General features: G+C 35.9%; 14 protein-coding genes across 15 annotated transcripts in view; 6 read left to right on the top strand and 8 right to left on the bottom strand.

Moving 5' to 3' along the window:
• Nucleotides 1-7601: 7601 nt before the first annotated feature.
• LOC113765297 (proteasome subunit beta type-2-B-like) lies at nucleotides 7602-11407 on the top strand. The gene is made up of 3 exons (XM_027309426.1): nucleotides 7602-7925; nucleotides 8579-8702; nucleotides 10842-11407. Exons 1-3 carry the CDS (start codon nucleotides 7768-7770, stop codon nucleotides 11172-11174), a joined length of 615 nt encoding a protein of 204 aa, XP_027165227.1. The 5' UTR covers nucleotides 7602-7767; the 3' UTR covers nucleotides 11175-11407.
• Nucleotides 11408-18605: 7198 nt separating this feature from the next.
• On the top strand, nucleotides 18606-22605 carry LOC113765576 (probable RNA helicase SDE3). Its single transcript, XM_027309802.1, has 4 exons — nucleotides 18606-19534; nucleotides 19642-19812; nucleotides 20237-21694; nucleotides 22000-22605. Exons 1-4 carry the CDS (start codon nucleotides 18665-18667, stop codon nucleotides 22330-22332), a joined length of 2832 nt encoding a protein of 943 aa, XP_027165603.1. The 5' UTR covers nucleotides 18606-18664; the 3' UTR covers nucleotides 22333-22605.
• Nucleotides 22606-23049: 444 nt separating this feature from the next.
• On the bottom strand, nucleotides 23050-25317 carry LOC113767109 (putative protein TPRXL). The gene is made up of 4 exons (XM_027311285.1): nucleotides 24833-25317; nucleotides 24313-24348; nucleotides 24181-24210; nucleotides 23050-23439 (listed from the first exon to the last, which is right to left on the bottom strand). The coding sequence occupies exons 1-4, from the start codon at nucleotides 25314-25316 to the stop codon at nucleotides 23159-23161; spliced, it is 831 nt and encodes a 276-aa protein (XP_027167086.1). The 5' UTR covers nucleotide 25317; the 3' UTR covers nucleotides 23050-23158.
• Nucleotides 25318-26412: 1095 nt separating this feature from the next.
• LOC113765003 lies at nucleotides 26413-27080 on the bottom strand. Its single transcript, XM_027309054.1, has 2 exons — nucleotides 26900-27080; nucleotides 26413-26768 (listed from the first exon to the last, which is right to left on the bottom strand). The coding sequence occupies exons 1-2, from the start codon at nucleotides 27078-27080 to the stop codon at nucleotides 26413-26415; spliced, it is 537 nt and encodes a 178-aa protein (XP_027164855.1).
• Nucleotides 27081-27922: 842 nt separating this feature from the next.
• On the bottom strand, nucleotides 27923-28946 carry LOC113765002 (non-specific lipid-transfer protein-like protein At5g64080). The gene is made up of 3 exons (XM_027309053.1): nucleotides 28613-28946; nucleotides 28471-28500; nucleotides 27923-28188 (listed from the first exon to the last, which is right to left on the bottom strand). The coding sequence occupies exons 1-3, from the start codon at nucleotides 28944-28946 to the stop codon at nucleotides 27923-27925; spliced, it is 630 nt and encodes a 209-aa protein (XP_027164854.1).
• Nucleotides 28947-32005: 3059 nt separating this feature from the next.
• On the bottom strand, nucleotides 32006-33060 carry LOC113765001 (non-specific lipid transfer protein-like 1). The gene is made up of 4 exons (XM_027309052.1): nucleotides 32688-33060; nucleotides 32565-32591; nucleotides 32378-32461; nucleotides 32006-32229 (listed from the first exon to the last, which is right to left on the bottom strand). The coding sequence occupies exons 1-4, from the start codon at nucleotides 33013-33015 to the stop codon at nucleotides 32015-32017; spliced, it is 654 nt and encodes a 217-aa protein (XP_027164853.1). The 5' UTR covers nucleotides 33016-33060; the 3' UTR covers nucleotides 32006-32014.
• Nucleotides 33061-38311: 5251 nt separating this feature from the next.
• Nucleotides 38312-39587, top strand: LOC113764997 (non-specific lipid-transfer protein-like protein At2g13820). Its single transcript, XM_027309045.1, has 3 exons — nucleotides 38312-38633; nucleotides 38742-38849; nucleotides 39469-39587. The coding sequence occupies exons 1-3, from the start codon at nucleotides 38312-38314 to the stop codon at nucleotides 39585-39587; spliced, it is 549 nt and encodes a 182-aa protein (XP_027164846.1).
• Nucleotides 39588-43796: 4209 nt separating this feature from the next.
• On the top strand, nucleotides 43797-45003 carry LOC113765348 (non-specific lipid-transfer protein-like protein At2g13820). Its single transcript, XM_027309492.1, has 3 exons — nucleotides 43797-44317; nucleotides 44428-44490; nucleotides 44634-45003. The coding sequence occupies exons 1-3, from the start codon at nucleotides 43990-43992 to the stop codon at nucleotides 44765-44767; spliced, it is 525 nt and encodes a 174-aa protein (XP_027165293.1). The 5' UTR covers nucleotides 43797-43989; the 3' UTR covers nucleotides 44768-45003.
• A 386-nt stretch (nucleotides 45004-45389) lies between these two features.
• LOC113765347 (protein CDC73 homolog) lies at nucleotides 45390-47477 on the bottom strand. Its single transcript, XM_027309491.1, has 3 exons — nucleotides 46364-47477; nucleotides 45948-46030; nucleotides 45390-45736 (listed from the first exon to the last, which is right to left on the bottom strand). The coding sequence occupies exons 1-3, from the start codon at nucleotides 47343-47345 to the stop codon at nucleotides 45647-45649; spliced, it is 1155 nt and encodes a 384-aa protein (XP_027165292.1). The 5' UTR covers nucleotides 47346-47477; the 3' UTR covers nucleotides 45390-45646.
• Nucleotides 47478-48251: 774 nt separating this feature from the next.
• Nucleotides 48252-49038, bottom strand: LOC113764995 (uncharacterized N-acetyltransferase p20-like). Its single transcript, XM_027309044.1, has 2 exons — nucleotides 48922-49038; nucleotides 48252-48872 (listed from the first exon to the last, which is right to left on the bottom strand). The coding sequence occupies exons 1-2, from the start codon at nucleotides 49036-49038 to the stop codon at nucleotides 48252-48254; spliced, it is 738 nt and encodes a 245-aa protein (XP_027164845.1).
• Nucleotides 49039-49489: 451 nt separating this feature from the next.
• LOC113765653 (uncharacterized N-acetyltransferase p20-like) lies at nucleotides 49490-50274 on the bottom strand. Its single transcript, XM_027309886.1, has one exon. It carries the CDS (start codon nucleotides 50200-50202, stop codon nucleotides 49600-49602), a length of 603 nt encoding a protein of 200 aa, XP_027165687.1. The 5' UTR covers nucleotides 50203-50274; the 3' UTR covers nucleotides 49490-49599.
• Nucleotides 50275-51484: 1210 nt separating this feature from the next.
• On the top strand, nucleotides 51485-52326 carry LOC113767044 (uncharacterized N-acetyltransferase YoaA). The gene has a single exon (XM_027311215.1). It carries the CDS (start codon nucleotides 51608-51610, stop codon nucleotides 52148-52150), a length of 543 nt encoding a protein of 180 aa, XP_027167016.1. The 5' UTR covers nucleotides 51485-51607; the 3' UTR covers nucleotides 52151-52326.
• Nucleotides 52327-52610: 284 nt separating this feature from the next.
• On the bottom strand, nucleotides 52611-53571 carry LOC113765682 (uncharacterized N-acetyltransferase p20-like). The gene has a single exon (XM_027309921.1). The coding sequence runs from the start codon at nucleotides 53501-53503 to the stop codon at nucleotides 52874-52876; it is 630 nt and encodes a 209-aa protein (XP_027165722.1). The 5' UTR covers nucleotides 53504-53571; the 3' UTR covers nucleotides 52611-52873.
• A 13519-nt stretch (nucleotides 53572-67090) lies between these two features.
• LOC113767084 (FCS-Like Zinc finger 8) overlaps nucleotides 67091-67634 on the top strand; it is a 2779-nt gene continuing 2235 nt past the window's right edge. For both annotated transcript variants that reach the window (XM_027311258.1, XM_027311257.1), the window contains exon 1: nucleotides 67091-67634. This exon is cut by the window's right edge and continues 278 nt beyond it. The gene's annotated coding sequence lies outside the window, so the exon portion shown is untranslated.

Raw genomic sequence — 67634 nt, 5'->3', positions numbered from 1 at the left:
CATGAGAAAAAAAAAAAGAGTTAGTTAGATCATGGCATTCCCATAAATCTGCAAAAACTGCATACATATCGTCCTTTATTCCTTTGATATACAGTCTGCTTCGCATATCAAAAGAAGAAGCAGTGAGATCATCAAGGAGACAGCTTTTGCCAGTATTACAATTACCAGCAAACAGTGGCATAGAAGGGGGAAAAAGAAGAAGAGAAAATAGTAGCCCAGGCAATAATTCATCAAAATTAATAAGCTAGAATAAATATACACTTAATCTGCCAATGCATCTAAATGTCCCAAAAGATTGATTTTGCCAACTGTTTCTGCTGTAAACGCTGGTTGTACCACTGATTTACTATTCCTGGTTCCTTTGCGTCTCGGCAGCAGGAGGCTTTAGATTTCTCGTCTAGATCAATCTGTTTATTTCGGCACTCATCGGAGCAATATGCTTGAAGGTAACTGCATCAGGCGCATATGTTTTGGTCAGCTGTTAGCACATGAATTTAGCATTTTTGACCATATATTATATGATTTAGCAATCTGAAATTACCAGCAACTAGGTACCATATAACCAACCAGAAAAAAGGACGACTCAATACGTACCCATACATGTAAGCGTCATGTTTGCCTGCAATAATGTCCTTCTTGCAGTCGGGCCAAGCGCAGATCTCTGTATAGTTTTTGCCTGAATTGCAGTCGGGCAAAGTATTTTCTTCTCGAATTGGTGAGCCGAAGATAAATACAACCTTTTCAGATTGTTCAGGTCTTGCTGAAGGCCGTTTGACTTTGGCGTCTATAATAGCAGCCACCTTATTTGGTATCTTCTTCTTGGTTAAATTATGTCCTACGTTTGAGCTCTTTTCTTGAACCCGTTCAGCCATTGCATGCTTCTTTACAGCTACGTGGGACTGAACGGGCTTAAAGTTTTCAAATAAACCAAATCCTTGCGTGCTTGATTTGACGATGCTTTGTTTTCTCATCGAAATTTATGCAGGAGCTAAGTTTTTTTCTGTATAAATTTGTCAGCAAAGTTTTTACGCACAATCTTCTTGAAGAATATGCTATTGGTTTCTTCTATTCTAGGATTAAAATCTATTGGACAACGCACTACTTAGGATGGATTGGGTGGTTCGTGGGAGGGAGTGTAAATGACTAGGGTGGGCTAAGCACTACCCAAACATGTTAATGTTTATTTATTCATCAAATCCTAAATCCTAGTTGAACAAGGGGTGTTTCCATATTCGCTATGTATTAGGATTTTTGAAATTCTATTTTAACCAGACTTAGGAATATTTTACGAAATTCTATTATTTAACTGGTTTACCTTTTGCTGTAGGATTTCCACATTGCATATACTTTTAACACAGCAGTAAAATTACATGTAAAAAAATGACTTTGGGTACCAAAATTATTTTAAATATTATTTTGCTGGCATCATAAATAATTTTTAAATTATTTTTTGTATTCTCAACTACCTTTTATCTCACATATATTACAATACAAAAAAATGAGGGAGTAATCATTTTAAATAATACTTTTATTAATATTCTGTCCAAACACAATCACCAATATCTTGAAATTTTAACACATCAATTACTTTATTCAAAAACATGCAAACCAGACTCAATAGAGATCAAATTACCGTCATTTTTGCTGTTATAATTTTATATTTTAAGTGAATAAAAATGTTACAGGAAGCTGTCATGAAATTTGAGAGATTATACTAGACTTAGAAAAAAGGGGGAAAAATATTACCTCATCATCCATTTGATACCAGTAAAAAAGTTGGGCTTGGGAGTAGGGAGCTAGGAGAAACCGGGCCACCGACCAAATTCCGGCCTCTTTGTATCAGAGCAGGAGACAAGTCCAATGATATGGCTGTTGGGTCACAGGCTGAGAGACAAATCTTTTCCGGATAGAACCAAAATCAGATGATTAGCTGTTTTTTGGGCTGTTTTTGTAAAAATTTTACTGTAGTAGAGTTTTTAGATTATATTTTAAAATATTTTCAGAAAATATTTTGGGATATTTAAGAGTAGAAGGGTTTCTAGAATATATTTTGAGATATTTTTTAAAATTTTAAAAAAATTTAAACTAATTTTTAGATTACCTTTTAGAGTACTTTTTAAAAATTTTTATTGTATTTGAAAAACACTCCCATCCAAACAGAGTCAAGGCTCAATTGATAATTCAAAACTGTTTTCTCAATAAAAATTGTATATTTAAATTTTACTATCGAAGTGAAAATTGTATTGATAGATAATTTGTAAGAATTCTATAAACGATTTATAATCTCGATAGCATGTCCTATCCAGTGATCGAAACAGAATTCATCCGAATTTTATATTTTATATTTTTTTAAAAAGTTGAATAGGGACAAAACATTTGAAAAAGTGAGGAAACACTAGAAATTTGGCTCCTCACCACATATGGTGGAATTGTGGTTGAGCTCCTGGTTTATCTTTTTAGCTGTTGTGTTTCTCACTTCTCAGGTGACAAAAGTGTGTCCAATGTAAATCAATCACAAAAATAGAACCTATACACAATTTCAATATTCATGATGCCAAACAATAGTTTGAGTACCTTCTTGAAGTATGCAACCAATTGGGTTGCAGTATTGTTGCTTTGCTCATCTGAAATATAGGGAACACATGAGATTAACTTCTTTTAAATCTTGAGTCATTGTATGCAATATTTAAGTGTAGAGGTCCCTTCAAGTGTAATGAAATTATTAAGTCCAACATAACAACATCCCTTCTCTTGGATGATTTCAATCATGAATGAAAGTATTTGATCGTTTTTTATATAAAAAAAATCATATATTCAACAGATTATTTTAATTTATGTTGGACCATAGGATAAATTTGAGTCTCGATCATACAAATTCACCATTGAAAGTATATTTTCTTTTGAGAAATTTAAACAAAGTATGTAGATTGATTTAATCTTTAAAATTGTAGAGAAATCAAATGGTGGAAATGGAGTGATGACAGGTTTTGTGAGCACAAACAAACGACTACCAATATATAATTCAAATAATTATTTTCTTATTTTTAATAAATTCTCGTATTGTTCGTTTGTTTTTAGGTTGTAATTGGATGACATTCTCTGATTTTGGTTCTATCCGGAAAAGATTAGACTTGTGTTTGGATTAGAGATTCCAATAGTATTCTAACTAAAAAAAGAGAAAAAAAAATGTAGTGTTCATGTGACAACACGCCTCGTAATTTGTTGCTATTGAAGACGCGAATATGAATATACATAGTACGAAAGGAACAGTACTTGTCTGCTCGATCGCCGCAGATTTCCATATCCAGCTACGTCTACATCTGTAAAATTGTTCCTATTCAATTGAAGATATCCATGGCCTGTTCACCTGATATCACACCTGGTTTGTTCTACACGTAACCTTCAACTCACTCAAGTATTCAAAACACTTGTCAACTTGCATGTCAAACCATGCAAATTCAAAAGCCACCATGCAATGTTTCCTTGCACTATAAATTCACCTGAATTTTTTATGGAAAGTACCATCTTGTAAATCCTTTCTGTTCATCAACAATGGAAGTTTTTCCTGCTGCTTTTCCTAACTTCTTCTCTGCTTTTTCTTGCCTCCCACTGTTACCAATATGATGAAAATCCACAGATAGATCCCAGGAAGCAATTCGAGTGGTGCCAGAGAGAATGTGATCTCTATAAGGAAAAGGGTCAGAAGGAGCTGAAGATATATTGCCAAGATCAGTGTAAAGAGAGGTATCAAGAGCAAAAGGAACAGCAAGAACCCAGGGAGCAAAGGGAGGAAGCGGCATCATTGGTGCTGTGGAAAATTACATCTATCTTGATCAGGATCCCGAGCAAAAGTATAGGCAGTGTCAACAAAATTGTAAGTTTAGAAAGGGAAGGGGAGGAGATGGAGCGTTGTAAACAAGAGTGTTTAGAAGAGTACAGCGAGAAACGAGGGAGAGAAGGTTGTGGACATGGAGGGGAATCAGGGGAGGAAGAAAGTCAACAGGGGAGGAGGGGAAGAACAGCAGGGAGAAAATAATCCATATTTCTTTGGGGGGCAGAGGTTTAAGTCAAAGTATGGGGCTGAAGCAGGGAAGTTTAAGGTTCTTGAGAGGTTTTCGAAAAGGTCTGAGCTTCTCAAAGGAATTGAGAATTATCGTTTAGCTATCCTTGAGGCTGATCCCAATACTTTCCTTCTTCCTCATCACTCCGATGCTGAAGCCGTTCTTTTTGTCACTAGAGGTGAGCTAAATTTTGCATTCAAATACTCGGGGTTAAAAAAAACTCAATTTTTTCAATTTGAAGTTTGTCAAGGCAAATTCTTTCTTCCTGACTTTTACAGGAGAAGGAACTATTAGCTTTGTGCATGAAGAAAGGAGGGAATCTTTCAATTTGGAGAGGGGAGATGCAATCAGGGTTCCAGCTGGATCAACTGTGTACTTGATAAATCGACACAACAGTTTTCAATTTTTGGCCTGACCAACTGGTTTCTCAAACTTTTTTGTTTGATGGATTCTAATGTGGCAAAAAGACCCCAGCGGACAGGCTAGAAAGGGTCTTTGGACAGCAGAGGAAGGGAATAGTAATCAGAGCAAGAGCCGGGCAAATTAGAGCATTGAGCCAACATGCTGAAGGTTCCACTAGGCGGTTTAAAGGCCAATCCAGGGGTCCCTTCAACTTACTCAAGCAGCGACCTTCTTTCTGCAACAGCCATGGACAATTGTTTGAGGCTACTCCACATGACAATGAGCAATTGAAGGACATGGATGTCTCAATTGCTGTCATGAACATTAATCAAGTAAGCACCCACTGTGTTAATCTGTTCTCTGAGTGGGCTTTGTAAGTTGTAACTAAATAAAACAAAAAAGGGAGGCAAAAAGTGTTGTTACCGGTCCCTTTTTCCTTAGTAGTAGCTCACGGCAAGCTAATCGAGAATGGATCTTTGAGCCCTTTCTAGCTCCATCCATTTTCTCTTTTGTGTAACGACACTTTTAACTACAATGAATCTGAGTATGTATTCTATTTTCCGATGTTGTATCTTTTGGGACTTGGGAGCATGATTTCAGCCCAATAATCAGTTCAGTGTGATTTTGCAACCATAAAAGCAAAATTAAGATGAAAACGTTCATATTTCACCATTTAATCGGGATCAAGGATGCATGTGAACCTATCCCGGCCCTCTGAATTTCAAGAACCATTTTTACTCCTAGCTATTTGCTCGTAAAATCTTGCAAAGATCCTTCACTCGTAGGCCTTATTAATGTCTTTCTGTAAATTTTTTCCACTCTTAATTATGATGGAACTGTTGAAGTAATTACCTAATCTCTAATTAGGAAACAAATATTTTTCTCTGTCTTCAAGTTCATTAACCTCCATGCAACTATGTGATGTTTAGGTTCAGATAACGTAATTTGATCTGCAATTTCTATTCAGTCCACTTTCTTCTTGTAATTTGGTTCTAATAGTGGCCATTAATTTTTGAGTTGCATTTTAAAGGAGCAGGAAGCAAATTTTCTTAAAATGGACGAAAATCAAAGATGTACCTCATCAAGTGAAATAAATGCTAGAGGCAGAAAATCCATTATTGTTAGGTAAGTTGCTGGCTCAAGAGTAAATACTATGAAAACAAAAATAAATGCGCAAACAGAATAAAAGATAGATTACCACCGGGGGAGGACATAATTAATGCATTCATATTTTCCAGGCTAAATCAGAATTAAAATCACAAAACCATAAAAGAGAAAAAAAAAATTGTCATTACAATTATCATCCTATATAAAAGCTCCACTACATTTGATACTCCCCATTTCTCTGCACCAGCCGCGAAGTTTTAAAATGGCCAAGGCCGCATTTGTTCTCGTTTTCCTTGTGGCTACTTTAGGTCAGTCTACTTCTTTCTTCATTTCCTTTCTTTTCGTGTTGTTTTATTACCTTATTTTCTTCGAAGAAGAACTGCTAAAATTTTCTCTAACAACAAATAAGAAGGTTGTTCAAGTAAAAGGTGTTTAGCATAAAATAATTTAGACAACATGAAGAGATCAGACAAGATCATCTCAAATCTTTTCTCCCTTTGATTTTATAGACAACCGAACCAGAGACAAAAATAACACACACACACAGATTTCATCCAATCTCATTTTCTTTTTCTCACGAAATTCGAGTTCAAGAAAACCATCTTGGTATTATTTCTATTGCTCAAATTAACTTCATCAAGCTGCATGCAGTTTAATGATCATGTTCAGAACTTGGATAAGAAGTGCAGGTAAATTCTTGGATGAAAAAGTGGATGCTTGCTACTTGGAAACCATAGGAGGAGGTTGCCCTGATGTAAACGCATGCATGGAAACCTGTAGGCCGTGCTACCGAGGCATCGGCGTTGTTCTCCCCTATTGTGTAGCTCCTGGCGGAGGAATTAACTACTGGAGGTGCCGCTGCGATTTCCGAAAGGGAGCACCTTGTCCACCTCCAGGGCCACCAACTTGTCCGGCACCGCCACCACCCCCCGCCCGTGAATCCCACCACCGCAAGATTGGCGGTCAAGTACTGGACCGACAAAACCGGCCGATTTTCAACCATCATGACCAAAATGTTACTGAAAATGTGATATATCACCAATGTTGAGAAAATAATTAAGGATGGTGAATCTATACTTGGTTCCATCCACATGAAGTTGATGAATGGATTATATAATTTTCCTATATTTATTTCTGAGTTGTTGTTTGGTATTTTTAAGGAAATTGTTAAGTACCCTTTTGTTCTAATACTTTGCAAATTGGAGATATTTTCTTTGGTTAAATTGGAAAACATCAATTTACAAAACTAAAATCGTTGGTTGAATAAGTGTTATAGTACCAGAAACAATGCTATCATCAATGACCAACTAATTAATAAATCACGAAAATATCAACTTAATTTGTTTGTGTTAAAAATGTGATGATTTTTATTTTGGCTTTTGCTGTCCATATCATCATCCTTTTAGATTTACAAAAGGGAAAGGGGATATCTTGTGCCCAAAATGGAGTCTTTGAACCTTGTCAAATTTTTTTTTTCAGAGAATTTGTTTTCAATCTTGTTCTTCTAGACATATTTTGTAACCACACCAAGTAACAAATAATTAAAATAAGAAAAAAAAAACTTGTGTAAGTTTCAACTCTTTCAATAAAATTATTTTTTTCCTAAGCCCCTTTAGACCTCAAAAAATCCATACCATTTCTTGTTTTTGAGACTCACTTTAATAGTAAACTTTCATTCTCCAATTTTGTTGATATACTTATCTCCCACAAGACAATTTTTCTGTTTGTACCTTTTTGTTTAAAAAAAAAATATTTTTTTGACCTTTGTTGGCTAATCTTGTCATAGTGGACTGATCCACTCACTTGGCCCAAAACATTGTCCACTGAAATCCACTCATTAGGCCCATGTAGCAAGGTCTTCAGGAAGGACACGACTTTCGTGTATATAGCAGTTCGATAGCACGAGATTTACCTACTCAGACGAGTATAATTTGAAAGTCGTGTCAGCATCATAAGAGCGCCGGATCCAAGTCGGACTCTCCCGGGTCCTAGTCCAAATCAGGCCGGGTCTTCTTGTTCCCCAAGACGCCTTCTCTAATCTAAACCTTTCACTCTCCTCAAGCAAACTTCAGTCCAAGAAAAATCAAAAAGCCCCCTCGGAGGAAATTGAAAGAAAAGACATCCAGAAAAACCAAATCAAATAGATCCGGTACATATAAAAGGATAATTTAATCTTACAAAATAGCAGTAGAGAAAGATGGAGTGCGTATTTGGACTAGTTGGGAAGGGTTTTGCTCTGGTGGTCTCGGATACATCGGCAGTTCACAGCATCTTAGTTCACAAATCTGATGAAGATAAAATCATGAAGCTTGATGATTATAAGCTCATGGGAGCTAGCGGTGAAGCCGGTGACAGGTATTAATTTGTTTGCCTATTTGAATTTGGACGCTTTTACTGGGATAAAGTTAAGGTTTCATTCTTTTAAATAAACTAGGGATCATTCAGGATATTTATTTTATGCTGTTGGGTTCTGGGTTTTTGTTTTTTTTGTTGAATTTGGAATGTGGGTTTTGATTTTAATTCCTTGGTAATGGTTGACAATTTCATTTTTGTACTGGGGTTTATATTTAGATTTTCTTGTGAAATTGGGAATTTTTACTGTGCATATTGATATTGGGGTGTGGGTATTTGCCATTTTTTCCTTTGCTATTATGGATTTTGAGTTTTATTGCTATGTCATTTCTTTGCCTGTTAAATTTTATTGAAATCAGTGGATATGGCTTTACCTGTTAAATTTCTTTACCTGTTAAATTGGAACTTCATTCGTTGTTTGATGATATGGCTTACTGCAGTGGTTTTTATTAGTTTGACAGTTCAATAGTACCACATGTTTTGATATATTTTTTGCTTAAGATATTGTAAAATTGTATTTTATATGGTTTTATATAGTTGGTAAAAATTTGAGGTTAACGACTGGTATTTAATGTGTTATATGGCAATTGTTCTATTATTCTTGTGACGAAGTTGTGTAATTTTTGTGTTCTGTGCATTTGTTTGATGATTTCCAGGGTCCAGTTTACTGAATACATACAGAAGAATGTGGCATTGTACCAGTACCGTAATGGCATTCCTTTAACCACGGCAGCTGCTGCTAATTTCACAAGGGGAGAGCTTGCTACTGCCTTGCGCAAGGTAAGAATTTTCCAGGTTTTATACACTCTGCTTGGCTTAAGAGGCTTTGGAATATTGCGAAATATGAAAATTTGAAGTGACAGTTCATTTGAGGAAATATTAGGTTTTATTGTACAAGAAGATAAAATGGAAAATCAGGTTTAAAATTGGATTGTTAGTGTAATTCAAGTCAATGTTACGACCTTCCTGACCTCCCATGGGGAGTGATGCTATCACATATGACTGTAGTTTTAGATAGGCTTTCATCCAGGATACTATTAGTCCTCTGGGGGACTTCTAACTGGTTTTGCGGAAACTCAAGAATATAGTATAACTTTCTGGAGCTAGAATGCAGTGTAACAGAATTAGTAACGCTGCTCTACTACATCATGTGATGTCTTGAAGATTGTTGGACCCATCCAATATGGTATGTCATATGTTTGCCTGAGATGAGTTGGCTAGAGTTCTAATCTATTTGTTTGCATTGATTAGAGGATCCACAATTTACTTACATCTAATCTCTAATAGATAATAAGATTGGTAAGATCCTTTTCAGGGTACATCTCTTTGCTCAAGGTAATTTTCTGGCATTGTTTATTTGGCAATGCTTAATTCTGTCCGGTTCGATGTCAAGTGAGTGCTTTCATTTTGTTTCCATTGGCAAGGCACAAAGAGAATAAGATGGTATGTTTGTGACACTCATGCTGAATTTAGATTTAGGCATAGATAATGGCATATCAAGATGATAGTCACAAACATAGTGAACAGTATTCAATTACTCATTTACAGTAGCATGAGTGAATTCTTATTGGACTGAGTTTTATTGAAAGAGTGACATGTTGAGCGTTTTTGTTTTGTGTGGTCATTTGACACGTAGTGTTGATGGATGCTGACGAGTGAGGAAGATAGGATGGTGAACTTGCTATGTAATGCTAAGGAAGGTGGGGAAGGTATTATGTTGTCAGACAACACTTCCAGCTTGAATGTGCTTAAGTTTTCATTGAAGGGAATGAAGTTCAGTTTTCAGACCCATTCCCTAAGTGCGATAGAGTTCTCTCTGACATGCTAATTACAAGTCAAAAAGTCAATCCCTGTTGTAGGGATATATGTCATGGTCCCAGCACTATGAGTTGACTTCTTTTATTTGCCTTGATTTGTCTTGCCAAAATAGATTTACCATGTTGTACTTGGACACTGAGTCTCATACTTATATGTCAAAGTCTTGCCCAGGTTTGGGACAAATCAGGGTCTACTGTACACACTATTATCTTGTATATATACTTTGCATTCCTAACCAAGCATTAATATGTTTTCAGATGGACATTAGGGTAAAGTACAATATGACTTGACTCACTGTCTGCAAAAGGTTATAGGCTGGTATTATTTCCTTCACAAAAAGAGTATGTTATGGCCAAAGAAGTCAAGAGATGTGCTTCTTTTGGTTTTCATATGTTTGTTTTGCTATTATTTCTTGCGTGGGAGCCTGGAATCTATGGTAGTGTTTGTGTTAGAGACGCAAATGTGACAAGCAATGACACAATTAAGCTGTTCTTAGGTTCCCAAACTTGCTTGAACTTCCAGTTTTGTGAAGTTGACTAAAGTCCTAAATTATCAGCATGAATATTTTTTGGAGAAAAGTTTATTCTTGTTCATGCATGGTTGTGTGTGTGTGGGTGTCTTATCTTTTCATAAATCATAAGTACACATGCAAGGATAGGTGGAAGTGGTCTGTCTTAAGGTCAGTCAGCTTAAAAGTGCTGAAATTTTGTACTTTGTCCAGTTGAAGAGTAAACAATGTAAGAAAGATCATACCATACTGTCTCCTATTTACAAAAATGGAACATAAAATGATATTGGGTATTTCAACTGCATCCAAAAAGAAAGAAACTCATTCTCAGCAGGAGAAGCATTCCTCTGGCATAAGTTTCAGTTTTCCATCTAGTCAGTGGGTCAAGTTCCAGTTTACCATCTTGTTAGTGGTGCATCCTTTTTATCTTTATTTTTTCTTTGTCCTTTTTCCCTGCCAGTTTACTGGAGACTCTGGCCTTTTGGGACAAGTGAAAGAAAGGGAAAGAAAATTTTAGTTTCCAATTGTATTATGTGTTAGAAATTAAGTATTGCTTATGTGTCTTTGCTGAGATCTGGTATTTGTTTCTTCAGAACCCTTACACTGTCAATATCCTTCTGGCTGGTTATGACAAGGAGACTGGTCCATCCTTGTACTACATTGACTATATTGCTAGTCTTCACAAGGTTGACAAGGCAGCATTTGGTTATGGGTCCTATTTTTCACTTGCCATGATGGATAGGCACTACCACAGGGATATGACATTGGAGGAAGCCGTTGAATTGGTTGACAAGTGCATAATAGAGATTCGGTCAAGACTGGTTGTGGCCCCACCAAACTTCGTAATTAAGATTGTCGACGAGGGAGGAGCAAGGGAGTTACATAGGCGTTACTCTATCGGGGATGCCCCTCTAGCTGCTGAATGAGCTTTTCTTTAGAGGCATTATTATGACTCGCTTTACTTCAACTTCAAAATCTTATGTGTTCTGTTGAAGACTAACAGATGATTGTCAAGATTATGAAATTCTGGGATTCTTTTTCTTCAATTAGTGATACTTCAGAGTTATGTATGTCTATTTGGTAATTCTACATTTCAAAGTTGGAACCTCCGTAAGATATGTTTGGAAGATGAATTTTTTCATCAAATGGCCTTAATCTTTCCAAGTCTACATATCCTTGTTAAGTTTTTGTTCCACTTTCTGGGGAATAGCACACTTGTTGAATATACATCTTTGGCTGTCGTAGGTTCATGGAAAGTGTCTAGCGGGTAGAAGGGACGGGTTGTAGGGTTTTTTTTTGTTTTTTTTGTTTTGGGGTGCTGAAGTTGGTGATCCAAACAGAGTTGTTCTTCCATTTCCACGCACAGGTTATCTCCATTACGTAGCATGTTCTCCAGGTCTTCTGCAATACTTTTTGAGAGGCCTTTCCATGTTGTGGTACCTCTTATGTCACTCTCTTGTTTAGGATACTGGAGGAAGGCTCTTAAGCTGTCTGACTGAGTAAATGTGGCTCAGTCTATCTGCTTTTTGTTCTATATGAAAACATGCCTGTCAATTTCTTCCCTTTCGACTATAAGGTTTTCCAAATTTCAAGTTCTAAAAAAGAGAAGATAGACTGGTCTTAGAGGTGGAAAATTTTAGCCTTGCTTAACTTTCTAGGATAGGCTTGAAAGTTTTACAAATTTTTTAGTTTGTTTCATAATTGCCCTCCCTCAAGTTTAGAGAGCACCTAAATATTTTTTCCTTTTCACGTTGTCCCCCTGATATTTGAAAGAAGTTCTCATTACATTATTATCATTTCTGAACACTAATTTCATTCAAACTCTCTCTTATGATACACCTTTTTCACTGCTATAAAATATGAAATTGATAAGATTAAAGCAAAAAAAAAAAAAAAAAAAACCAAGCACACCATACATAATCCTAAAGATTAAAGCCAAAAGAAAGAAAAAGAAAAAAGTGCATCATACATAATCATTTAATTTCTCTTCGCATGGTAGCGATTGCGTCCATTAACCACAGATCATGACTGTATTGCTGCTCTCCCATGACTATGACCTTCACTGCTCTCCCATGACTATGACCTTCATTACTATGGGAAACCGTAACACTCTTGAGTTCTTAAGTGAAGACCTGTAAAATCAACCGTACTCTTGTACGAGTTCTTGAATTGGAGAACTATTTTGGACAGGTGATTATTTAAAATAATTATTGTAACACTTTTTATATAAAATATAATGAATATGAAATAAAAACACGATTAGGAAGATAAAAAAATATGTTAAAAAATGTATTTGTGATATAGACATTTTTTTTTTTTGACAAATAAATCCTATCCAAGCCCACCCATACAATCACTAGATGGAACTTTTTTTTTTTTTTTTTTTTTTTTAAAGAACCTCAGATTGACTCTCTTTTATTTTTTTATCGCAACAATAACATTTGTATAACTTATTCTAGCTTAGTCTAACGAAAGGGGGAGTCGACAAAACTTTCCCGTCGGAGGAAGCTACAATTAAGTGACAAGGTAGAAGTTAAGAGTTGAACCTTTGATTTCCCTGGGCAGGACCCATGTAACCTCGTTTCTCAATGGATAATCTCATTAAACCTCGCACGTAAACTCCTTTGGCCAGGCATTTTAAGATTACACCCTGCGCATTTTAAGGTTACATATCTCACTGAAGAAAAGGTACACTTGATGCATTTCGGGTTATAAGAGGACAAAAAATTGGATGAGGTTAATTGGTTATTTCTTTCTTCTTCTTTTGTTTTCTGTTGGTTGATTGTATGTGCATTTCAATTTTACATTTTGTTTTTTGTTTTGGTACTGATCAATTGAGTAGTTTTCAACACGGAAATACCGATTTTATATGATGATATGGCATTCAATTTCTACTCAGCCAGATTAGATTGTAGAATACACAGGACCTCTTGCTTATGTTTAGCATTTGTCAATTTCTTGTCGCTCTCAACATCATCATGTCTCGTATTCCATTTTGTCATGTAAACACAGTCTCTTTTTATTTTATTTTATGTAAGTGAAAAGTCTGGAATTCAAAATTTCTCACTTACAATTCTTCTCATCTTACCTTAACATTCAATCCATTCTGTAAATACTCAATAGTGATATAATGCGTCTAATGGCATATGTCTACTTCTAGAAACATAGCAGTGAACAAGGACTAGAGAGACTACCATGTAAATCCAAAGTGTCGAAAATCTCTCAAACTTATTTTTGAGGAGCTTTTGGGAGAAAAAAAAATTTGTTATAGCACTTTTTAAAGATGTAATGTATATGAGGTAAAAAAGTGATTGAAAAATATATGAAAGAAATATTCATGAGGAAGGACGAAAAAATTTCTCAAAAAAGTAGCAATCGAAACAAGGCTATTTACATGTGAAAAGGTAAATTACATAGCAGGTTAGGTATAAATAATGTGTTACCATAATCAATAAGATGAGGATTTTTCTAACGGAAGCACCCATTAACACACCTAAATTTCGCTCAACTTATCATGTATATATATATATATACATATATATACACACATACACACACTAACAATTCTTGTCCTCTATTCCATTTATACACTTGTTTTTTCAAAATCTAATATCTGAATTCAAAATCTAATATCTGAAGTACATCATAACGGGTGCCATTATGCACTTGTTCGACGGACCTATGAGACAATGATCCACCAATGCAAACACAAAATTTGTGTTATAGGGGCACAATATTATGTTTTAGTTTTGAATTCTTGTTGGCAAAGCACAAGTTCATACGTGTAATTGTTTGCATGACTTGTAGGGGAAGTTTCTATATATCCCGTCAAAAGCAACTAAAACACAGCATGCATTTATATATTCAACTGGAAATTGTTGCCAATGTTCACATAATCTAATCATATTCATAAGACCGCAACCTTGTGCTGGTTACTATCACAGAAAAGGGTCAATTGTAAATTGCAACGTAACCATTTTTATCTCAAGCACCCAAAAAAAAAAAAAAAAAAACTTACCGAATGGTTTTGGATACTCCAATTATCTTTTTCATTGATGGTGTATCCTGGGCTCTTACTATATATATATTTTTTTTTATCTATCGTATAATTTTAGTAACTAGTAAATGAGGAGACACATGTCATGCATGTATTTAAAAAAGAGCATCTAAAATTTGGAAAGAATATGAGATGTATTTCGTGCATTACACTTCAATACTAGCACTAAAACCAACCATGTATGACAAATTAATCATATTAGGCCACACCTAAAACTAATAGCTGATGTTTTTCTAATTGAATATCTGTTAATACACCTTACCATATTATGTCTTTAATTAATTTTATTTTTCAAAAAATTTAACATTTTGACGTGCACTTGGATACTCGTTAGTCAGATCTATTATAGATAATGGCAGCGGACGATACCTTATGTAATTTTGTATATGCCCGCCATAATTATTTAGTGTTTGGCAAATGCTTAAGTAGGATTGATTTTCAAATAGACTCGTAGACCAAGCGTCCCTCAGTATTTTTTTGGTGTATTTTCAGGAATCTCAGGACCTACAAAATATCCTTTGTTCACATATTTCATTTTATATTTTTCTTTTGTCACATGTATTCAACACACTTTCAACATCCACATACATAAAACTCTCGTCAAAAAGGCCAATAAACTTTTTTCTCTTCGAAATTGACTGAGCAGCAGTAGTGGCAAAAACCAAAAACCTTCGCCTCTAAAGCAACAATGCCAACGTAACCCGAAATCATGACGTTCGGTTCTTCGAACCCTTGTCATGTTTTCGTACCCTTCTCCGCACATCACTCCTCACTTTTCACTAAAATTCTGGCAGTAGCTGTTGCACTTTGTTTTACGTCCCATCCTAATCCTGCTAGCCGAAATGCTCTTCCGGATTATTGAGTTTTGTAACTCCTCCAATTTCGCTTTTTAATCTTGTTTATCCATTTTCCGTTGAACCCTCTCTTTATTTTGAGAATCCCATCATCTCAAAGGTGAGTCTCTTTTCAGTTTTCTCTGTTAAAGTTCATACCTGTTTTCGTTTTCATTCTTTTCTTGATGAAATTTTGTCTTACGCGTACCAAATTTGGGTCCTGATGTGTGTTGAGTACTTGGATGTCTATCAAATTAAGTACATTCGTTGGGATGCTTAATCTATTGATTAATGTGGTGGGATTAAAATTATTGACTTGATTATTTTATCTTGTTGCTCAATCATCAGTTCTGTTTTTCATGCGGGTCTTTGAAAACAAGAAACATATATATGGTGAGTTTGGATGTCTTTGTTGATAACAATGCATGCATCTTATTAGACTATGAATCATGTGGGAAGTTTTTTTTTCTCTTTTTTTTTTAAACTATGAATCATATATGTTATTCTTTGGTAATAGGATACGAGGAGTCGGACAATTTGGGGGTGTAAAAGAACTGTGGTCGTTGACAGTCTCTCCACATAATAAGTGTTGGAAGTTAAATCACATGACTGCTCATTCGTAGGTTATTTGGATGGGGTGTGGCCATTTCAATGGTTGAGTTGAGATCAATAAACTAAAATGCCTCTGGGGAAAGATTTTGATTTTTAAGTTTCTGCTGTCTTCGGCTTTCCCCTTGTCATTGGAAGAAATATTTGGACTTATGGTCAAACTGATTCTATCTAGTAAATTACAGTTTTGCATCCACGCCCTGTTTTATACGTTCTACAGAATTCATACTTGTTAACTATTATGTTTAGAGCTTGTGTATTCTTCAGGTTGCAGTATACTTAGTGACACTCCGATAACCCATGAGGCGTTTGTAGCGTAAATGTGCTTTAAGCTAGTGATAGGTATGTTGAATAACAAGTATGAATTCTGTGCCTACGTTAAAGTTCTTCCTTCTAATAGTAGATTCGGTGTCTCATTATGTCTTCCCATAATTTGTCTTCATTCGTGCTCCAAATACATTTGAAAGAACTTCTTATATACAGACAAACTGTTTGAATTTCTCATCATAAAACTTTAGCGTGGCAATGCACATGCATCTTTCAATATTGAAAAGCCTGCTTCTAAGTTCTAATCTCTGTTACTCCATTTTCTTCACAACAAGTGTCAATTAAGTAGCTGATCAAGTTGCCATTCTCGAATGATAAGTCAAAGTTTCTAAAATATACATTTGATGGCTGAAATGGTTCAAAGCAAACAGTTAATGGAACCCCTGTAGTGAGGCATTTCATCTCGTTGTGAGAATCCAACGGTCCCTAGTTATATTTCCTTTAGATCTGACTGTAAATATCGCAACCTTTGGATTTGACTGTATTTATCGCAATGTCTCATCTATTGATCATCACTTCTTCCTGCTAGCAACACAATGGCATGGGAAGTTTATTGAGGCTGTTCATGTCTCTTACAGGTGAGGATGATATCAAGTAATACTTATATGCCCTGTTTGTTGGCAACAAATCTTTCTTGGAAAATGGATCTATTTTACCATCTTGATTATGTATATTATAAGTTTTTTTTTTTTTGGTAAAGTGGGGGTTATTAAGATTACATTATGGTATTCAAAGTCATAATTCCTAGATTTTGGTTTTAAAGTTGGTGAAAAGACTGGTATGACCTGTAATTTCAGTTATCTCACCCTCACATTCTCTTCCCTCTTTAGTTGTCACATTAAACCTTGCTAACACACACTACCAAATGTTTTTACTTTCACTATTCTCTCTCTAGTTTTATCTGTTATGCCCTTCTCATGTACCTGACTTCAAATATCTTGTTTACATTAATGACAATAAGTATTTGAAATTGATGGTTATAAGCAACACAGACGCAATATACATATTGATTGCATTCATTTTACTTTATATAATTAATGTTGGTCCCTTGGTTGCTTGATAAATTGTAGTTGTGTTTGGTGATTTATTTAATATGAGGATATCTAGTGCATTTCTAGATATTGTTCAATAAACGTGTATTCCATAAAAGTTATAATCGCACATACAATGTCCATATTTTAAATGTGCATGTTACTTATGTGTCTTATACTCAGACTCATGACAAAGAAGGAATTTGATAACCTCATAGAGGGTTTCTTTCAGTTGCTACTTGGAAAGAGATTTCCAAGAGTAACTGTGGCTTTGAAATCTTACCAGGATTTAATTTTGCAGATTTTATGTGCAGTTATTCTCCAAATCATTGGGTACTCTTATAAATTGGAGTCAGATTTTTTTGCTTTTGGACTTTTACTTAAGTCTCCTCAGAAACCAAACAGTGTTGAAAAGGTAAGTAACATGGCTTACGTTTTATGTCCTCTTGTAAGCGTATAGACATCATTAACTCTATATCTACTTTATGTCTTTGCAAAGCAGCATATCTCTAAGTTCTAAAAGGTTAAACCTGGTTCCAAATAATAAAATGCCAGAATGTCTCTTCTTTTCAGTGATCTATCACTTCGTCAAGTCTTCATGCTTTTTTTCCCCCAAGATAATAAATTTTTTGGTGCCATGAATTTGGTATCAACTAGTATTTTAAAAGGCCTATTCCTGAGGTGCAGCAAGTCACAAGTACCTTGAAGTGTTTGGGATAGGCAAGCAGTGCAGATGTCTCTGGGTGATAGGCATGAGATTGCCTTGAACTGTGAGGCACACCTCTGCTTATGCCCCAAACACCTGGAACAGAATGAGAAACCAAAGAGAAGGGGGCTTGTCAGGGAGGAGCAGATGAAATATACACAATAAAGGAAAATCAAAAGACATGCTCATCTTCTATAACTGCTGAATTAACTAATCTGATTTCATTCTAATTTAATGTTACTAGTTTCCTTCAGTCCAGCAGGGTGAAGAGGTGTGGTGTGGCGTGGAGGTGAGTAGGGAAGAGTGTTGCTGTTGAGAGAGAGATGAGGCCGAGTGGTTGAAAGGGGGTTAATGTGCCACATAGCATATTGGTGGGATACAGAGATGAAGTTTGAAATGGGAAGCTTTTCACAACCAAAGCCTTACTTTCTGTTTAACTTTTAAGGTCTCACCGATATTTAATTTACTTTTTGTTAGTTTATCTTTTCTTAGTTCCATCTAAGGTGAAGAAAATTTTATGTTCCTTTTATGCTTCATCATACAGTTCTTTGCCTATATTGCATCTTAGATCTATAATTCTTTCTTATAATGTTTCTTAGCATGCCAATTTTTCTTCACTGTTAAATAAAACAAAAAATTTTACAGTGTCGTGGGACCTACATCCATGTCTGTGCCTTTAACGTCACTGTGCCTCATGGAATATGCCTCAGACAGACACAGTGCCTCTGCCTTCAAAACACTGTTTCAACTAGCAAATCGCCACATTTCAGCTATGAGCATATGGCCATCCTACTTGAACATTTTCTCTCTTGCAATTTAGAAAAGCTTTATGGTATGATTTATCTTCATCAAAATGAGAAATTACATCAATGTGCGATTTTGTTCAGAATTTGCAGATTTTCTTGGCATACACATCAAGGTATTAATGGATTCAGTCGGTCATAAATCAGATGATGAGTATTCTGTAATTTGGGACAAAGGAGACATCGGTTTTATCGACTTGGACAACTGTAAATCTGTTTGTAGCTATAACCCTGCTGAAGAAAGTGATCTAGTTACTATTTCTGTTCCATTCCCATTAGTCGAAGGGAAGCCTCAATCAGGATTGGTAGGAGAGACTATTATTGATTCGATCACAATTGAAAACAAAACTAGTGCCCCTGTTGATCTCTGGTCGGTGAAGATTTATGATTCAAAACCTGAGGACTCATTTACTATTTCGTTAATGAAACCTCCAACTGCAACGTCAGATGCACAATATGTCCAAGAATTTCTGGAGTCATTCTCCTTGGAAGACAGAGTATTACAGCCAGGTCAGACCCTAACAATTTGGTTGTCTTGCAAGCCTAAAGGTATTGGCTTGCACACATCAGCTGTGCACTTCAGTGTTGGGGATGACACAATTGAGCGACTTGTTTTTGTCATGGCTGAAGATAAGGTATCCCAATTTTTGGCTTCTAGCAGGCCATTTAACAGAATCAGGAAGAAAAAGCACTCAGTCACCAAAGTGTTTTCTGCTGAACCATTTATTGGGGGCTCGCGTCCTATAAGGTCTCCAAACCGAGGGTTCAGATACAGGCTCCATGCATATCCAGTTCCACAGCACATTAGGAACTTGATTGAGCAGCAGCAAATCCCTGATGCTCTAGGAGATGGTCTGACAAAAGAGAATTATTTTGCATACTTTCAGACCTTGCTAGCCCTAGAAGAGATCAAAATGGAGGTCTGAATCCAAATATTTTATGCTAATAAATTGTTTTTTTTGCTTCAACAAACGCTAATATATTGTTCATGTGGTTGGTGTTGATGCATTTTCTTTATTTTCTTCAGGAGGACATGAGGGACTTTGACATGGAGAGTGTTACTATGACAAGTAAGGGATTCCAATTTTTATGCCTCAGTGTCCCAGGACTAGCAGAGAGAAGGCCTTCGCTTGTTTATGGAGACTGTGTATTTGCTAGACCTTCCTCAGTTCATGCAACCAATACCCCCCCTTATCAAGTATGCTGAATTTTCACATGATTATTTACTATGCTGGATTTACTTGACGATTATATTTTCAAGTATTTTTTAAAGGATATTGCGGTACCTAGGATTTAATGCTCAAAATTTATTAAGAATTTTTGGAGATGATCCAGCTCATTTAAATTGCCTTCAGACCAGAGACAAATATGTGTTGGAGATTTTGTAAATTTAGCAACTACTTGAAAATTCTCATAGCCTGTCTTGATTAGAGTTATCACTTAGAGACATAGAGTGTGTTGATTGGCGTTAAAAAATTTGTTATGTTTGTGACACCGCAGATAGTGGTGGCTTCTCATTCTCCAATATGTGAACACATGCAACATCTGGTACTTTCTGTGTTTGATTAAATGCTCCGAACTTGCATCCAGATAGCTCAAACTTTGAATGGTTATTTGAACAGGGTTATATTTACCGTGTTGAGGCTGAAGAGGTTTATCTGAGGTTTCGGGATGATTTCCACTCAGATCATAGGCCTGGAAATCTTTATGATGTGCAGTTCACGTACAACCGTACTCGTGTGAGAATGTTATATCAAGCCATCAAAGCTGCAGAAACTTTGGAGATGGAACTTCTCTTCCCGTCTGTATCCCATCAAGCAAGACTAATTCAACCAACTTCACTGGTGCCTATATCCTGTATGCTTAATCCAGAGCAAAGTAGCACCATTGAGATGATCCTTGGCTGCAGGGGAGGGTCTCCTTACGTAATTCATGGACCTCCAGGTACTGGTAAAACAATGACTCTAATAGAAGCCATCCTCCAACTTTATGCTAAGCGCAAACATACTCGAATTCTAGTCTGTGCACCTTCAAACAGTGCTGCGGACTATATTCTTGAGAAACTTATAACTGAGGAGGCAGTCCAAATTCTGAAAAATGATATCTTCAGGCTGAATGCAACTACACGTCTTATAGAGGATGTTGATCAAAACTACAAAGACTATTGCTGTATTGAAGATGCTGTTTTCAGGTGTCCCATATTGAGTAGGCTCAGGCAATATAGGATTATTGTATCAACATATACAAGTGCCTCACTCCTATATGCAGAAGGCATCAAGCGAGGCCACTTCTCTCACATTTTTTTAGATGAAGCAGGCCAAGCTTCAGAACCTGAGACGATGGTTCCTCTTGCCCACCTTTATCAAAAGAAAGCAGTAGTTGTACTTGCCGGGGACCCAAAGCAGCTTGGTCCTGTAATCTACTCGAAAATTGCTGAGAGTTATGGATTGGGAAGATCATACTTGGAAAGGCTGTTCGAATGTCAGTTATATAATGATGGGAATAGAAGCTATATTACCAAATTGGTTCGAAACTATCGGTCTCATCCAAAAATTCTGTACCTTCCATCAACCTTGTTTTATGGGGGCGATTTGATCTCATGCAAAGAAAATGATGGAAACTTTATACTGCCATTATTGGACCTACTACCTGACCAGAACTTCCCTTTGCTTTTCTTTGGTATCCAGGGTTGTGATGAGAGGGAAGGGAGTAATCCGTCATGGTTTAACAGAATTGAGGCCAGCAAGGTAGTTGATATCATTATTCATTTGATTGATGATAAAGGGCTTCATGAGGAAGACATCGGGGTTATAACTCCTTACAGGCAGCAAGTTCTCAAAATAAGAAACGCACTTGAAAGCTTTAATAAAACCAAAATCAAGATTGGTAGTGTTGAACAATTCCAAGGGCAAGAGAGGCAAGTGATCATTGTGTCTACTGTCCGATCCACAATTAAACACAATGAGTTTGACAAGATCCACTATCTGGGATTTTTAAGCAGTCCTAGAAGGTTCAATGTGGCTATTACCCGAGCAAGATCTTTGCTTATATTGGTTGGGAATCCACATATCCTTTGCAAGGTACTCTTTAAGCATTTTTAATTTGTATATCATTCTGATTTCAGATAAGCACAAGAAGTATGCTGTTAAAAGTAATGTGCATTACCACTTTCCTGGTTTGCTTGTTTTCCTTCTGTTTGCCTATTGTACAAATGGTTAGTCTACCTGCTTCCAACCACCCAAAGGTTCATGGATGAATACCCAAAGCAAATGTCCCCTTGAACTATGTACACACTCGAGGAGTCTTAGGTGATGAATGATCATTTCAGTTTTGCCAAGGCAGTTTTCCCTGGGTTTATGTATTCACATGTTTGAGGTATTGACAGGATGGTCATTGGAACAAGCTTTTATGGTACTGCTCAGACAACGATTCCTACAAAGGTTGCTTCTTACCAGGCAAGGAGGAAGATGTCAAAGAGCAAACTGTCCCAGTGAATTATGATGGAGAATACAGTGCCTTCCAGCCGTCTGGGGATGTGGAATGGGGTGAGATTGTCCAACCATCTGGGGATGTGGAAGGGGAGCAACCTGGGGAAGTGGGTTGCTCTGGCAACTTACAGCCGTCTGGGGCGGTGGAATGGGGTCACAATTACTTCAATACAGAAGAGATCCCAAAGCCTGTAACAGATGAAGCTGAATGGTCTGATGGCTGGAAATAACTGGATGCCTGACAAGAGTTGAGCATGTATAGCAGATGACCACAAGCTGGTACAATATGGATTAAGTGACTTCTGAATTTTATTTATTTTTTATACATGTGCTTGGCTTGAAGTCTCGAAGAAAAAACTACCCAAGATGAATGTAATTTGTAGTAGTTGTTTCTGGAATTTTTGGATACACTTGCCAAATATATTCTGACTGGAAAAATTTTGTTGAATCTGCTCATCAAACATCAAAATTTTGGAGATGCCTTGCACAGAACAAAATGTTAAAGAGGCATTAGCAACAATTTCTTGGGGAAATATTTTTGTGCAGCATTTTGCTTTATTTTGCTAGCACTCGATAAAAGCAATAGCATCTAAGCCAGTGGGGTCTTTTCCAAAGGGTAACATGAAATAAGAAGCGTTATGGCAAGTACAACAGTCATGTATCCTGCTCTGAAAAAGCCCCTCCATTTTCAAATTCGTCTCTGAGTTTTTTATTTGCCTTTTGTTTAATCAAATTGGTTAGCAGATTAACTGTAGCTGCAACTTTAAATGGAAACTCTGGAATTAAATTGGCCCACCAAACCATAGAGAACAATTGAAAGTTTAAAGTGTAACATCATTGGAAATCCATATAGGCAAAGATTGATTTCATTTCAGGTGATCATTCATGCTTTCTCAAGTTGCTAATACTCAGAAAATCAATCGAAGTTTGTCAAACATACAGAAGTCAGAATTTGCCTGCCATACAATTCACCTTAGCTGTGCAATTGTTGCTATACTCACCTTGTGGAACTATTCTATACAATCAAGATATTAATCAAGATGAGAGCTACGTATATCAAGTCAATGTAGGAACAACAACGTCCGCAACAACCATGATGAGAGCGAGCAACCAGCCAGACTTGCTATTGGTACCACTAGTGGAAAAAGGTCTCCATGAGGGTAGACGTGGTGCTAACCTTGGTTCTGGATGCGATCCATCAGGAGCGGCTGGAGTGTCTGAATCGGCAGGTACGGAAGTGTCTGAATAGGAAGGTGCTGGACTATCTGAATCAGCAGTCGACTCCTCTGAGCCTTGTGTGAAGTTGATTGCAGGAGGTGTTGGACGGTTCACAGGACCTGCAAATTTATACAGAGAAAAAGCAATATTTCATGTTCTTGTCGACTCTGCTGATTTAATATTCTTTGATATTTTGAGTTTCAAATAAGAAACCCAGATTCTGCTTATGAAATGACTGGTCCATAGCCATCTGCGTCTGTTTGTAAAGCAGTAATTATCGTCACAGCCTATCATGTCAAAGTCTCTTTTGTATCTCCATAGAAGTCCTAAGTTCTCTTCATTAGGCTTATACTGCTATTGAAACCGATTACTTTCGTGATTTACCAATCATGCATAACTAATTTCGGATTGATTGGTCCTATGCACGGTGTACAAAGAACATATATGAGCATAGAACTCTAGTCTTTGGAAAGAAAACTCCTAGCAAGACAAGTACTAAGCTTGCTTTGATGGAACTAAATACAAGCGTTTTTAAAACTCTTTGTAAGTACAAAAATCAATAAAGGAGACAAAGAAAGCAATGCAAAGATGAGTCGATCTATAAGGTATCATCATTTCACAAATTACCAGAAAAGCTTGGCGGCGAGTTTTCAGGACCAGCATCAAAAAGTGGCAGTTAAAAGTTTCAAGTAGCAAATTAATAGGCACCAAAAAAAAAAAAAAAAACTGAGCAGAATGTAAAGAAAACAGATAGCAAAAGGAACGGTTTTTACCAGCAAATGAATAGACACAAATTAATACACTAGTAAGCAATGCAAAAATCGAGTCGATTTATAGGGTATCATCATTTCACAAATTACCAGATAAGCGTGGTGATGAGTGATCGGGACCTGCAGCAAAAAAGTGACAGTCAAAGCTTTTAGTAGCAAATTAATAGACGCAATATAAAAAAGGAACGTAAAGAAACAGGAGCAGGGGAAGGGGGATTTTACTTGTAATGCTCTTTAAAGGAGGCAGAGTACGTGTTCCTGATCAAAACAGTTCAAGAAGGGGAAAACATCATTAGCGTTAAAGCAAAGTAAATAATAATACATAATCTAACGATAGCCCCAGTACTAAATTTCAATAACTTAGATTTGATGGGATTGAAAACTATACAACATGCACGAAAATGAACGGTCACCATTAGTACGTTGGATAGACAGGTGCTCCACCTTCTATTAACTACTGGAAATGTAGATCTAAGCCAATCATACTTAAGAATTGACTTATCAAATCTTGTTCTAGTTTACAGTTGCATGCTTTTATTGATAATGGACATTTTCCTCCGAAGTTGAGAATAATGTATCTACGCAGAATTCAACCATCCAAAAATTAGAGGAAATTGGTAAACTAGCATTAATTAATTACTGTAATTACTAAACTATTATGGAGTACTTTTATTGAAAATTATTAGCATAATCAACAATTATCAGAAATATTCCAAAAACACAAAAAAGAGATAATGCTTACCGGAACATAGAGAAGTAAGGGAGAAGTTAGTCTTGGTTCCATGATCTCTCGTCGGACAAAGAGAGGTAAGAGAGAGGACTTTGGTGGAGTTGAGAGGGAACCCGAGGAGGTTAGGCTTTTGAATGAGATAGCAGAAGCAGACGGCGCCGCCGGTGGTAAATGCGGAAATGACGTCATTGCAGCACTGACGAGAAGGTGAATTGGAGGTGTTGTTCGGAGATGAAGAAGTGTACGGCAGGCACTTTGAGAAGGAGACCAGTTCGTCAGAACAGTTCGCCGGAGCTGCTGGTGGTGGTGGTGCAGGAGGTGATCGTGGCGGAGAACGTGCTGCTTTTCTAGAATGCGGAGGAGGTGGAGACGAAGATGGAGGTGAAGGTGACAGTTTTGTTGTTGTGGCGCCGGAGGAGGTGAGAAGGAGGGCGGAGGTGAGGAGGAGGAAGAGGAGGAGGCCGGTGGTCATCTGTGAAGTTGGGGGATTTGGCATGTGCGTGTTTTGTGGTGTGCAAGTGTGTGACAGAGGTGGAAGGAAAGGCGGTTGGTTATTCTGTTCAGCGGGCCGTTCTGTATTTATAATTTTATATGCAGGTTATATTTTTGGCGGGAATGGGAGGTTGCTGGTTTTCCAAAAATACCCTCACTTCTAATATTCCGCATACGCATTGTCAATTTTTCATTTGCCTTCTATCACTAAAAATTATTGTTGTTTCAAGTAAATCAAATACTATCACAAATTGTCTTCTCGTCCGTGGGTGTGGAACAGGGAATTTTGCTGGACTAATTGTCAAAATTCAAAATTTAATGTCACAGCTCTTTTTTTTTTTAAAAAAAAAAACTAAAATTATTGTTGTTTTAAGTAAATCAAATACTATCACAAATTGTCTTGAAAGACATAACATTATTATGTTTCTTGTGGCAACAAAATTTTGAGTATGGTAATATCACTTGCAATGCATATCACAGCCTCGAGGGACGGTTGGTTGGGTAATAAGTTGGAAGAAAAGAAGTAGAAAGTCTTCAATCTAAAATCTCCTATTTATAATCACTTCTATCTAACCACCCAACCCCAATCACTTATAGATGCGTGTGTGTGTATATTTGTATGTATGTATGTGTTGCTTTACATTCAATCCTGAGATTCAAATCAATTTTGCGCTTATGTTAGCCAAAACGTTGTAATGATTAAATTCATGAGAATTTTGGAAAAAAAAAAAATCTTGTAGTCAAATGATACTTAATAGTATTTGTATTCCATCTCTCATTCTACAATGAAAATTTGTATCAATGAGTCTCAACTTACGTTTTGTAGGTACTTATTTATCACTCTGTCTCTGTAATTGCAATTTCCGAATCTTTGTGTGAAACTTCATATTTTCGCGAATTGTCTATGTACAAGGGCTTTCTTCAGTGGGTGATAAGAAACAGGACAAGGAAGGATTACACATTCTAGGACATAAGCGTCCTGAATCCGAAGTCTATTACCCGCTCGACTTCCATCCAAATTTTGCTGACAGTTATACCGAGGAAGATAGCTCCATTTCCTATAGGATTTCTCTAGTGCAGATATCAAATTTACAACCTCCTTACAGGATGACAAACAAAGCAACAGGTAGCAAGAATCTTGGTCGTGGCAAAATATTGAATTTGTCTCCACCATGAGATTTCAAGTATCTTGGCTCAGGGATCAACAATATGGGATGAACATCGCTGCTAAGAATTGGTCGGCCTTCGGCCACTGATGAATTGTTGCCTGTAGAAGTTGGATTTCGTCGAATTTCATCCCTTTTTGGAGGTAACGGCACCGTGGTATCATCTGGAACAGAAGGTTGCATTAGGTCCTCTGGCCTTTCCGGTGGCAATTGCACCGGCACTGGTCTAGCCGGTGGAAAATTCAATGCAGGCTCTGGAGTATTTGGTGTGGGAAATACAGGCAATGACTCTGCACATATATAATCAAGAAAAGATGATAACTACAGAAGCATATCAAATATAGGAAGTCAAGCATCGTGCTGCTTTAACCTATTATCAAAGCTGAATTTGTGCAAGCAAAATCGCAGGTTGAGAATTTACTTTGACATTGAGTCAACGATGGGACTGATATGTAGCAGCTAGACAATTGAACTGATAGACTGATGCTTAATAAAGGAGAAGATCTAAACAGCAAGCACAAGCAATAATAACCAGCTTGAACAGCATGGTTCAGGGTTTTGCAGCAAGGCTCCATTGAGGCTGTACTTCCATCTTGCTCCATGCATTTCTCAAAGTCTACGCCGAGGAGAGAGCATCCCTGAATTTGGGCATTTGCAAATTGGCATGAAATACAAATCAGAATTGTTAAACCCCATATGAACCTTAAGGTATCCATTCAATTAGACAGTTCAATTTGGATTCCATCTCTTGGAAAGTATATAAGCATCTCCAAAGCTGCTCGTGAGGTATGGCATCCATTCTGTGTGCAAGGTGCTATGTACATGCATCTGACCTACTCAGTACATCAGACTCACGCCTTGTGTGCTTTCAACAGTTGCAAGACAGCACGAATACGGTGAGATTGAATCTACGATGCCAAATCACCAAATTTGATTTTTATGGGAAATAGTTTTTGCTTGGCTAAGATCAAACCCGAGTAAAATTGAGTTCAGAAACTTAAGCGGTTGATTTGTCTAGGCGAACTTTCAGCATTGATTTAATTTGTGATTGAGCATATTCGATAATTGCAATAACAGATAAAATCTTTTTCTCGAACGACTTCCATTAGCATTTTCTTCGGTTGTTCTATAAAGTGGAGAGGGAATTTGCGGCAAATTGTACAATTTTATTAAACAGAAACAAGAATACAAGGACATGATCCAATAACTCCGGCGTGATATTACAAGAGAACAAAATGGACATCAAAGCCTTCTGATACAAATATATATTTTGATCTCAGGAATCTGGAATGATTCAAAAAATGTCTGTTTACAAAATTGAGGTTACCCCTCAAGAGTGGAATTTATCATCTGGGGAGTAGATACTTAGATGAACATCAAATTGGAATCCCCAACTACGAAAAATTTTAAGGAGCATCAACTGGCAAATGCAATGAGAAGTCAATCAGGAACATCCGAAAGCAATAGCTCCAACTAATGCTAGCAGAAGAAGGTGTGGAACTCTTTGAGAAGGCTGGGCTGTTGACAAATCAGGTCGGACTCCTGGCGGTGTCATAGCTGGATATCCACCACCCTCAGGTGTCGATCCTGGAGGCGTTAGTGTTCCATCACCTCCCGCTCCTGGTGTATCTCCGGGAGGAGTTATTGTTCCATCACCTCCCGCTCCTGGTGGAGTAAGAGTCGGTGTATTAGGTTCTGGCAGCCAGGAAGGTGACAGTGGTTGATCCTCTGTTGGACCTGCAAATAAGTAAAGAATGAACTGATATTTCTTTCCGTTGCAGGAAAGGTATTGTGGTATGAATGGTTTCTTAATTCTTGACCAGAGAGAAATTAAGTTTGAGTGCACCGAGTACGTCAATATAGCTATGACAATCACGATAAAGATGTCAAATTTAACCCTAAGTCCAACGTATATGTCATGCAAAATCAGGATACTCCATTAAGTTTGTTATAATAGAACCAAAATATCAGAAAAGCCTTTATGTATGGGACCTGGAGCTGGAATAGGTGCACCAGGCAAGCCTGCAAATCAAACAAAAAATATTTCTATCAGAGGAGAAAAAGCAAGATGAGAAATACAGAGAAAAATTCATCTTCTTGGAACCATTTGAACTTCCAGTTTCCTGAACCTTACCTTTGCATTCAATGGGCACACCATCTGAATTACAAGCACGCGGAAGAGAAGCTGCGAGAGTTTGATTAATTGGTACATGAAGAGGAACTCCCCCAGTGAACATAAGGCAGAGACAATCTCTGCCACTACTCATGAGGGACTTGAGTGACTGACAACAATCTGCAGTTGGTGAACCTCCAGATCCACCAGTAATGAAGTTCGTACAAGGGGCGAAGCTACGAAGCATCAAACCCGTGCATGACGTATTGGTTTGGCCGTGCACTGGAATAAATAGAAGCAAAAAAGCAATAGCTATAGCTGCATTCAAGTGTGGAGAAGTTTTTAATCTCTCCATTTGTGTTCTTTATTACTACAAGACGGTCGGAGCACTAGAGCTAGCTAAGTAGGATATATGCAGCTATTGGTATTGGCTAACAATTCGCTGTTGGCTATGGGGTGAATGGTGATGGAATTTATACATTGATTGAAAATTTGAGTGGAGTTCATGAGAAAAGGAGGCAAGAACACGTAGAGTTGAGGTCGGTTCCAGACTCAACTACCTTAACTAACTTGGTAAAAAAATTGTGGTTTAGGTGACCTTGCTAAGTTTAAACCTAGTTGTCCCTTTTCCAAACTTCCCAAGAAAATAATTTAGAAAAACACAAAAGGCAAAGTCCTCCTCGTTTGGAAATTAGTTAACGTCCTGTTTGTTAACTCAATATAGCACTTAAACTTAATATATTCAGTTGCATTTGATAACAAAAAATAGAACATCTCAATTAATTAAGTGACATTGAATTTTTTAGACAAAATTTGGTCCCAAAAATAAGTGATAAGTGAATAACTTATCACTTAATGTGATATACACTCAAATATATCAAATTTAATATTTTACTGTTTAATAATCTAATGAATTTAGATTTCAGATTTTAATTTTTAGTTTTCAAACTTTAGTTTTATCAAACGGATCCTAAAAAACTTGATAGAAACTTGCCTTCCCTGCTATAGGTGCCTCGTTTTGCCTTCTCATTCCATTGGTGGAAAAATAATATGAGCCAAATGTTTGGCTATAAATCTATGTATTTTTAGTTCAACTAGATTTTGGTAGGAAAGGGTAGTCCACACAGCATTAGTCCTCAAATCATGGCCACTAAATTAAGTCAAAGTTTACCCAAGTTATTAGTATTATAATTGTACAATATACCATAATAGAATACGTGGCAATTCAGAGAATGAATTTAAACTACCCTGCATTCTTAGTTTAATTATTCTTCAAATATACTTATGAACATTTATTCTTTAGTTCTCCATGATAACAAAATATTCCAGAAGTCGTTTTGTAGAAATTTCAACAACTAGAGCATTTCTTTTTCCCTGGAGAGCTTAATCCTTAAATACAAAACCTACAATTTATGTTCATACAAGTTAGTCCTATGAGAATACAATCCAAGAAATTAGAATTTAAGTTTATATAGAGAATTATAATTAAAAAAATTAGTACTATCAATGGGGCGGGGCCAACCTGAGCTCGGCTCGTTTGGCTCGAAAAAAAGTCCGATGAGTCCAACTTTTTAGTGAGCTGGTCTGAGTTTGGCCCTAAAAATATATCCGAATTAAATATAAGCTAAACTTGGGTCTCATTAGGCTCAAATCCGATATAGGTCTGACCTTTTAATTATCTATATATATAATATTTATATTTTGATATTATATATAATTGTATATTCAAATATATTATTACTAAATACTAAATATATACAAATTACAAAACACAAAAATGCATCTGAAGATTCCTCTATTAGTTTTCTTGAGAGCCAATATTGGTAATGCATAACTAAAACTCTAACTTTTCTTATTGGTTGAGTAAATTTTTATGTTGGCTTAATATTGATTGATTTCTTTTTGGTATAGAAACACAAATCATCAAGTATATTTGGATTTAAGTTACAAAGTTATGAAGAAGTTCCAACCTTTGAAGATGTATTGGCTTATGATCACATGTTTCATTACTATTTTTCATGTATTTTGAACAAATTAGATATAAATATTGTTGAAAATTTTTTATTTATGTAATTTTTTAGAACTATCACTTGTTTATGTTTAATTTTAATGTTGTAATCTTGTGAATGTTAAATTAATTTTACAACTTAATAGTTATAGTAATTATATTAAGAAAATTGATGAGTAATAAATGAGTTTGGGTTAAACCCGAATAAGGCTCAAAATCCGAATATTTTGTGAGTTGAGTATGATTTTCACATTTATTAACCCGAATTTCATGGCTCGAAATCTGAAAGTATTACAAATTAAATGAGCTAACCCTGAACTTATGATAGCCTGACTCATATGGTCGATTAACATGCCTACGAAAAACAAATTGAAATAGAAAGTCCATATGATGTTTACTAATTGTGTTTGCCAATGGATTGAAAATTCAAAGAATTTAAATACACCTTGCAAGAAAGAATTAACAAGAGGGCTAAGGGTGGCCATCATGGCTATTTGGATTGTAAGCCTGGGTTTTCGGAGTGCTTGTGCTTCTGGCTTTGTAGAAAATGTCGAATACATGTAACGTTTATTTGCGAAGGCGGTGATTCTTTTTGTTCAAGTATTGCGCCTTTAACCTCGCAACCGTCGGAGGCATGTGAATTCCTGTTGTTAAAGGATGGAATTAAACCCACGCCTTAGCGTGCTGGGCTGATGAAAGCGTCAACAACTCACACCACGCCTTCAGATGTTAGGCCTCATGAAGTTTCGAAGACTTTTCCCTTCAGAGTTTTAAAGAGCCATCTTCTTAATTTACAGTTTTTTTCAGTCAATGGTGATGCAAGAAGTAAGCTCTTTCCTTTATTTTCCTAAGTTAACTTTGTTCAAACAAAAACTCCTTTGGTTTTGGGGAAAGGAAACAGAGATATCTGTAGTTATATTCAACTCATATATTTGGTGGTTCTGATTTTGAGGTGTTTGACTTGGAAAAGATGGACCAAAACTGCAATGGCGCTTTTGGATGTATAATTAGGGACGCATCAAATTTGAGGCTAGGACTGATATAGCTGTCTTTGAACCATTATGGCATTGTGGCTAATGCATAAGCAATGACAAGGATCATTTCTTTCTCATATTTGTGAACTTTCCAAAGGAAAGGAAAAAAAGAAGGCAATAGAAAAAAGAAAAAGGAACTTTGAGCTCGTACATCCGCTGGCAAAAAAGATGGACAGAAGGATCTGATATTTTCTCACAATGAATAGCGAACTTTCAACTCCACAACTATAATAATTATACAAATCTAAGGCAATAATCTATAATACAAAGAATAACAAGTGCTCAATCGACTTGACAAATCAAAATACTAGGTATCAAACAATCCTCTAGATAAAAAAACTGATACATAACGTGGCTGAGATAAAATGTGCTAGCATCAGATCAATAATTCCTCAGGGCAATTGCTCCGATCACAGCTAGCAGAAGCAATGGTGAAAAACTCAGTGTTGAGGCAGCTGATGGGGTCACAGACTGTCGGTTGCCTGAATTCCCTGCTGGAGATCCTGAATTTGTAGTTGAAGATGGTGGAGTCAAAGCCGGATTTGTTTCAGCCTCTGGTGCCAATGTTGGAGAGCCAGCCTGGGGAACCACAGAGCCTGAAAATCAAGAAATTAAACATATTTCAGCAGGGCATTTGTGGGGAAAAAAAACAATTTAAGCAAGGCATTTTGTATTTTGAATTTTCTACTCCTAATAGTTGGAATGTAATTACAGATTATACTACAAATTAGCAGCACTTAGTACCTGTAGGAGGAGCAGCTGCAGGTGACATGGTACCTGTAGGAGGATTAGCTGCAGGTGACACTGCAGGTCCACCAGCTAGAGGTCCTGTTAATCGAAAAACATCTCAGTAACCCCAAAGAATGGGGAAAAGAATTTTAAAAAAAAAGGGGGGGAAAACATTAACATAAATTCAAGAACTGTAGGTTACCTGGAGCAGGAATAGGTGCTACAGAGGCTGAAAATAAATATTGTGAACATATTCATTAGTAAATCGTGCAAATTCAATTGAAAAAATGGTACTGGCATGGAATTAGACGTGAGGTTGTGTTACCTTTGCACTGAAGGGGTACACCAGGCTGGTTACAGGTGCGGGGGAGGGAGAGGACGAGAGTTCGATTGATGGGAAGGTTGAAGGGAACGCCTCCAGTTGCAACAAGGCAGAGACAGCCTGTGCTGTTGGCCATGAATGCCTTAATTACATTGCAGCAATCTGCAGTAGGCGAATTCCCATTGGTGCTGCTATTGGTAATGAAATTCAGGCAAGGAGTGAAGCTGGTGAGCATCGAAGTTGTACAAGGTGAATTGATCTGGCCATAAACAGGCAAAGATAGAAGCACCAAGGCAATGGATAAAGCTGGAAATAACTGCTGGAGAGCCATGATTAGTTGCACTAGTATCTTATTGTGTCCTATTAATTGCACTGTTGGAAGAATGATTAGAATTGCTGATTTTGGCTGAGAAACTTGCTGTTAAAACTTGAGAAAGAGATCCATCAAAGAGGGGAATTTATAGGTGAGGATGAATGTTTTGAATAAAAAAAAAAAGTGGGTTTTGAGTGGTTTTGGAGCTCAACTACCTTAACTAATCCTGTGAGAAGAAGACTAGATTAGGTGGAATTTGCTTGCTTGTCTGTTGCATGTTCCTCGTACCTTTAAACCTGTTTATGACGCGTCAGATAACATTTTCATGTCCTGTTCTGGGTTCTGATTGCCAGCGCATTGATGAATTTTGGCCTAAGCCCCCATTGATGGATATCATGCAGCAATATTAGGATATCGTAAAGAGTTGGCAATCATTTTTTCAGTCAGATAGGTCCGTCGCCTATCCCGCTTCTTTTTCATTCTTGGTGGTAGAAAGTAGAATCTAGAGAGAGATGCTTTGCGTGCCAAAACTGTTCAAATGTTTGAGATGTAATCAAGTCTTAGTGGCTTAATTAAACATCCTTCATTTCCTTTTTTCTTGTACTTCCCTTTTTTTTTCTCAGAAAAAAAAAGCGGACTTATTATATAGATCACACATTTATTTATATTTCTTGCATCTGTATATTTAAATGCTAACTCAAATTAATACATTCTTATAAAACAAATTAATATTTGAATTTCCTCCTAACCAGTGTGATGCACCCGTGAGCTAAACCCTTATAGTATAACTAGGGAGGGACAGCCCGCGCGACGCGCGGGAATTTGGTGCTTGTGATTCAAGATAATTAATAATTATTGTTTAATATTTTGTAGTATAAGAACTGAAGTATGATGATTTTATCATGTGATTTTAATAGAAAAATCATAAGTTACATAGTGAGTCAATAAAAATAATGTGCAATGAGACATCCTTATCGTTATACTATATAAGAATCCGTTGTGATCAAAGGTTATGTTTGAATTTCAACTGCAAAGATAAGGATAGTTTGAAAATGTAAAAATGTTTGAAGTGCAATTGAAAAGTATCCAAAGGTCTCTTCTAAAACTTATCCAAGATGATAAAACATTTTAAAGTATCAATTGGACCCTTCATCTCTCGAATCTATATATGTTCGTGAAAGATCCCTCAAGCAATGCTTCTGATTTCTCCCTCGACTTAAGCTCAACCTGAATTATCAAGTCAAGTTTATCCATCAATCACTTTGCATCCAATCTAATCTAAAATAATTTTATTTTTGACTAACTATTTATATAATTTGGTGGGCATAATACGACTTAATCACATGTTTCTTACAAAGATAATAATGCCCAAAAATGATAGATAGATAAGAAACTTAAGTGGTCTTTTTCAAAATTTTGTAGAAACTATTCAAATTTGGTGTTTTTTGCTAGGGGCATTTCTTTATAATCTCATAAATAAGTTCAAATCTGCATAATTGTTAAAGATCTGAATTGAAACTATCTTGATTATAAAAAATTGGTGCAAATAATATTTTCTAAATTTGAAATTGTAGAAAATGGTAACTAAAATCAGAAGAAATTCCTCATATGAATTCGAATTGCAAACTATAGGTAGAAACTGCTTAATGATATTTTCCAATGTTTACTTGTATAAGTATCCAATATAACATCTCTACTTAATTGACTCGTTTGAACTATGGATAATAGTTGCTTCAATCAAATCAAGAAACATTATTTATCATTGTACAACATACAATTATGAGTAAATGAATTAATACAATGCAATCAAAATGGTGCTGTAGCTAAAGCATTTAAACTCATCAAGATTCACTACAAATTCTTTTAGATAGCATAAAAAAGCAAATTTTTTGTATTTGAAACTATATAAACAGTATAATACAAGAACGAGATCATAACATGGAAAGCAAATAGAGTGCAAATGACATCTTAGTACTATGTAGCATGATTAATTTTCTTTTTTAGTTTCAATGAAGTACAAAATTCTAAGTTAATAAATTTTACAATCATAAAATTTTCAATTAAAATAAACACAAGTTGAATTCCAAATCATATTACATGAAAAAATAACTACTTGAACCATAACTGCTGGAATGTAGTCAACAGATCCCTGGAGTCAAGAACAATAGGAGAAAGTTCATGAGAAATAAGGTTATTTGACTTAAATAAAGAGATAATACCTTGGCCGAGGAGGAGAAGATGATAAAATTGCTTTTCTGATTATTTTAAAAAATGACAACATTATCTCAAATTGTACTTTGATCAGAGACAGAATCTCTGAGATCTACTAAGGAAACAATACAATTAGTCAGTTTTTGGAATTAGAAGTATCAAAAGGCAAACTATATGGAGTTCTTGAATAAACCAATCATCAGAAAAAAAAAAAACTACAATCGAAGAAGACAAACCAAAGAACTCACCTCAATTTAAAGGAAAAGCTATGCATTCCACCAAATATTTAATAGCCATAATAAAACCAAAGAGGTGAAACCGAAAAAGAAGAAAGGGTATCGGCTAAACATGGGGACATAAATATGATAATGATTGTTTAGATAATAATTAAGTTAATTAATTGTAATTAAAATCCAATTATGTAAACATCCAATTAATTTCTTAACGGATGAGAAAGGTTTCAGGAAATTGGAAGGCTTGGATGTTAGTATAATAAATGATTAAAAGGACTTTTATGTAATTCTATCAAAATACAAGCTTTATTCAGTTGTACTTGATACTCAATTTGGCACCAAACATTGTAACATACCAAACCTGCCCCTAACCTTAAATGTCTGAAGGGTTATATAAGTAATTATAGTGAAATTAAAGTTATAATGACTTGTACTCAATGTTCCAATTACTCTTCAAACACTCTCACATTCCCAAAATAGCCTCACCCCTGCGGTTGAAATTTAGTCTAAACTCGTTCTTATATAGTATAAGGAAACACAAGCAATCTTGGACGTTCTCTAGATAATTATTAGAGAACCTTCAGGCTCAAGTTCATCCGAACACATACAACACTTGCAATTGGCGCTCATCAACTTGTGAACAGGGGCAAAGTCACCTTGATGTGTGAGGGTGGCCAATTGCCCTGCCCTTCTCAACTTTATAAAAATCACAAAATAAGCTTGAAAATTTTTAGGTATCTTCACAATTGTACCCCCACCCCCCACCTCCCCCTTTCCAATTTATATATAAAAAATATGTATAACCCTTATCTCTTGACATTGCCACCTTGTAATTTAGAAAATAGTCATCTCTAAACAACCAATTTCTTTGTTTTAAGTATCTCTTTTATGGTCCAATTGTTTCAAAGCTATTAATTGAGACACATTTAATTACTAATTGAATGAGAAAATTTATATGAAGTAGAACAAAAATAAAAAAATTATTTCATTTATGTGTACAATCTTGTTTCCACTAAGGGTGTGTTTAATAAAACTGAAGTCTAAAAACTAAAATCTGAAATCTGAATCGATTAAGTTATTGAATTATTAAGTACTAAATCTAATATATTTGAGTGTATATCACATTAAATAATAAGTTATTCACTTATCATTTATTTTTTATAGCAAGTTTTGCTCGTGAAATTCAGTGCCACTTAATGAATTCAAATGTTCAATTTTTTTATTATCAAACGCGTCTAAACAGTTAAAATTTGAATCAATTAATTTTAAATGCTAAATTGAATTATCAAATGAGGTCTAAATCTAGGCCGTGACTCCGCCCTAAAGTATAAAGTTTTTTTTTTAATCTTTTCTTTGTTGATTGCCCATTGAAGAGCCAAGGGGACTATTACTACCCACTGACCAAATAAAAATAAATAAACTGAGGAAGGGAGCCGAGTGAGTGGCAGAACATGAATAAGCAGGAAAAAAATAAAGGACCGGAGAAAATCAAACGTTTACCATCCTGTAGATGTAATTAGCCATGCCCGCCGCATTTTGCATGCATTGACTGCTTCTTTTGTTTTTGTCCACTTGGTTCTTTTCCTCTTTTATTAGTATTTCGTTTAAAAGCTGGTCGGAGCATAGCCGCGAGAAGTTGAAGCTATTGATGCTACTCCTACCCAAAGTTGGGTCGAGGAGTAGTTTACCGGTCAATTTTGCTGGCTTTATTATTGGTCATCTTCTCCTTTGCATAATAAGTCCTACATTTCTTTATATTTGGTAAGATAATTTAGACGTCAGAGAGGCTTTGATTGATGTTTGTATGACATGACACACGTATACCCTTCTAAGGTAAACGGGTAATACTTTTAATTAAGCTAATTAGCTTCTGGATTGATGCTCCTACCTTCACGTCATCATCCCTTATTCTAAATTTTCCCCGTTGAAAAAAGAACTTCCATATGAATTATCGAAGTCATAGGATGACAAAAGCACTACTTCTTTTCTCGTTTGGTTATCAATATAGGGATATTACCCTTTAAGAGTCAAAATTTCACCAGAGATTTTCTAGACCTGGTAATGGTAGGTGCAAGTAAATGAGAAAAATACTACTATTACACTTTACTCCCTGCAATTTATCAAATTTTCAGTTTTTCTGTTGTTCTGGCCTTATCTTTTAATATGGCCTATGAAGGTTGGGGAATATGAATATCTTCAAGAGACTACTGTTTCGTTTATGATCAGCCCGGAAATACACATAATTAAGTATATTCAGGAGTCCCAAAAAGGGCAGCATATACATATATATATATGTATGGATATGTGGTCAACAAGAAAAATTGAAGGATGAGCCAAATAGAATTGGAAAAAATAAATTAAAGTTACATTATGAGTAAACATGTTATTGTCTACATTGGCATGTAGACGTTCGATTTTTACAAGTGTGATTCTAAGGAACTAGAGTAGAAATCTGTGCAACTATGACAAACCTATATCTTGCTAATGTTTACTCTAATTGAATTAGGCCGCTCTCCTATAGTTTACAGGATTCATCTGTCGGCTTAGACTCAATATTGTACGTGTCAACAATGACACGTACTGTAGCTGGTTTGATTTAACAATCTTATATCTCACATCATATGCAGCCTTCTTGTTTACCAAATTACTGTTCCCAGCCAAAATTGACGGTGAAGAAAAGATTAAAAAAAAAAAAAAAAAAAGGCACAAAGCTAGCCCTGAAGCAATCAACCATCCATGCATGTATATAAAAAGCTCTTCATCTTCACAGAACTTGACCACAGAAAACACATAGTTTTGAACCAGAAATTCAAGTCCTTGATCACATCCATTGTACTACATATTCGATTAATAACTTTATACAACATCAAATGGCACCAAAAGGGATTGTAGCAATTAGCCTAGTCTTAGCCACGGTGACCATATTTTCAGCAGGAGGAGCCGTGGCTCAATCCAATTGCAACAATGTGATTATTACCATGTCTTCATGCCTTAACTATGTCACCGGACAATCCCCAACACCACCGGCTTCATGCTGCTCTGCACTTGCTAACGTTGTTCAAACCAATCCTCGATGCCTTTGCGCCGTGATCGATGGTGGCTCTCGATTTGGATTTACCATTAATTCCACACTTGCTCTTTCACTTCCTGATGCCTGCAAAGTGCAAACTCCCCCTGCAAGCAGATGCAATGGTAAGTTTACTAGCTGGGGTTGTTGTTCAAGGTTGATGTTGCATGTGGAATTGGTCTGCGTTTTTGAATTCTTCATGCATGTGTGTAACTGTTAAATGCATGGTATAGCTGCTAATGGTCCGGCCATGTCTCCCGTGGGTTCTCCAGAGACTTCACCAGGACCAGCTGGATCTGCCGATGGAACAGCAGATTCCACAACCGACCCGTCTGTCACAGGTAAACTCTTAAGATTATAGCAGTACGAATTTTACGGATTTTTTTTTATTTTTTTGTGGTAAAAGGATCAAGACAATTTAAGTACTCGTGAAACAATTTGTATTGTACTCTTCTACATAGAAATACCTCAAAATCTACATAACTATGCAACGGGTTTTTATGGATTTAAAACTTTTGTGTTGAAATACAAATCTCCTTTGTCAGTTTTGTTAACTTGTCTCTTGTATTTGTTCATTATGGGCCTGTGACGGAAACTAGTTATGCTGCTAAAGTTTGTATAAACTTCAAAACATTTCCTCTACGTCCTAATGCATTTTATAATATCTAAAGAAAAATATTCGTCATGTATATATGATTATATACTACATACAACCAAGAAACAAAACATTTTTAAAAACCTACTTCTGTAAATACTAGGATCGATGTACTTGATTGGATTTCCTGTGTAAATTTTTGTCCTCTATCTTAATTAAAGCTGTTATTAATTCTTTCCAAGATAAAAAAAAAACTAGGAGTTTTCCTTTTAATCATGGATAATACTATAACTAATTAACAAATTCTCATGTTATATATGGCTAGACTCATATATGTCTGCATATATGCAACTATAATTTTGCAGGATCTAAAGCAACACCAGGCAGTTCTTCCAGTGGAAGCGTTGCACAGATGCACCTTCAACTCGTTGGCTTCCTCCTGCTCTTGGTTTCATCATATGTTTCCAAATTTAGCTGCTTCTAATTAAGTCTGATTACAACTAAAATTAAAGATGGGGAGTGATACTTATATAAAGATGCCTAGCTAAATAAATCCAGCCATTTTGTAGTTTATACTTGAGATGGTTATTGCGTGTAATTGTGTAACATCGATGTAATTGTGTAACATCGATAGATAGAGTGCCTGTTTGTTCTGTTTACCATTTCCACTATAATTTTGTGTTGGGTTGAAACTAATTACTACACTATATTTAAACAACAGTGCTGTATTAATCCGTCTTTAAGCCCACCTTGCATGGATTACATTACATATTTACATTATATATATATATATATATATATATATATATATCTCTGAGGGCTAGCTATCGATCCTCGCTACGACAAAAAGAAAAAAAAATCATATTTTAGATGGACATATTTTACATGAAATGTGTTGCACATTATAGTCAATCTTTTTTCTTTAATTTTTTTTTTTTACCAGAAGAGGAATAGAACTTAAAAAGTCAGAAAATGAGTAAAGAAATTTGAACCTATAAGGCGGAGTAGGAGTAGAGAAATTTGAATCCAGAAGTTCTAATTTTTTAAATCTTAATTTTAACCATACCGTCAATCAATTATAAAGATCAACGAAAAAAATCAATTACTCCCTCCGTCCCATTTTGATAGTCCTGTTTCTTTTTTCACACAGTTTAAGAAAAAGTAGTTAACTTTGTTGGAAAAGTAAATTTAGATTGCTATTTTCCTAAAATACCCTCACATTAAACATGGTACAACTTTATGGGAACTTGAATTGATAGTAAAAAAAGAATCAACTCTCATTAAATGGGGTAGGTCTATAGTAACAACTACTTACATTGAATAAGGGTATTTTAGGAAAATTAAAATACAACTACATTCTTCAATTGGGAAGTGAACTACAATTTGGGACAGATGAAAAAGGAATACAGGACTATCAAAGTGGGACGGAGTGAGTATAACATTGATAATTTACTCATACTTTAAGTCCTTGTCTATTTGATTTTTTTTTCCCCGGGACTATTTATCCGTTCGGGGAGTTGATACATTCGTTTCCATTGTGGTTCATGGACTATTGAGCGAGTGTGAAGATGTTGTTTTATTTACGATATTTAATCTCTTGATTCGTTGTGGATCTCGAAATTTCCAAGCTATGTTAATAGATTAATGATATTGTGCAAAAGGAAGACGAAAAAAACTACAATGAAGATTTATGAGAAAGCAATTAGAAGGGACTCTATCGTGATAAGATAGTAGAAGGATTGTGACAAAAATGATTCCATTTCATTCTGATAAATATTTCTTTATTATCTTTTTGGCTTAAAATAGGTTTAAACTGATTAATGTGATCCTGGCACCCAAATATATTAGCAACCCCTAAAATTTTAGAATTTGGTAGTTCATGTGAAAATAAAATTGGATGAACAGAAATTTTTTTTGAAGGTTTCAAGTTTAAATTTGCGTTTTGATAAACAAATCCTGCTTAGAACTTAGAAGTAGGCAATTTCGCTTTGGGCAAACAAGAACCGAAAAAGAAAGACTAAGGTATAAGAAGTAACCTTATAAAAGTTTCTAATGAACACTCACCTGAGGTTTGTCAAATATGCATAATTCAGAAACTCGCATTCTGATCTTATGGATCGTTTGGGAAATCAAAGTCCTATTACCCATTCAATTACCCAAAGGCAAAAGGAGCGGAAATTGCATTTAGATTTGATCTCCCATACGCCAAAGATCTGACAGACAATGAATGAGGGCGTTCGTTATATACAACTATTTTTTCTAGAAAATGAGGGGTAAAATTTAAGAAGCGGGAACGAGATAGAGGGATTAAAACCCATAACATCTATGTTTTAGAGTCTCAACACTAGACCAAAATTTCCTCGACGTTGGTCAACTATCTGTTGAATAAAACTGTTAAAAAAATAAAAAAGAAAGAAAAGAGAGTTATAAGATCTACCCTCAAATGTTAGGACTTTACTTCCCATTCTAGCTATTAACCCATCAAAAGAGAAAAAACCGGATAGAACCCATGATAGACCATGGTTGGATGCTCTTTCAGTGATGCAAGGAATTGAGATCATGGATAATTGGCTTCTCAGTGACAAAACATTGTAAAAATCAAGAAAAGTAGAAGGAAAAGGACCAAAAGTAAAAATGGTAAATTGATATACTTTATACACGTTGCATGATATGCCAGACTTGGCAGCCGTAATTGAAGAGCTTTGTCTATGATTTTTGTCTGATAAGCAATGTTTTTAAACTCGGACCGGTCAGTGAACCGGAGAGGTGGCCGGTTCGCGGTTCGACCGGTCCGACCGGCCGGTTCAAAGGTTCACTGTTTTTTTTTTTTTAAGTGTTAAGTACTAAGCAGGTTTCATTCTACACTTGAACTTTACCAACATAACTTAATTTAAGTTATGATAATAATAAATTTTCTAAAAGTTATACACAAAACATGGAATGATAAATATAATTAAAATATCATAATTCACCACAAGTTTTCATAAATTCATTATAAACATAAATAGATACAATCCAAATGTGCACCAATTATCACAAATAAAAACACAAAAAATAAATAAATTAAATATTGAAATTCTTTTACAACCCTTAAAAAAATCCATAAAAGAGTTCAAGTTAAGACAAACTATTTGAATAGCAAACTTTTATCAGTGGCATGATAAGCAACCACACCACCTTCACAATTCATCAACTTAAGCTGAAAAAGTTAAAATTTTATTATAAAAATATAAATCTAATTGCTCAAACTAAAAAAAACTAAAAATTTTTGAAAAACAAATATACAGTTAAACACATAAAAAATTAATTGCTACTAAACATTACTAATTAACATGTTATATTAAATTCAATGATCCTATACCATTAATTATTTTAAATTCAATTATCAATAGTTTCGATTATGTGCCAACTACCATATTTTTGACCAACCCAATGTTATTATTTGTAATTCCTACCCAATTCCTACACGGATGTGCACTACTTTTGCAAAAATTTCATCCTTAATTAATCGAATAAAAATAAAACAAAAATGAGGGAAACATATGAAAATTGAGGGGAAAAAGAAGAAAATGCAAAAAATCAACTAAAGATAATAATATAAAAAAAACCTTGAAAAGAAAAAAATTAAACTTACTAAAATGTTGGAAAACAAGAAAAGTTGAAATTTTCAACTTGTTTACAATCTGCTAAAGATAATAACCTGATAATAATGGTGAAGACTTGAGAAAATCTTGTTGTGGATATTTGGGTTAAAAATGGTTAAGAAGAAAAAATTGAAAAAAAAAATAAGAGAAGAACTTGATGTTTTAATATATTTTTTAGTCAAGTAGAATTCTCAACAAACTTAAGTACAGTCTAGCGGTAAGATTGTCATATTTAAACTTGGAGACCCAGGTTCGAATCTTAGCTACACCATTCTTGATATTTTGTTGAAGAATTTAAAAAACCGCCGGTTCACGGTTCTTAACGGTTCGCACGGTTCGTCCGGTTCGTCTGAGTTTCAATGGTTCTCCATGAACTTCCGACTTTAACATTAGACCGGACCGGTGACATGGCCGGTTCGCGGTCCAACCGGTCGAACCGGTTCTGAAAACATTGTGATAAGCCATCGTTTTCCAGTACAAAGCTGTATGCGTGCTTGGAATGCAAAACCCAACAAAAAGGTGAGATCGGAGATGCCTCTTTAGGGACTTTTGGATCTGTCCATTTAGCTCTCTCCATCTAAACGATTAAAACTTAGGACATAAGCAAAAACATGCAAACTAGTTTTATCTCTTTACACAAATCACTACTGTATCCAACAAAAAAGATCATTATACCGAACCAACAGTTTTTTTATGCTTGGGAAATTCGCTGTTCAATATGCATGCCATTTAAAGCTTCTTAATCAAAAAGTGAATGGATGTTTGTTAATTCAAAGTTTACCTACAAAACCTTTGGCTCGTTTATAAAAGAAAGTCGTAGGCTTCGAAGCTTTAACTGCTTGAGGTTTAGGTTACTACTAACTACAATAAAAAGAGTAGTTTACGGCATGCTTTGGTGACCAGCATAACTAACCAATTGTTCTAATCTTACACACAACAAACACTATGGAGTACGTGTCCCAATCTGAATGTCGGTCGCATATGGAATCTAAGGGTAGATGACTAAACAAATGAATTCGGACAGAACTGCAATCGGAGAGTAGGAGAAGTTGGTTAACAACACAAACCGCCTCTTTCCTTAATTTGACTCTTGGTTCGGATCCCAAGTCCCAGCCACCTTTATAAACCCCCTACGTTGATCCCTTCCTTCATCAGATCATTCTTTCACCGATTAAAAGATCACTTCTCATTCCTCTGCTTTTTCTAGCATCCGCTCATCACTAAACACCCTTTCAATATCCAATGGCGTATCAAAGAGCTGGAATGGCCCTGGCCTTGGCCCTGTTTCTGTTTGGCATGATCTGGACAAGCGCCACCGCCCAATCAACTGACTGTACCAATGTGATAATCAGCATGTCTCCTTGCCTCAACTACATCCAAGGCAACTCCTCAACCCCTTCTTCTGGGTGTTGCACGCAGCTGAGCAGCGTCGTTCGTTCACAGCCGCAGTGCTTGTGTCAGGTCCTCAATGGAGGTGGCTCCTCCCTCGGGCTCAACATCAACCAAACTCAGGCCCTCGAACTACCCAAAGCTTGCAAAGTCCAGACTCCACCCACCAGCCAATGCAATGGTAAATTTCCCATGGACCCAACCCCCATTAGAATGAACATTCAACGGCTTCCTGATGCATGAGAGATTACGTGTATTTAACTTCCGACTAACTTCTCGTCGTGTCTGCAGCTGCTTCTCCTGCTCAATCTCCTGCTACTGAGACCCCTGGCAATCCTAGCTCAGAACCTGCAGGTACACGGCCATCTTTGACTGCATCTGATGAAAATAAAACAGAATTCATAGGATATGAAAAACAAATTGCAGCTTTCTTATTTCTTGCAGTGATTATTTTGAATGGTATTGTATAATCTTCATATTAATTTTACCTTGTGCAGGACGTGGATCTAACTCTGTACCATCAACAAACAGCGGCTCCTCTGATGCAACTTCGACCAAGTTGGCTGCCCCTCTACTGTTCTTCCTTCTGTTCGTTGCATCATATGCTTCAACCTTCACCTTGTCGGCCTGAGTTCTCCAGCAATCATCAGCCTGCCACTGGCCATCTCCGAAATCCATTCTGGGTTAGGGTCAGGGGCCCAGTTTGGCGAGATTAGGTTGATATTAACTGCGCTTGCGCTTTTCCGTTTTCTAGTCCATTATAAGTTATTCTTTCTCCGACCTGTTTTATGGGTCACCATGATTTTGTATTTAGATTCCGTATCTGTATGAATACATGAATAAAACAGGATGATTTTTGGCTTTTAACTCTTAAGTTGGCATACATATTGCCCAATTCACCACGAAGCAGGGCTCAGACAACAAACCAAACCTGCTGTACAACTATATCAAAACACGAACATGATTTGAGACTAAATTTCATATGTCAATGTCTTCGTCCAGCCTTCAGAAGGTAGAATCGTTACATATTCTATCCACTTCCGCCATCTGCTCCATGGCATCACAAAGTAGCACACCATATTTTATCTGTGCAGCTGCTCGCTTTGTTTAAATCCAAACGAACAAGGACTCTGCGAACCAAAATAGACAGGACTTCCAACTCCCAATTTGCAGAAAGAAGGTTATTACTAAAAGAAAGAAAAAGCAAAAAAAATTCGTTCGCTGACTGGGCCTATAGAGTGAACCAAATTGTAGAACACACAACCTTTCTTCCTCACTCTCATTCAAACACCAAGCAGGAACGAAAACATCCATAAGGGAACTTAATAATGTTAACTCTTACTGATCAATTACGACATTACATTTCAATTCACAAAACAAGTCAACTAAATGTTATTGTACAAAAATTCTCTGTTTCCACTAAACAAGGAATGAGAGAAGTTCTTGACGCCAGTGAGATGCAGTAACGTTGGCAGTAACGAGCAAGACAAATCATTTAACATCGGACGCCTCATCGTGAACGAGACCGCATAAATTCTTCTAGTCTGTCCCACACCTCCAGGGCAGCAGCTCTGTCCTGGTGCCGCTTATTCTTGCTTATCTGCAAGTCAAAATTTTAGGTTCATAAATTTGTCATGCCATTGTCAGATGATCAATCATCTCTAAAATCTCCACCGCGGAATAGTGCACCTTTACATGATCTAGTTATACAAGTAATATGCAGCACATCCAGGAATTGTACATTTACTTGGATTGCATAGAAGAAGTTTTCCATAACATAATGGCAACATGCTGGTGAATAAAATGCTCACCGAGATAATTTTGACATTCCACTGTTTGACATGCTTTGCAGACTCCACGCTGTCATCCTCAAATCGCAAGAAAAAACCCAGAACTGGCAGAATCAAAAGTTGGTACTGATAATTAGCCATGCTCATCCGAGAAACGTAACATAACCAAAGCCCCAATGTCACATCATTTACATTGAACTCAAACAGTCATTAGTACTAAGTTGATCTAGCACATAAATATGGCCAAGTCCACCCTACGCTTTACCGCCAGCATAGGGCTGCATGTCATTAGTACTAAGTTGATCTCAAACGATCAGAACCAGAACAACAAGAACAATCACATTTCACTAACTACACAAATTTTCTGCAAATCAGCAATCAGTTCAATAACTCACATTCAAAATTCAACTCAACAAAGAAATCAAAACCCAATTCACCTTTATTAAATATCTCGACATGATCCTTATAAGGCCAATCCTTGAACTGCCACTCCTTGCCCAACACAAAAACCGCCACCACGCGATCCCAATCCTCACTCTTCAATGTAGAAGGCTTATCCCTCACCTCATAAGCCGTCACAACCCTATCCCTACTAAACTTCTTCTGCACCGTCACGCAATCCGGTTTCACCCCCTTCATCTGGTTCACCTTCACATCAGTAGGAATAAACACCCCATCCTCCAAAAACTCCTTCACATTATAAATAGTAATCAGCGTCGAAAATGCACTGGGCACCAATATAATCGGCACACCTTCCCCAATTTTACTACCTTTCAAATGCAACTTCGCCTTCTGACCTCCGTCAAGCCCTAACCCTAATTCCTCCCCACCTCTCTCTATCCTACTCTTGGCCACCAAATTATCCTTTCTCTGCAAGGCGTCCTGCCTCTGCCTCTCCTCATCCCTCCGCGTCGCCGCGGTCAGAAAACTGTAAAAGTCGCGATTTTTACAGCACAGAATCTGCTCCCGATCTTTCAACGGCCGCTCCATCGTCTTAATCCATTTAATAGGGTTGGTAATCAGGTCGTCCTCGTCGGCCGTTTGGTCAATTTTATCTCCGGCATCGGCTTCGGCGGCGGTGGGGATGACTATCATGGTGAAGTCAATGGAGTCGGAGGAGGAGATCTTTCCCGTGAGGTAGTCCTGGAGGGCTTTGCGGTCGGGCAAGGTGACCGGCGGGATGCGATTGGCGCTGGCATTCTGGACGTATTCCGAGTGTTTGAGGTGCTGATTGGTGATGAAGTGATGTAGGGTTTCTAAAGTGTAGTGCGTGGACTTCACGTGCTTGCTGCGGTAGGCGGTTTCGATGGTGGCTGGAAAAGTGTATTCTTTGCCGAAGTGGAAATCGTCGCCGACGCGGCTGATTTTGTCGAGGTGGTTTCGGATGGTGTACTCTCGGAGAACCGTTAGCGGGTCCATGCGGTGAATTGAATCTTTCTTCAACCCAAGTAGTGTACTGTAGTGTGTGATTTTTGGTGGAGCGTTTTTTAGTTTCAGCACTGTCGGAGTATGGTTTTGGATTTGCCGAAACGGCAGCGTTTCAAGGACTCGAATCGAATGCAATAAACTAAGGCCTTTGTGGAATCTAGTCTAACCGACTTTTGAACTGAATCTACTAGTTACCAGTCAGTATGAGTTATGACATTTAAGATCGAACTCGGGTTTGGATTAGCTGCTTTTTTTGGGTGTTTTTAGATTATATTTTGAAATATTTTCAGAAAATATTTTGAAATATTTAAGAGTAGAATAGTTTCTAAAATATATTTTGAGATATTTTTTAAAATTTTTAAAAAATTTAAACTAATTTTTAGATTACCTTTTAGAGTACTTTTTAAAAATTGGAATTGTATTTGAAAAATTAGTTTTTGAAAAACACTCCCATCCAAACAGATATTTCTAATTTTAATTTTAATAGATTAAGTTAGAATTTATCATGTTAATTCAAATCATAATATATTTAATAATTATGAAGTTTAAAACTCGAGTTCGATCTCAAATTCTAATTTTGATAGATTAAATTAGGACTTATCAGGTTAGGAGTCGGCAATGCATGCTCTAATTTTGATAAATTAAGTTAGGATTTGTCGTGTTAATCCAAATTATAGTGTACTTCGAAGTCGGGAATGCAACTTGTACAAGACAGGTATCAATTTGGTTGTTAAGAGATGATAATTACTCCTACAAACAAACCACATTCATTATTCTGGCTTGGCAAAAATCCCGTGTTATTGCAGCTTGCTTCTTTAGTAATTTAAGTATCTTTTTTTTTTTTGGGTCCAAACGATCAAGTATCCGAGCACACTCACTGATCTTAGAAAATCCGTACTACAAAAAATGGTCACCTTGGGACTCAGTAGAGAGAAGGCTAAACATAACCATGTCTCTTGGTTTCCCCTTGAGAAGGCAGTACTTTCTCAGAACGCCTTCTTTGCTAAAACCAACCTTCTCCAATACCCTTTGCGACCCTACATTTGCAACATCCACTAGAGCCTCGAGCCTTTCAAGATGTGGCCACTCAACAAAGATGGTGGAAGCTACCAATTTTACTGCTTTAGTGGCAATTCCTTTACCCCAATACTTGGATGCCAATACATACCCAATTTCACCCCTGCATTGTGCATTGCCCTGGAACGGAGTCACAGAAATGGAACCAACCGGCTTATCCTTCAGGCATATGGCCCTGAGCCATGGATGAGGAATAATTACATTGGCAACATAGTTCATGGCAGCCTCTTTGGAGGGAAAGTAATCCCAGGAGCAGAATTTACTAACCTTTTCATCCATAACCCACTCCACTAAATCATCAATATCGGATAAATCAATCAGCCGGAGTCTGATATCCGAACAATCATCTTCCACTTCCATAGCCTCTGAACTCAACTGCAGGTCCTCCATCTCCATTTCTACCTGCTCCATAATTTGGTGGTTAATTGAATTCGTTAAAAACTATGGAGCTCCTCTCCAATGAACTACTACTATTTTATGTGCGCTTGACTTCTGAAGTCTGAACTTGCTCCAATTTTGTACTGGCAGTATCTGGGAAGCAGCCTGGAACATCAGAGAGAGAGAGAGAGAGAGATAAAAGAACTCCTTTTTCCTTCCTACTTCCCATCAGAGAAGTGTCAAACTCAGGGAAACAAATGTTTGATGCTTTTCGACAAACAATTGGAACGCATAAAAATACAACAGATTCCTAAACGCTGGCTGCATATTTAGGACAAAGAATCTGTCGAAGGAAACATTAGTATATTTAAAAGAGAAAGAGAAAATCCACCTCAAGTTGGTCGACTAAATCGAGATGGCTTCCGTTGAAGTTCTAAGCCTAGACAACGTTCAATCAAATATTTATGACTGCAAAATGGGATAATAGACTTTTCTTTTAATAGGCCCCTTGGAGGATTTCTTACTTCCTAGAATGCCAAAATCTGATTGAATTATTTTGTTAATGAAGCCTAATTTTGATTTCAAGTAGTTCTAGATTCAATTCATGTTACGTTAACCACGAACAAAAGCGTGAACGAACTTTCAAAGTATAAGAATACTACTATTATCAAAAGAACAAATAAAGAAAGTTAGGTCACCATTAAATTATACATATTTTTCATACACTGATAATCAAACTACATTATCTATGAACAATTGCCTCCCGTCCTGATTCACTTGGATGCCTAATTCAATCATACATAAAATAATTGACTTGGGGATCAGTAGACAGAAGACTAAACATAACCATGTCCCTCGGTTTGCCCTTGAGAAGACAATACTTCCTCAGAACACCTTCTCTGCTGAATCCAACCTTTTCCATCACCTTCTGGGATCCCATATTTTCAACGTCCACAAGAGCTTCGAGCCTTTCCAGATGCGGCCACTCGACAAATATCGTGGAAGCCACCATTTTCACCGCCTTAGTAGCAATTCCTTTGCCCCAATACTTGGATGCCAATACATACCCAATTTCACCCCTGCATATTTCGTCACCGCGGAATGGAGCCACAGAAATTGAACCAATAGGCTTATCTTTCAGGCATATTACTCTGTACCATGGATGGGGAATAGCTTCGTTGGCAAGATAATCCATGGCAGCTTCTTTGGATGTGTAACAGTCCCAAGAGCAGAATTTGCTCACTCTTTCATCTGTAAGCCACTCCATGAAATCATCAGCATCTGCTAAGTCCGGCAGCCTAAGTCTGATGTCTGAATAATCATCTTCAACTTCCGTAGTACTTTCTGAACTTAACCGAACATCTTCTTCCATTTTTTGGTGTACCTGCTCCATAAATTTGGTTGATGATGATGGAAGAATTGAAGACAAATGAATTTTCCCTTTTTTTTTTAAATCTTAGTAATAGTTTTTGGGTAGGATTGACTGGGAAATCTTGAACCCGTTCTGCATTTTATACTCTGCCAGTATCTGGGAAGCATCCTGGAATTTGGCCATGCTGTCATAATTGAGTCAGCCAGCAGTCATAGTCCTTGGACGTTAAGTAATTGGTAGACCAGGGAAAGATTCCAGGACATTGCAGCAGGACTTCAATAGCCGCGTTTGTGGATTTCCTAGTAGGCTGCAAGCCCACAACTGTTGCTAATTATTGATAGGGTGCGTAATTGATATAAAATTTGTGTATATTTTCCCCTTGATATTTGTCAAATATTTCATTATTGGATGGATTTTATTTATATTTAATTAATGGTGATAATTGTAGGGATGTGGAGCAAAAAGTAATAGAAGGGATGATTTTTCATGAATTGCTATCAAGATTTGAAGATTCGGAGTTATATCCTTGGTTAGAGTTTGTTTATCCTTGAGTTGAATTTAATTTGCTTTAGTTTAATTATTTTTAGTCACATTGATTATTTACTTTAGTTTTAATTCTCCAAACCCCCCCCGGCCCCCAAAAAAAAATGATTTTGCTTGGAAAGAAACAGATTTTTCCCTTAATCTCTGTGGGGATGACCCTACTTACTATTAAATTCGTTTATATCTTGTCTTGAGTAGGAATTTATTATTGCACAAATTCGACATCTGTCACTTACAAATATTGCTACGTTGAATTTATGATAATGACTGAATTAATAATTTGTTACAACCTTGCGGTAACTAATTGGGCAATTCTCTAATTTATGACTCTTCGAGGACTTGAAACCACCTGGAATTTACTGTCGAGTCAATTACAGTTTTAAAGCACTCGGTCGGCAAGAAAATGACACAAAAAGAAAAGCAAATGAGCAACGGGTCAGATGCTTTGGAATTCATTGTCAAACTTTCTCAGCCTCCTTGGTGAGTTTCCTAGAAGGTCAAAAAAATACTAGTTGATTTTCGATCAACCTTTATAGAGCTTATTAGGCAACAGGGAACTCGTTTTTTGCTTAGAAGTCAAGTGAAACAGGAGTGCAATATGAAAATCAATAATGAACATGTGCCCTTGACTAATATCACAGTGGAAAATTCAACGAGTTGAAGACTGCTTTTTCAAAGTACCCACTTATCTAAATCTTGCATCTTAAGTCTGAAGTCAAAGAAGCATCAACTGTGAATATGTATCATTAATTCATTTGGCAACTACTATGGTCCAGTTCAATGAACACGGAACGCTCAACTAAAACAGCCCTTTTCAGATTAACAAATTAACTCCGCTGTACAAGGATTTGGCAGAACGGTTTCTTTGGACCTCCATCTTCAGATGGAAAAATCAAGAATCTCAGTCAGACCCTTCAAACTTTCTGATGCAGAGGACTTCTTGACCTGGGCAAGTGATGATCAGGTAACACAGTATCTGAGATGGAACACAATTTACACCATCGAAGAAGCCTTGAAGTATATTCAGGAGGTTGCAATACCTCATCCATGGCGCCGGTCCATTTGCCTGGATGACCGTTCGATCGGATACATTTCAATCAAGCCAGAATCAGGCAGTGATAGACACAGAGCTCATGTTGGATATGCAATTAGCAGTGAGTACTGGGGACAAGGAATAGTCACTGTAGCATTGAAAATTGCCATTTCTAGCGCGTTCAAAGAGTTCCCCTTTTTGGTAAGGCTTGAAGCATTGGTGGAGGAAGAAAATAAAGGGTCACAAAGGGTGCTAGAAAAGGTTGGTTTTCTGAAAGAAGGTTTTTTAAGGAAGTATGGATACAATAAAGGTAAAATAAGAGATATGATAATATATTGTTTCTTGGTTACGGATAATATTTGGTTGCCTGAGGATTCAGATCAAGATAGCTAGCCCTGCTGAAGATGTGTTTGCATTCTCTGGGAGAAAATGGAAGAGCTTCAAGAATGAGATATGGATGTTGTACAGCATTTGAAAAACATTCAAAATTCCGTTAGATTACGATTGGTTTCTGTCTAGTTAATAAGGTAGGACCTTCAAGTTGTCTCTGACATGACATATTTTTGTAACAAGGGCAATATCTTGTAATTTGATTCAAGTTTGATACAGTGATGTTACCATCTAACTTAATCTGCACTACTTCTACAGCTTCCTGATACGACGTGAAAATCAAAAGGCGAGCTTAAATTGATTTTGAAGAATACCAGGTTCAATAGCTAAGTAAATGGCAAGGATCAAAATGCAATCCTGCTAACTATAGAAGAAGAATCATGTGTTCATGCTCACCTCAAAATTTTCATACTTGTGGCTTTTAAAAAGAAATCCAAAACGAGAAGGAAAAACACCAAAAATGTGTGCAAAACTCGCAGGATTTGTAAAAGAAAACTGAAACACAACAACATCTCTAGCAGGCCCTTTACATGTTTTGTACTTCCTGAAAAGACCATCTCTACTAAATCCTGATTTCTTTAATTTTCCAGTATATGGAAACTGGAATTAGTTCTAAGCTAAAAATGATACTTTTGATACACAAAAGAAGAAGATCGAATTACAATCCTTCTAAATCAAATAAGGGAACACAACAGAATGAATGAGAAATTAGACAGAGGAAACTAGTCAACTTGGTGATCGATCCGTGGAGAGAAAGCTGAACATGACAACATCTCTAGAATACCCCTTCACTGTCTTGTACTTCCTGAGAACACCTTCTCTTTGGAATCCTGATTTCTCAAGAACCCTTTGTGAAGCCTTATTGTTGACATCAACTGTAGCTTCCAATCTTTCCAAATACGGCCACTCATCAAATATAGCAGAAGCCACCGTTTTCACTGCTCTCGTCATGATTCCTTTACCCCAGTAATACTTCCCAAGGACATATCCAAGCTCAGCTCTACACTTGCTATTTCCAGAATTTGGAGTCACAGAAATAGCGCCAATTGCCCGATTGTCTATACATATCACTTTTGACCATGGATGAGGAATAGCAATATTCTTGATGTAATCTAAGGCTTGTTCTCTGGAAGTGTAAGTATCCCATATGCAATATCGACTGACCTGATCATCCGTAAGCCATACCATCAAATCATCTACATCAGATAATTCAGTAGGCCTAACTGTGATCACCTCAGATGATTCTTGAAACCCTTCTGATAACTTTGAAGGTTCTTCAGCCATTTTTCCTCTGCCTTTACAGATTGATTGGTGGAGAAAGGTCCATGCAACATCAAAGAATCCAAGTGGATACATTTATATACTGACAAAAGTGCTAGGCCGTGCTCTTCAAGAAGGCATGTGCAAAAGTTTAATTGGTCAACGTTGAGCTTTACTTTGTCAAATATGTTCCAAGGAATGATAAAGAAATTAGGTGCTGCTGTCCCAAAGTGTAAATTAAATTAATAGAATTCAGAAATAGCAGACTTCGCCGATTGATTCATGATCCAAGGAAAGTTCTTTTCGGTTTCACAGAAAATGGTATGAACGGTTCCAGGAGATGTTACAATATTTTCGTCATTAATACTACTTCATAATGATATCGATGACGTTATGCTTAATGAACAAGAAAAAAGGGCAGCATATTCTTTGTCACCAAGAAAGTATGAATTTGGCAAATCGATAAAGAAATGAATTCTGAACCAATGAGATTCAAAGATTAGTCAAATCTATAGCCTTGTTGGATTGCCATTTCTTTTAAAAAAAAAATTTACGTTTTCTGTGAATATATTTCTCAATTATCTTTTTATCTCACATATATCAAATCGTTACAGTATATTTTTTTATAAAGACTCTAGAAAATTGTTATCCAAAGATCCCTGAAAGTGAAATACATTATTGCAAACCATAAATCTCTTCATAACCAGTTTTTAAATTAACCAAGAATGAGTTTCAAGACCAATAAATGGGGGACATGTATAAGGTTTAGTAACTCAAAACTCGTATTTGTTTCAAGAGATGGTTGTGGTCTCATTTTACTTAAGTTTGGACTTTGAAAGGTCTAAAAGTGGGCTTCATTGGACCAGAGGGCCAGTGTGGCAATATTTGACTGACCTTAACCAATTAGTCCACAATCTACCATAACTAGACAATACCTTTGGTTGCTGTTATTTGCCTTGTCTTGAAGACTTAAGCGACCCTCAAAAAAAAAAAAAAAGGACTAAAGCGCTGGTGGCAATGTGGCATGGTTGGAGCATGCCGCTCAAGTTTAGACTACTAGCTCAGGAATATGAAGTTTGGAAAGAAAATACTATTAGATTTGAATATTGGTAAAATCTTGCAGAATTCGTGGGTTTATAAATTTTTTGATTTCGAAATTCGCACTTACAAAAGTAATTTTGGATAATTAATTTGTGACAAAGATGTTTTAACATGACAGCATACCAAAAAAAGAAAACATTTTATTTTCTCCTCTTGTCTTCTGTTTTGATTCAAGCCTGGTCCAAGTCTGATTTCCTGCAGATACATTACAATTTACTGCCTATCATGCACTATTAAATAGGCCCTCAGACATGTAATTTGCTTTCTGAGGCACAAAAGTAGCAAACAGTTTCTTGAATCAATGTACTGCATTTGATCAGCTTTCCTGCTCAGCAACCAGGCTAAAAGGGCGATTAGACAAGCAAGTCGAGCACTTAGAATTTGAAGTACTTTGCTTGATTTGGTACTTCGTAGATATGTGGTTCTCAAGAAATCAATAACATCTCTTAACTACAAATCAGAACTCTTGGTTTGCATGCTTTCTGCCCAAACAGTAGAACCTTTTGACATCATTTTCCGGTGCCCTTAAATATCTGTACCCATCGTAATTTATGTCTCTAATAAACTTAGTGACATGCACAAGAAACCAGTACAAAAGGGCAGGAAATTGCCAGGTGTAGTCAGTGGACAAAGTTTGGGTGCAGGAAAGGGACCAAAACGGTGCATCAGTACCTTCACTTAATCCCCTTCTTTTTTTCATTTTTCTTGCTGTTGGAGTGGGGGTGAATAAGTAGCGCATTACAGTACAGCAGCAATCATCATTGCCCTCTTATTTATGAAACTTTTACAGAAGCAATCATATCTGACACCTAATGCACATATAATGATATAAAGGGACAAATGGATACGTAGTTTGAGATGGATCAGAATCACTTTAAAGGGTTAACGCATTCATAGCATATAACCTCCTAAAAAGCAACGATGTTATGTTGTGTAGTAGGCTAATTAAGTAGCAGTTACAAATATATAAATTACCAAAAGTTAACTTAATCCATTTTCTATACGTATTGGACGAGAAAGGGTAATGACAACAGCGTTAACTATTGTTAAATCGTTCGTGTTGTCTGTTAATCAACCTATTACCAGGGTGCTTCCGAGTTCCGAGACACTTTGCATTGCAGCAGAAGCAGCCACAGCATGTAATCTCAGACTCAGATCAAGGCAGAGAATCTCAACTCCATCTGAATAGCAAACTGAGATCGAGCTACAGGAACCCGGCCTACTCAATCTGAACTCTTAAATTGCACGGCCCCAATCGAATCAAGCTTTTCTAACTCAGGCTAATTAATCGACTTTCACAAGTGATATATATGGATGAGAATTCAAGCGTTCAAATAAAGACATTTGTGTGGATTTTCCGCTAGCTCTTCACAGCATATACCCATGCAAAAGCCAACAATAATATAATCATAGCCATTAATACAAGGAGTGGTGATCAATCTTCTTTCATGCTCGTTGCTTAATTATCCTTGTTTTTTATTTTGAAAAGCAAGGGCCATTTGTTGCATACACCTGGCTATTTCGACTCAATCATTAAGCTTTTGCTTGGTGGTAACTGGTAAGGGCACCGAATGAAGGAAACCTGAAACCTTTTGAAAGAAGAGAAATTAGACTAGAAAATCATAAATATAGGATTACCTGCCCCGGCAGGAGTAGCTCAACTGACGGAGACAAGTGCCTAAAGCCGTGTGATAACTGATAAATCAAATCCTCACTATAAATGTTTTGCACACCTAGCATTGCCTCGTATTATTTGCAAATCAAAAGCTAATTATTAAGCATCTAGGGTTCATAGAGTTCCCGCGTTCAATGCTTAAATTTTGGATCTGACAGTTCAGAACAGGAAAAATATGAAGGAGGGGAAAGGGTTAAAAAAAAAAAAAAACATTGACCCTGATACACTATATTGGAATTATAACTTAAAACATTTATTATTTACTTATGCTATTTTTTATGGGGAGTTTTTGTGAGGAAAGTGAATGAAAGAGGTGCATGAAAGAGGGTAGGGCAGCAATTTGCAAGTCTTCATGTAATCTTTTTCAAACGTTCTTGTTAAGTGGACCTATTGAAGTGACACTCGACTTGCCTTGTCTCACCAGTTCACTTCACTTCATTTGATGGGGTTCTATATTATCTTTACTTCCAAAGTGGTCCCTAAGCATGATTGATACAATTCCACCCCTATTCAGGTAAAGATAAATTCTTTCATTCATACATTGCCTATGAGGCTGTATTATGCTGTCTACTATATATGTAATACAGATATGGACACATCAAGGACACTCTAATTTGTCCATCTAGCTCCATGCAATTGTTTTGTTTTTGGCCAATTTTAGGTGTTAATAAAGACTCTGAAGCATGCATCTGCAGAGGCCCCATTAATCATCCCCACCCCTCCCTACTGATTTGACATATATCATCAGTAAGTAACAAGTTGGACAAAAGGATACTATGTGGTACAACTACAACCTACTGCTTTAATTTGGGTTAACACTTAACACACCATTGTTGAGCACGTAAGCATCTTGAATTTGGATAAGGATTTAGAATCTTCTGATTAAGGAAACTCATCCATTATTACTGGATCAGTGATCAGGTTTACGTGGCTTATTCTCGTATGCTTCACTCTTTCTTGCTGATTTGAAAGCATTACAAAGGCAAGTCGGGTGTGGGAAAGACTGAAAAGAGAGTCGAGTCAAAAGTGGCAAGCGCATCTCCCATCGCATTTTACTGAAGTAAACCACCACAATTCTTCCGAGTACCTTATCGTAGTTAGATTGAGTTCGAGTAAAACGAAAGGGAAAAAAAAGATGAGAACAGCATATTAATGGAAAATCCTACATTAATCCAGGGACTTAAAAGATGACTCACCTTCTTGATTGTACTGAAAAAAAAGGGATAATTTAAGAAATCTTCCCTGAGATTTCTGATAATTTTACTGACAGCTCCTGAAATTTGAAAAACTACACTTATCTCCATTGATTTGATAGTTTTAGTAACAAAATTTTAAAATAATATTGACTTTGTCAAATTTTTAAATGAATACCCAAAATGCCCTTGTGTAATGAGTTTTAATTTATTTTCTTATACAATTATAAGGTTATCTAGTATAATTATAAGAAAAATGTGCCAGATTTTTCATGTCCATACCTACTATTTGATAAACAACTATAATAATAATGTTATCACTATGATAGGATACTTTTAATAGTACTTTATTATGGATTTAGATTTATAAGATAGAAAAGAAAATATTGAAATAATTCATTTAGAGTTTGTGAATTTTTCGAATAGTGGGATTATCATAATTTAATAGTGATTTTGGGCCATTTCTTTTTTATTTATTATTAGTTTTCGTACCAAAAAATAGAAAACAAAGATCAGCAAAAACATTGAATTACATATAAAATTAATTCGTCAAAAAAATCACTAATTCGACATTTGGTTATAATAGAAACTAGAAGCAATAGTGATAGTTCTACAATTTTATTGGTGCAAAATTTAAGAAAAAAGGAAAAAATGAAAAAATAATTTTAAAACTCATTCTAAGTATAAGAATACCAAATAAGAGAATTTCATTAAAAAATTTAAGGGTAAAATTGTTATTTTAAATGACAAGGGAGGTATGTATAACTTTTCAAATCTCAAAGGAGCTCAGTGAAATTGTCAGGAACCTCATGGGAGGTTTCTGAAATTATCCCAAAAAAAAAAAAAAAAAACCCCCCACCTGCACAACTAGTTGAAGCAGTATTTTATGTATAGTGACAAAAAAATATATATATATATTAACCTACGTATTGAAAGAATTATAAACTTGCCTGTCTATTAAGGACGGTTTTTATACCTTGATAGTGAAAAACACCTTGACGATGACTTCCTGACCAATTAATTCAATTGGGCTAAGCCAAGCCAGCTGGTTCAAACGTCTTGTTGTTTCTCATCAGACCCTTCGTTATTATCCAGTTAAATCTGTTTGCATGACTTTGAAATTTTTGCCCAATGATGCAGTAGCAGCAAAACAACGGAACTGAGGTGAATGAGAACAAAGCCCTAGGAAGATACGATATACTCACTGGTACCACTTTTATTGAGAAGTAGCAGTTATTTTAAGGTACCTAGTACGTTGATGTGGATCACAGAGATTGAAGAAGTTGTCATCAGTTAACTGTCATGAGCTGTGGCAAAAATTGTTACGTTGTAACCGATCAGTCATATGCTTTGATTTGATCCGGAAGGAGGCGATGAGGAAGCAAATAAGCACCACAAGTTGCATGAGAATTTGACATGAAGCTGTGAAAGTGATTTTGGCATTTATAATAAAGTTGAGCATACTTCGACTTGGAACAAAATTTTCTTTAGTGCTGTCAAATCCTTCTGTCCTATCTTTGCTTATTACGATCAGGGTTTGGTTATAGTTTTGGACTAAATTCCATCATCTTCTTCTGTTCATAATCGGTGAGCCTAAACTAAAAGGTCATATTATTGTTAATTACGATTATGAAATTATTGCACCTCAATTAAACCATTTCAATATAGAGTGTGGGACAAAGTCTGACCACCACACCGTCCTAGCACCAATGAGACTGACCTGCGATGGAACAAGAAGACGGAGAAGTGTTTTCGACGCATATTCTTTGTGAAAGTTTTTTTCTGAATTTTTAGTGTCGTTCTATTGTGACTTTGTGAGATAAGATACTAACTATTAGTTACTACATCAAGTTTATTTTCCTTTGAAGTGATTTATCTTTGATTAATGCTACGTAAATTGTGTTGTTGATTATGCCTTTAAGTAAGAGTTAGGAAGAATAGAATGTCAGATTCAGCAAGTTACCAAACAACAAAGCAGAAGGTACAAAAGTAAGACTGTAATAATATTTCGGTTGCATCATAAATATATTTTTCAATCCATCTTTTTATCTTATATAAATCACATTATAAAAAATATTACAGTAATTATTCCAAATAATACTCTATCCAAACAAGCCCATTAATGTTTACTTTTTCACAAGCATCGGATTACCGTAATTAACTTGAAAAAAGCAAGATTAATGGTGATTGTGATATTGTGAGGGTAATTAATTTTGGCTGCCCACAATCATTATAATCTCTCCATTTCAATGATAAGTTTGAAAAAATTGTGTCATTATTGAAGAGGTATGAAAGTTTGCAGCAAGTGACTTGAACCCAATGTTAACTTTTGCCCGACTTTGAGAAAGAGTGGCGTGCCGCTTTATCCATCAATAACGACGACCAGCAGCATGGATCGCCTCTGTCATTTTATTTTATTTTATTTTTTTTTATCCCGTTACAGGAACCCATCTTTTTTAAATCAAAATAAAATTTCCATACATGAAATCATAGCATAGGAGCTTAAATCAACTTCAGTTTAAGAAGTGATATAATAAAGGACTTGTTTTCGATTGATTATTTTAATTGAGTATGAATTCTAATTTTGAATAATTAGATTATTTAATCACTAAAAAGGTAAATTTTATAATTAGTCAAAGTCAGATTTTGTAAAGTTTAAAGCAATCGAGAGCAAGCCAAAGTATGGTTTGAAGAATATGAAATGACCTAAATATCCTTTTAGAAAAAGATTGTTTAATTACATCATAAACACGTTTTTCACTCATTTTTTTATTATTTTAATTACTTTTTATTTCACTTACACGACATCGCAAAAAAAGTGCTATGGTGTTTTTTCAAAAAAAAATTTTTGAGCTACATCTTCCAAATTTTTTTCTTCAAGCAGTTTCTATAGAAAAGACAAAGAAAAATATATAGATCCAATTTAGACAATTACCCAGAATAAAGTAAAAGAGAGGTGATTATGGACAAGATGATGATTCCGAAGCCTGAAGGCATACTCAATAAGCTTGGGATACATGAAGTATAAACAAATGCAAAAAGGTGTGGCAAAGGGCAAAACAGCAATTATACCCTTCAAAAAACTGAAACCAGAAAAACCAAAAATTTCATGAAACTCAAATGTCAAAAAGCACTAAACCAAAGCCAAAAACAAAGGACCGCTGTCTTGATTGTTAGACCAGTGTTGATGTTGCAAATCATCTATCACTCCCAATAAATCCAGTGTTGACCACTGCTTTGACGAATCATGTTGCAAAACAAAATCTTTGTTAACTGTGCATTTTGCCCAAATTCAGCACCTCCCCTCAACCATTTGAAAAAAATGTCAACATGATAGCATCCATATTACCGTACTAAATTGTAACTAAAGCAGAATTTATATAACTTTTGACCTTACGCCCAGTAATATATTCGTAAATTCTGTCGTATAGAGTTCTTTGGTTTTCACGGTAAGCTGTTTAGCGTGTTGGTGCTAGTTGTGTCCTAATCTTAGGTATAAACGAATCGAGTCGAGTCAAATTTTGACCTAATTGACTCGAGTTTCAACTTAATTTTATAAAATTCGAACTCGAGTTCTCAATATAAAGCTCGAACTTGAGCTTAAAAAAATATAAAAAATAATTTTAAAAATAAATAAAATAATAATATTTTTAACAAATAATAAAATATTAAAAATATTTATGTAATTTTACTAATAAAATTAATAGATATACATATATATATATAATCGAGTCGTCTCGCGAGCTAATGAGTTGAGAATTTTTAAACTCGAATTTGAATTTGAATTTCACTTGGTCAATTAGATCTCGACACGACATCGACTTGGTCAGTTAGAACTCGATGTTGATTGAGCTCGGTTCGAGCTCAGAGCCTCAGAGTCGAGCTATTCACGAGCGGCTCGATTTATTTGCATTTCTATCTCAGAATAAAGTGAACTTTCACTCCTCCATGTACTTTTTTGTTTTAATATGAAAAAAAATGATTTTATTCTCCTTCTCTAGCAAGTCTTGTCTTCCAAGGATTTGAATACACGAGAAGTATTGTAACATTACTGGTCGTGTGACTGGTGTATAAAGCCGGTACTAATTGGGGTACCCTAGTGGAATTTTCAGTTCAGACAATGGTGGTGAATATGGAGACACTACCATTAGAAAGTTTTGTTGGATGCAAAGATCCTTCAACATTTTGGTCAAAAGACTTTTAGCAAATTAGTTAGAAGCTACTAGCATCATAATACATTAAAACAACATATCTTTAAAGTAGGTGCGAGTATCGCGTGGTGTATTGAAATCAATCGTTCCACAAGAGTAAGAGGGGAATCTTTCTCATCGAGTAAAGATACTCATCAAGAATTCATCATACTTATGAGATGTTATTTACATTAGTAAACCATGTGATATCGTCAAGTCACATATCTTGACCGTGCAATATTTTTCGTTTATCCTAAACAACATTGACTAAAACTAATTTCAATTTGTCAATGGCAACTTAACCACCATGAATGGTATTAAACTCCCTTTCTAGACTGTAACTCTGAAGATGGTGTCGCACCGCACCTATCTAGTTTAGATGATCATTCCCTTTAAGTTCTTATATTTCTTTCTTCAGAGTAGGAAAATATAGGCATTGGTGATTTTTTTTTTTAAAAAAAACAACATGACTAAAATACTCATTGACTCCTTATTTTTCAATTGAGTATATTGTTCTTAATTTTTTCCTTGGAAAATGAAAGAAAAATAGTTATGGTGGGCGTTAAGCATTGAAACGATGGAGAAATGAGTTGGATGGTGCGAGAGATGAAGTATAAGTAAGCGGGAGTGTACGAGAAAGGGAGCGTAAATGAGACCTCCCACTTACGTTTTTTAAAAAAAAGAAATAAATCTACCTAAAAACTATTTCCATGTTAGGAAATACAATAGGCTCTATTTTGATTAGCTGTTTTTAGGAATATTTTTGAAATATTTTATTGTAATAGTGTATATAAAAAAAAATTTTACTGTAGATATTTTTTCGTGATATTTTTGAAGATGTTTTTGGAATATATTTTAGTATATTTTTAAAGTTTAAAAACTTTTTGTGATATTTTTTTAAAATTACCACCACCACCCCTCCCTCTCTTTCTTCCTCATTTTCCATCTCCTTCCTTCTCCCTTTCTTTCTTCCCAATCTCCCTCCCCCTTTCCCTTTCTTTCTCCGCCACGCCCCCACCCCACTCCTTCCCTCCCTCCCTCCCGAATCTGGCCAAGGCTAGATTGAGGCCTCTGGTCACAACATCGTGGCCTCGTGACCATATCACAGCCCCTATTTCAGGCCAAATTTGGGAGGGAAGGGGAGGCGTGGGGTGTGGTGGGAAAGGGAAGGGGAAGGAAGGAGAAAGAGGAAGGAAGGAGAAAGAGGAAGGGAGAGGAAACAGGAGGAGGAGATGATAGTGGTAATGGGTATGGGTGGTGATAGTGGATGGCGGTAATAGATAGAAGAAGAAAATGGTGTAGATTTATTTTTTTTATATATGTGAAGTTATTTTTGGTATATTATATAAATGTAGTGTTTTTAGAATTATTTTTATTTATGTATTACTATGATATTATATACAAAAAAATGTATTTTTCAAAAAATGAGAAATCCAAACAGACTAGTAATTTGTTTGATGAGAAAAGGCTAGAAGGATTCAATCATGGAAACAGTAGTGGGGGCACCGGTCCACTAAAGAACTGCAGTTTTGGGGTCCCACATCATAGAGTAGAGAGTTTTTGCGTTAGCCGAGGCGAGGAGAGGAGTTTATGGGTTTTGATAATGATAATGATGGTACTACAGATCTTTTACTTTGCTGGCCCATTGGACCTACACCTGCCCAGTCCGTGACTCTCCCACTCCCACCGCATCTTCTCCCCGTATTCTCTCCTCTCCTACTATTAACCATTAAGACCCTCTTGTGGACCCCATTCCCTTACTTCTGCATATCCTTTCGAATTTTGATTGAGCTGCCCCATCATCTTTTTCTTGCCTATTTTGGGCATTTTGATATTTTCTTTTGCTTACGCTAATGTAAAGAAATCTTTTTGAGTTAGCAACCAAATATATATATATATCCATAAAAGAAATTGTGTGTGATGTATTCATATCAGAAATGCTTATATCATTAATGGATCGAACCCGTTTGAATTGCTAATTTCTGAAATTTTTGTAAAAAAAGAACTATAATAATTCGATATATATGAAGTAAAAAGGTGATTTGAAATGTGAAAATTTTTTTGGAGAAAATTGACAATGTAAACAAGTAGCTATGTTTACCGCATCAAAACTGTCTTGTTTGGATTGATATTTTTAGAAGTTTTTTGTAGAAAAATGTAATGTAGCAATTCGATATATATGAGATAAAATAGTAATTAAAAATGTAACTTTTTTTTTTTTTAAAGAAAACTACAATCCAAACAATGGTAATTACCGAGTTGAAGGCTTCTAGCTACGGTCTTTGCTTACAATCCTTGGTTATTTCAGTTCAGTCATAAAAAAAAGCGATTAAAATACACACACACGCACAATGGTTGTTCCACAGACTTCACACGCATGGGAGAAATAGGAGGCATATCATCTTTTACTTTGTCTTTGTATCATAAAAACGTGTACGATATCAAACGTCATTAACTTTGTAGCAATTGGTTTACTGACTTGCCCTCTAATAAGCATTAAAAATGATGAAAACATTAAAAAAAAGTGATGAAAAGCCTGCTTTTTTATGTTGATCAATTTAAAGTCATTCGCGCTCCTTGACAAAAACCTTGTAAAATATTCCAACTCTTCAAGTAGCCAAAGCGTACTTGTCAACGAAAAGATGCCAATGTTGACAAATACTCCAATAGCCTCAGTGCCAGATGCAGAAGTTAGGCAAATCTGTGTAAATTTTCATCCGAGTACATGTAACATCAAATTTTCAAGGGTTAATTACATTTACCTCCCCTGAGGTTTGATCATATTATCAATCAATCCCTGTAATTTGTCCAAATAACGGTCTCACCCTTTGAATGATCAAACGTTTAACAAAAACCCCCTTAATGCCGAAAATGCCCTTTTTGAGGCCATATTGCATTAAAAAAAGAACATATTTTTATTTATTAACCTTCAAGTAATCCAAAAAAATAGAAAAAATTTTTTGCTTATTATTTTATAAAAATCATATCTTTGCTTCCATAAATAGTTTTGAATCAATAATTATTTTAAATCTTAAAAATGAATATTAAAAATTAGATAAATTGAAAGAAAAATAAAAAAGAAGCAATTATTTTAAATCTTCCAGTATGGTTCGAATTTGTGGTTCAAGGCATGTTGCGGAGAGCACAAGGCATGTTTTCCTCAATTTGAACCATACTTCAGGAATTAAAATAATTTCTTTTTTTTTATTTTTCTTTCAATTTATCTAATTTTTAATATTCATTTTTAAGATTTAAAATAATTATTGATTCAAAACTATTTATGGAAGCAAAGATATGGTTTTTATAAAATAATTCTATTTTTTTTGGATTGCTTCAGAGTTAATAAAATAAAAATATGTTCTTTTTTTAATGCAACATGGCCTCAATAAGGGCATTTTCGGTATTAAGGGGGTTTTTGTTAAACGTTTGATCATTCAAAGGGTGAGACCGTTATTTGGACAAATTACAGGGATCGATTGGTAATATGGTCAAACCTCAGGGGAGGTAAATGTAATTAACCCAATTTTCAATAATAAATCATAGACAGAACTATATAGGTGGCAAACAAATCCATTTAACTAAATTTATCTATACTCGCTCATAAATAAATTGATACGAGTATCTTAAATTTTTGCATATGGGTATAAATGGGTTACCCAATAATACCCATTTAATAAATGGATATTGTTGAATAATCCATCAAACCCAGTTAATTCATTTAGTATTGTCTTCTCCCAAATCTACTCTCTTCCCCTACCCTTTGTTTTTTCAAATTTTTTATTTTGTCATGATATTAATTACTTTTGTTTCATTATTATTATTTGTTAATTTTATCTTAATTTGTTAACTTGCTAATTTTTCAATATTACCAATTTATGACAAGTTTTAGCCTCTTTTCCTACCTTTCCAAAATGAAATTTTATATTTACACACGAAAAAATGCTAGGAGTTCAAAAATTTTTGGATTAAATTTTTATGTTAACTTTTATAATATTTAGTTCAAATTTTTATATTTTTATTGTTCAATTATTAAATAGTATGCAATTTTGTGACATAAAGTACGAATAGGTAAAAAATTGGTAATTGGACTTATTGAGTATTATAAGTAAATATTTAAAACTAATGATGAGTGCAAAGGCTGGTATAAATTGATAATTTAGTTTGCAAAAATGAATTTAAATGAGTTTATAAAAAGTTAAAATAAATAGTGTATAAATGGATAACTGGATTACCCAATTCATTTTTTGACTTACCTGTTTATACCTATATAATTAAATGGATATAAATAAATTGACTCACTTATACCCATTACCCATTTTAATCAATCCAAATACGTTCAAATCATTCATTTTGACACCTCTAGACAGAACTACACAACAAGATGAACATACATGGTAAGACCAAGATTAGCTGCATGTGATAGTCATGAGAAAACATATTACTAGTATGTTACCAACTTATCATCCTCGACCAGGGAATCCTTGCGTGTTTGGATGGAAGATTATTTGAAAAAGATACACGTGTAATATTTTTTATGATACAATGTACATGTACTAAAAAAAATTGAGTACAAAAAATATGTAAAAAATGTGTTCACGAAAACATAGCGATTTTTTTTCCAAATTCTTGGCCTCTTTTTTTTTTTTTTTTTTTATGACTGAAAATTGGGATTTGGCCATGGGGGAAATTACTAGCGAAAAGAAGGACCAGTAGGGATTAGCAACAAAATTACCCCACCATGTCGTCACCCCGCACCACTGCGTGGATGTGTGTGTGTGTTCAGTTTATTCCCATCCCGCTGACAGCAGCAAAGTACGTGACTCCCACCCACTCACTCATTTCACACACTGACCGTGTACCCGGCTGAAGGCAGGCAGCATTCAGTAGATTGGATTATGGAGAAAGGAATCAGATTAATAGCAGTAAAAACAAAAAGATTATGAGATAAGCAGTTGCTACCGAAATTGAAAAACGGAAATGGAGGGGGCCCTCTTGCAAACATTGAAGTTCAAGTTTTAGATAATTCTACAGCATCTCGTTGTTAGGATACACCACATCACAAATCTAGTACACTTTCTCCTGCATGATGTTCAATGCACCTTCACTATTTAAAGTATATACTTTTGATAAATCCTGATATATTATTGTTTCCAATTATATAGCCTACCCTCAATAATTCTGAATAATTCAAGTTTCATATATTGGTATTTATATGCAATGACAAAAGCGCAGAGTTCCATTCAAAACGGAAAAAAAACGTTGAAGTCATGTGATGTTTGTGATATGATTTTTTTTTAAGTGTATAAATCAAAAATACAAGTCAACAGTTTTTTTTTTTTGGAGAGGGTGAAAAGAGAAAAAGGAAAAAAAAAAACTGATTTTCTGAAGAGCAAGAAAATGCAGAGAGGAATTGGTTTCATCAAAACCACTGATTCCCATGCAACACGCGTCTTTATATCACCATAACAGCTATCCCACTTCACCACTCTGGCCTAGCTCTCTCCACCTCACTCTCACTCTTTCCTTTCCTCTCTCTCTCCCCATGACTATTTTTCAGAACTGTTAAAAGGTGAAAAGAAGGGGGGAAAAAGAAAAAGAAAAACCCGATCTTTAGTGGGAAGCAAAGAAAAAAATTTCTCTGACTCTGATCACCCCACTTAGGCGAAAAAGAGAGGGAGCAAAAGGATTAGGGAGCAGAGTCTTTTTGTTCTCTAATTTGGGAGTTTTGGGATTTTTTTTTTTCCGTTTCTTTTGTTTTTTGAGCTTTTGTCTTGTAGAGAAGTCTTGAATCTACATGAGGAAAAGAAACCATTTTTGCTGAGATAATAATACTATATCGAGTTGGAAGATACAGACAAAAAAGGAGTGCTAAAAAGCAAACAAAAAATGAAAAAGATGTGAAGAAGTTCTTAAAAAGGGGTTTGTGTAAATTTTTTTGTTTGCATGTATCGGTGTCTGGTGTTGATGATGACTATTGAGGTTGGCTTTGCATGTCGGTATTTGAGAGCTGAGTGATTCTTGGTGAGAGGTTTAGGACTTTTTACTCGACCAAAATAAGAGAGCAATAG

Source organism: Coffea eugenioides, chromosome 3 (assembly GCF_003713205.1).
Source record: "Coffea eugenioides isolate CCC68of chromosome 3, Ceug_1.0, whole genome shotgun sequence".
In the NCBI taxonomy this organism is placed as follows: domain Eukaryota; kingdom Viridiplantae; phylum Streptophyta; class Magnoliopsida; order Gentianales; family Rubiaceae; genus Coffea; species Coffea eugenioides.
Note: the sequence above shows the minus strand (reverse complement) of the source record. Positions and strands in the feature narration are given on the sequence as shown.

Excerpts from the sequence above, each read along its gene's own strand:
- LOC113767109 (XM_027311285.1), bottom strand. The coding sequence starts at position 25,316 with ATGCCAAATCCCCCAACTTCACAGATGACCACCGGCCTCCTCCTCTTC. Across the intron at positions 24,211-24,312 it reads TCCTTTAAAGAGCATTACAA|GTCCCGATCACTCATCACCA; the intron begins GTAAAATCCCCC and ends TTTTTGCTGCAG. Across the intron at positions 23,440-24,180 it reads CTCATCACCACGCTTATCTG|GTCCTGTGAACCGTCCAACA; the intron begins GTAATTTGTGAA and ends ATAAATTTGCAG.
- LOC113765002 (XM_027309053.1), bottom strand. The coding sequence starts at position 28,946 with ATGGAGAGATTAAAAACTTCTCCACACTTGAATGCAGCTATAGCTATT. Across the intron at positions 28,501-28,612 it reads TGTGCCCATTGAATGCAAAG|GCTTGCCTGGTGCACCTATT; the intron begins GTAAGGTTCAGG and ends TTTGATTTGCAG. Across the intron at positions 28,189-28,470 it reads TGCACCTATTCCAGCTCCAG|CTTCCTGGCTGCCAGAACCT; the intron begins GTCCCATACATA and ends AACCACTGTCAC.
- LOC113767044 (XM_027311215.1), top strand. The coding sequence starts at position 51,608 with ATGGAAAAATCAAGAATCTCAGTCAGACCCTTCAAACTTTCTGATGCA.
- LOC113764995 (XM_027309044.1), bottom strand. The coding sequence starts at position 49,038 with ATGGGAAGTAGGAAGGAAAAAGGAGTTCTTTTATCTCTCTCTCTCTCT. Across the intron at positions 48,873-48,921 it reads AGCAAGTTCAGACTTCAGAA|TTTTTAACGAATTCAATTAA; the intron begins GTCAAGCGCACA and ends GGAGCTCCATAG.
- LOC113765682 (XM_027309921.1), bottom strand. The coding sequence starts at position 53,503 with ATGTATCCACTTGGATTCTTTGATGTTGCATGGACCTTTCTCCACCAA.
- LOC113765297 (XM_027309426.1), top strand. The coding sequence starts at position 7,768 with ATGGAGTGCGTATTTGGACTAGTTGGGAAGGGTTTTGCTCTGGTGGTC. Across the intron at positions 7,926-8,578 it reads AGCGGTGAAGCCGGTGACAG|GGTCCAGTTTACTGAATACA; the intron begins GTATTAATTTGT and ends GATGATTTCCAG. Across the intron at positions 8,703-10,841 it reads TTGCTACTGCCTTGCGCAAG|AACCCTTACACTGTCAATAT; the intron begins GTAAGAATTTTC and ends TTGTTTCTTCAG.
- LOC113765003 (XM_027309054.1), bottom strand. The coding sequence starts at position 27,080 with ATGGAGCAAGATGGAAGTACAGCCTCAATGGAGCCTTGCTGCAAAACC. Across the intron at positions 26,769-26,899 it reads ATCGTTGACTCAATGTCAAA|AGTCATTGCCTGTATTTCCC; the intron begins GTAAATTCTCAA and ends ATATATGTGCAG.
- LOC113765347 (XM_027309491.1), bottom strand. The coding sequence starts at position 47,345 with ATGGACCCGCTAACGGTTCTCCGAGAGTACACCATCCGAAACCACCTC. Across the intron at positions 46,031-46,363 it reads TGTCGAGATATTTAATAAAG|TTCTGGGTTTTTTCTTGCGA; the intron begins GTGAATTGGGTT and ends TGATTCTGCCAG. Across the intron at positions 45,737-45,947 it reads GGAATGTCAAAATTATCTCG|ATAAGCAAGAATAAGCGGCA; the intron begins GTGAGCATTTTA and ends TTTGACTTGCAG.
- LOC113765576 (XM_027309802.1), top strand. The coding sequence starts at position 18,665 with ATGAGAAATTACATCAATGTGCGATTTTGTTCAGAATTTGCAGATTTT. Across the intron at positions 19,535-19,641 it reads TAGAAGAGATCAAAATGGAG|GAGGACATGAGGGACTTTGA; the intron begins GTCTGAATCCAA and ends TATTTTCTTCAG. Across the intron at positions 19,813-20,236 it reads CCAATACCCCCCCTTATCAA|GGTTATATTTACCGTGTTGA; the intron begins GTATGCTGAATT and ends TTATTTGAACAG.
- LOC113765001 (XM_027309052.1), bottom strand. The coding sequence starts at position 33,015 with ATGGCTCTCCAGCAGTTATTTCCAGCTTTATCCATTGCCTTGGTGCTT. Across the intron at positions 32,592-32,687 it reads TGTACCCCTTCAGTGCAAAG|CCTCTGTAGCACCTATTCCT; the intron begins GTAACACAACCT and ends ATTTATTTTCAG. Across the intron at positions 32,462-32,564 it reads AGCACCTATTCCTGCTCCAG|GACCTCTAGCTGGTGGACCT; the intron begins GTAACCTACAGT and ends TTCGATTAACAG.
- LOC113764997 (XM_027309045.1), top strand. The coding sequence starts at position 38,312 with ATGGCACCAAAAGGGATTGTAGCAATTAGCCTAGTCTTAGCCACGGTG. Across the intron at positions 38,634-38,741 it reads CCCTGCAAGCAGATGCAATG|CTGCTAATGGTCCGGCCATG; the intron begins GTAAGTTTACTA and ends TGCATGGTATAG. Across the intron at positions 38,850-39,468 it reads AACCGACCCGTCTGTCACAG|GATCTAAAGCAACACCAGGC; the intron begins GTAAACTCTTAA and ends ATAATTTTGCAG.
- LOC113765348 (XM_027309492.1), top strand. The coding sequence starts at position 43,990 with ATGGCGTATCAAAGAGCTGGAATGGCCCTGGCCTTGGCCCTGTTTCTG. Across the intron at positions 44,318-44,427 it reads ACCCACCAGCCAATGCAATG|CTGCTTCTCCTGCTCAATCT; the intron begins GTAAATTTCCCA and ends TCGTGTCTGCAG. Across the intron at positions 44,491-44,633 it reads TCCTAGCTCAGAACCTGCAG|GACGTGGATCTAACTCTGTA; the intron begins GTACACGGCCAT and ends TACCTTGTGCAG.
- LOC113765653 (XM_027309886.1), bottom strand. The coding sequence starts at position 50,202 with ATGGAGCAGGTACACCAAAAAATGGAAGAAGATGTTCGGTTAAGTTCA.